This window comes from Melospiza georgiana, chromosome Z, assembly GCF_028018845.1.
Source record: "Melospiza georgiana isolate bMelGeo1 chromosome Z, bMelGeo1.pri, whole genome shotgun sequence".
Taxonomy (NCBI): domain Eukaryota; kingdom Metazoa; phylum Chordata; class Aves; order Passeriformes; family Passerellidae; genus Melospiza; species Melospiza georgiana.
Genome location: NC_080465.1, coordinates 47,340,842 through 47,412,930, shown reverse-complemented (window position 1 = coordinate 47,412,930; position 72,089 = coordinate 47,340,842). Strand labels below are relative to the sequence as shown.

The 72,089-nt window shown below is 38.5% G+C and overlaps 2 protein-coding genes across 3 annotated transcripts; both read right to left on the bottom strand.

Annotated features, from left to right (window-relative positions):
* Window positions 1–17,840: 17,840 nt before the first annotated feature.
* On the bottom strand, window positions 17,841–34,850 carry DEPDC1B (DEP domain containing 1B). 2 transcript variants are annotated; one of them, XM_058043646.1, is made up of 11 exons: window positions 34,803–34,850; window positions 34,097–34,362; window positions 30,044–30,179; window positions 27,699–27,826; window positions 24,860–24,990; window positions 23,755–23,802; window positions 23,150–23,290; window positions 20,818–20,984; window positions 19,162–19,338; window positions 18,318–18,503; window positions 17,841–18,002 (listed from the first exon to the last, which is right to left on the bottom strand). In XM_058043646.1, exons 1-11 carry the CDS (start codon window positions 34,848–34,850, stop codon window positions 17,841–17,843), a joined length of 1,590 nt encoding a protein of 529 aa, XP_057899629.1. The 2 variants fall into 2 exon arrangements, with proteins under 2 accessions (XP_057899629.1, XP_057899630.1); XM_058043647.1 differs by lacking the exon at window positions 18,318–18,503.
* Window positions 34,851–37,938: 3,088 nt separating this feature from the next.
* Window positions 37,939–69,504, bottom strand: ELOVL7 (ELOVL fatty acid elongase 7). Its single transcript, XM_058043648.1, has 8 exons — window positions 69,430–69,504; window positions 50,089–50,177; window positions 47,961–48,151; window positions 45,677–45,757; window positions 45,120–45,176; window positions 43,300–43,405; window positions 40,342–40,478; window positions 37,939–39,041 (listed from the first exon to the last, which is right to left on the bottom strand). Exons 2-8 carry the CDS (start codon window positions 50,156–50,158, stop codon window positions 38,838–38,840), a joined length of 846 nt encoding a protein of 281 aa, XP_057899631.1. The 5' UTR covers window positions 50,159–50,177; window positions 69,430–69,504; the 3' UTR covers window positions 37,939–38,837.
* Window positions 69,505–72,089: the final 2,585 nt, after the last annotated feature.

The window sequence follows — 72,089 nt, the reverse complement described above, 5'->3', positions numbered from 1 at the left end:
TAATTCACTGTCCTGTGTTTCTAAGAAAGCTGTATTTACAGAGCAGTTCTGGTAAATACTGTTGAACAAGATTAGGTTTTATGATAATTTGAGAAAAGTATACAAATTGATAACAATGATGAATTTGTTATTAGAGTTCAAAGTGGTTGATGGCTCACTGGAGACCACATTGCCCATAAAGTACATTGCAAGCCACAAGTAAGGGCTTGCAAAGCATCCACAAGAACCTCTTTGCATATTCAGCCAGCAATGAAAGTAAGCAAATCACCTTATTCAAATGGAGAGCAGTATGTTGCCCCAACTGCATTCCATAGGCTCAGCCAGTCATATGTCAAAACCAGTTTGTGGTCACATCTGTGTAACCTAAAAATCTATTAATGTGACAACACAATGAAACGATTGGCACAAAATGTGCAAGCTGCCAAATGTCAGAAAGAACGTTAAATTGCTTTTGGGAAAGAACAGAGTGAGAACAGTGCCACTTTATTTTCTCATCTCTTCAGTTCTGACCACTCAGTAATCAAGAAGATACATCATAAATGGGAAGTAGGAGAGGGCTACCACAGAGTTTAGAGGTGCTGAGAACTCTATATATAAAAAGTGATTTAGGAAAACCATGATATAAGCTCCCTTTGGATAACAGAAAACATTTTCCCCCAAAATAACACCCCAGAACTAGAGGACACGTACTAAAAAGACAACAAACTCAAAAAGTTGGTTTGTGGTTTGTTATTACATGTTCAAAGTGCTTAGAATCGCAGAAGCTGTTAGGGACTTATTGGGATTTGGAAGGGACACAGAGAATCATCAAGTCCAAATCCTGACACTGCACAGGACACCCCAAGAGTCACATCATAGGCCTGGGAACATTGTTCAAACACTCCATGAACTCTGCTAGGCTTGGTGCTGTGGCTACTTTCCTGGGGAGCCTGTTCCAGGGCCCAACCACCCTCTGGGGGAAGAACATTTTCCAGATATCCAGCCTAAACCTCCCCTCACACAACGTCAGGCCATCCACAACTTCACAACTGCTCACCAGGGAAGAGATCAGTGCCTGTCCTTCTTTGGGTGCTCTCTAGTGGTTTAATGACTTTCTTATACTGTGGCACCCAGCAGTGCCCCCAGCACTGGAGGTGAGGCTGCCCCAGGGCAGAGCAGAGCAGGACAATCCCCTCCCTTGCCTGGCTGCTGATGCTGTCCCTGATGCCCCCAGGACACGCTTGGCCCTCCTGGCTGCCAGGGCACTGCTGGCTCATGTTCAACCCCCAGGTCCCATTCCACACCTCATCTTTACAGCTTCTTGTTCCCCAATCCAACATATTTAAGGATGTATAAATATAAATAAAGTTATTTCATGTCCAATGTAAAAGTTTTAATAATTTTCCATTTTTCATATTCAAGAAAATGGTTCTTCAAGAAATACACCAGGGAGGAGGAGATTTTTTACAGATAAACCACAAGGTAATAAATAGGATTCCGAGTTCCTTGAGAAATATCTTTCATTTCTGGTACAGATTACAAGTTTTTTTCACTTGGTATTACTTGTCTTTTAAAAAAATGAGACAAAATCATCAGTGTTGAAATGTGTCTAGATATTTATATGTAATTTATACTATAACCTTTTTAGGTGTCACAGTGGAAGAGCACAGTATCTTTTCCTCTTTAAAAATATTGTTCAAGTTCCTTGGAAACAAAAATGTTAGACAATGTATTCTAGCCAGCTGACCTTTAGAGCATATTTACTTGACTATCAGGCACTTTTCAATATGTATAGATTTGGCATTAGACACATTCTTGCATAATTCCTGTTTCTATAATACATATGATGAAGTTCAGGAGCTACTGAACACAAAAAAAACCCAAAAACCAAACAAACAAACAAGCAAAAACCAACCACACCGCCCCCCCCCACCAAAAAAAACCCCAAAAGAAACCAACAAAAAAAAAAAAAAACACAAATTGAGAAAAAAAAGGGCAAACCCTAAGGTCAAGCAAACAAAAAACCGAATCCACAGTGTCAAACCACAGCCATTAAAAAGTAGACTTATCAATGGCTGAACCACAGCTTTCCATCTACTGAGTTTCATTCATCTGACCTTAATGTCAGCAAACCCCAGCACAAAGGAGTTCTCATTCTCCCAGGCTAAAATGGACTGGAGAAAGTACCACTTTTTTGGATATTCTCCCTTTTACCTCAAAAGAACTTAACAGCTCGAACTTGTCTTGCACTGATAAGCCAGTGGAAATATACATTTGAGGTAGGGGGTTTAGATCAATAACATCCCCATGATTAATATTGTAGGGGGCCTAAATAAAGAGATACTTAATTTTTCATGCTTAATTTTATTTAGAAATAAATAAATTGTTCTATGAAAATTATCTACAAACTTTAGAGACAAATTCTTAAATGTTTTTATTGAATGTATTTGTCAATATCTTAATATCTATTTGCTAAGGGATTTATCCAATGTGAGAAACATTTGAAACTGAATCTTACTAATGAGCCATGCAATAGGAAAGCAGAACGGCTGTTTCATTAATGTAAGGGACCTAGGTAGTCCAGTATAGAGGGCAACACCTAATATAGGTTAAAAAAAATTATTGTTTTAATTAAGAATAGTGGCTGGCTGGCTCACTCAGAACAGGAAAAAATTGAGCTTCAGGGAAAAAGACAAGTTTCAAGTACTACTTCATACTGATTTAAAGATTCTTTTGTTTAAGGTGTTGTTTAAGATTCAACAACTTTGTAAGCATTTTCAGTAGTTACCGTTTTCCACTACTATAAAAAATAATTGGCTTCTAAACTCTAATCCAGATTTGTCTGAGCTGGATTTCTGATTGATTTAGTTTGCTATGCTTCATCTCTTAGACAATGAGATCCTGTTACTAAAATTTCTCTCTCCATAATGATGCAGTTGTCTCTTGAAATACTCTGAATGTTATGCAAATCTTTTGTTAGGAGCATCATTACAAACTATACAATAAATTAAAAAAGGACAAATCTAGAAGGAAATAATGACATTTAGGCATACTAGATGAAAATTCTCAACTTTTAGATAGTAAAGGAGAGAAGCTTTTTTTTTTTGAAACTTCAGCTCAAAGAACACACACTTCAATCTTCAGGACAAGCTACCCAGATTGAAGTCAAAGAATTTGTAACTGTGTAAACATGACAGCCCTTACCCAGGACAGTTTGTTAGGATTCCTAAATTTGCTTGCCAAGAAAGGAGTAAGAACCAAGGCAGCAATTAGGAAACAATTATAAAGAAATACAGTCACTAAAAACAGAAGTATTCACAAGAAAGAGGAAGAGTGAAATAATTCACGAGGCTGTTGTCAGAGAAGCGAAGTCAGTTTGGGTTTTTAAGATGGGAGAGGCAAAGAATCTATGGGGTGGCAGGGGAGCAAAAGACTTGCTGCAAGGAGAGAGATGTAGCACACTGGGGTTAATGCTGAACAGCTGTAGCCCATGTAAGTTTTGATGCTTGGACATTAGCCTGAAGAATCTCACTGGTGTGCAGCTCTGGATAAAACTTTACCTATTAACTGAAAGAAATGCAGTTGGAAACAGAACTTTGAAATATGTTCTTGTGCTTTTCAAAGGCGTGGCACATACTGGAGGGCTGGCAGCTCTGCAGAGGCAATTGCATGGTGCCAATCAGTGAGACTCACAGGAAACTGCTCCAAGCAAAGGAACCCCACGTTTCAATAAAAATCCAAAGGAAGATTAATGTGAGACATTTCAAGCACTACTAGTAGTGTGTGTGTGTGTGTGTGTGTTCTTTTTAAAAAAAAAGAACAACATTTTGCTTCTTTACCATGTAGGGCAATGCCTCAGAAATTCCTGTAAAATCAGGACAGCCTGCAGCAAAATGATTGTTTTCCCAAGATTATAGTGTCATTACCAATACCTCAAAGATCCAGTGACCCTCCAAAAGGGGCACAGTATCTTTAAAACTCCCCTGAAAAAAGAAGATGAAACAGAATAGAATTCCAAACATAAGATTGAATTCAGCAGCATTGAGAAGATTAGAATTGCACAAAATATCAGGATCTCTCTAAGACCCTCTCAAAGTGCTGGCAATGACATAGGCTCATTGAAAGAAACATCTTTGAGGTATGAGAGAGAAAGAGAAGGTGGAATAGGGTGCATAAAAAGGAAAATAAAATCCACAATACTAAAAGATTGCATGAGCTACAGTAATAATAGAGCATATTTTGAAGAAATAAAACATATTATCAAATCCTGTGCAGTTTGTTATTCATATACAGATCATCCTAGAGATATTTCTTTGATAAAAAATGAAACAAAAATTGCTGGTATTTTCATATAGTTTGAACTTCTACCTGTAATAAAACATCATTATCACACATTCCCTGCAAAAGAATGGCAGTTAGAATCTGACCTGGACTGATTTTTGGTTTTTTACAGGAATTTGCATCCATCAGTTATAATAATGAATATCAAACTCCTTAGACCTCATGAGCAAAGATATTGCCCTGGTCAAGGCTCCAGGAACAGAAAACCTGCTATGTATTACTTAGATGATAGCATACCTATTCTCCATACATTTTTGAGGCAGCTGTAGAGTAACAGCAAAATATTCCCCACAGATGCTGATAGGTGACTATGAAAAATAAGTGGTAAAAAAGCTCCTATTTAACCCACCAGTTTGTATCTCTCAAAAAAGCTTTCACAAAAACAACATACCAATTAGGGCCTGTTAAGCTTTTGAGGCAATCTGAGGAAATAACAGTCCTACTGCTTCAAAGATTTCTAAAATGGGATCCAAAATAGAAAGGTATCTCTGCTCATGGAGGTATTGCAGATGCAGACTACCCATCAATCCCTTTCTTGAAACTCACAGCAGTCAAACAATTCATATTGCAGCATAGTACTGCAAAGCAAGCATCCTTACAGAAAATATTTTCTGCAATATATAGAAAGGCAAACACAAGACTAAAACACTCTTGATGGCATATTTTTGCAACTTCCCTGTTCTTTAGATATGGAAATGCATGTGTTACTAGAAAGGTTGTAACAGTGGAGATATGCCTCTAATCCTAACAGGTAACACAGAACCATTCATAGCTTCAGCTTTGTTCCTGAAAATGCTTAGTAGTTTTTTTACTTCTCTCAAGTAAACTTGCAAGGGTTTTTCTGGTAATAGAACACCACATGGTTCTATTATTGTGTATCACAAATTAACAGTCCTTAAAAAAGTTGCATGAAAGATGCCTCCAGGGCACATGTTAGCTTTCAGCAGGTCTTCACAAAGAACTCTTGGACACCTTTTCCCTCCCATAGTTTTATATTTCATTTTGGCAAAGACAGAAACATGTTCCCAGGTGAAAACCACTCAGCCAACTTCTGGCCTTCAAAGAGATCTATGAAAGAAGTAAAAGATAATGGGCTTTCCTCTTCCCTGATAAATCCCAAGCTACCCACCGGTAAACGTCTCTGCTTTGCAGGTTTTCTCTTAATTTAATACTCATTAAGAGAATATCAAACTCAGTTAGTCTCATTACTGAGTCTTTTTGATAACCCTCTTGTGTATTATTTTAATTTCTGTTTTCCATACGTTCATACATAATGCTGAATGAAACCATACTAACAGTGCCAGAGAATTCCCACATAACTATAAGAGACATCTTGACAGTGAGAAAAGGCTCAGCTCCTTCCAATATTACCCCACTTATTTGGTCCAAACAATATCTACTTTTATGCCTCACCTTTCTATATGCACCTGCTTCCCCCCCTCATCCCCTCTTTGCATTAACCTCAACAATTTCACCTATTCTTCCAAACTAGCATAACCACAGAATAATTAAGGATGGAAAAGATCTCCAAAACTATTGAGTGCAACCTTTGGCCAAACACTACATTGTCAGCTAGAACACAACACTAAGTGCCATGTCCAGTCATTTCTTGAACACGTTTAGGGATGGTGACTTCATCACTTCCCTGGGCAGCTTATTCCAACACTTGACCACCCTTCCAACTAAGAAATTCCTCCTTCTGTCCAATCTAAACACCTCCTGGCACAGCTTGAGGCTGTGCCCCCCCATTCTGGCCGTTGTTGCCTGGGAAAAGAGTGTGACCTTCACCTCACCACAACTCCCTTCCAGGCAGCTACAGGAGCCGTAAGGCTCCCCTGAGCCTCCTTTTCTCCAGGATAAACACCCTAGCTCCCTCCACTCCTTCTCACAGGACTCACTTTCTAGACCTTTCTCCAGCTGTTGACCTATGGGTTTGTGCAATGTTTCAAGCTAACACTCTACATACATAGACTAATAGTCTTGCTACTCTCGTAGGCAATCAAATGCAATCACAGAATCCTACTTAGAGAACTTGATTCATGAGAAACAAGTCAGGAGATGGAATTATAGAGGTCATACACAGAGTCTGTTCCTTATTCTGATAACAGAGCATGTCTAAGTGTTCGATATATTAGCATCAGGAAAAAAATGTGAATACTATGCAATTAAACTCTGCAATGCTATGATTAGGCAATTTCCAATTTCTTAAAGCCTGCAGTGACAGAAGTTTGTGGTTACAAACAAAAAGACTTTGTTCCCGAAGCAAAGACAGTTACATATGTTGAAAAATCCTCCCCACCAAAAGTATACAACTTGGAGAATATATGCTCAAGAAAATAATCCAAAGCTGTTCTTGAAGTTCATAAAAGTGGATGATTCACATTTGTGTCTTTGTCTTCTATATGTGAAAATAAATAAAGCTTTATAGAAAGAAAACTTTTTCTGATGTTATAAAGTACGTCCATTTTGGTCTTTCCTTATACATTTGACATCGAAATTCATTAAAAGTCTTCTTTTCCTTTGGTTCAATTACCTGACATAAAAGCGGATAAAACCTGACAAAATTTTTTATTTATGCCCTTAAATACCTGTAAAAGAAGCATACGGGTAATCTAGAATAAATCATTAATTGTTTTAGAACAGTTAATATTTTGGAAATATTATGAGTATAACCAAACACAAGCAAATATGCAGAATAGTTTGGGAAATCAGGCAGTAAAACAGGATGGCTGTCTCAAACCTTGACTCCCTCCTTTTTCTTTCCTAAGAAAGTGAGAGCGCTGTAAGAAAGTGAGTAGTACCACGGTAAGCAGCTGCACATCATCACAAATTAGCTGGCTGCAGAAAAAACACCACTCAATACGAACCTGCAGCTCCTGCAGGACCCCACTCCAGAGCAGGTGGATGCCTGCAGGAGGGTGTGAATGAGAAAACCCATATGGGAGCAGGCTCTTGGCAGGACCTGTGGCACCACAGAGAGAGGAGCCCACTCTGCAGCAGATGTGCTGGCAGAACTGGTGGAGGAGCCACGCTGAAGCTCTAGTGTGTGGGAGGGACACACACTACAGCAGTTTGTGGAGGACTGTATCACCACAGGAGAAACCCACAATGGAGAAGTTCATGGAGGACTGTTTCCCATGGGTGGAACCTCATGACGGAGCAGGGGAAGAGTGAGAAGAGGAAGGAGTGCCAGAGATAACTAGTGCAGCTCCCATTGCCCATTCCCTTGCACCACTGGGAAAGAGTGGGCAGAAAATTTAGGAGTAAAGCTAAGTCTGAAAAAAAGAAGGGATGGGGGCAAGATGTTTCAAGATTTGGGTTTTATTTTTCTCATTATCCTGCTTTGATTTGATTGGTAATAAATTAAATAAATTTTCTGTAGTCAAGGCTCATTTGCCCACAGCAGTAATTTGTGAGTTATCTGTTCCCAGATTTATGTTGATCCATGAGCCTTTTGTTAAATGTTCTCTGCCCTGCCCAGTATAGAAGACAGAGAGAGAGAGAGAGAGAGAGCAGCTGTGGTGGGCACCTGCCAGCCAGGCAGGGTCAACCAACCACACCCTCTTCTTGCCCCAAAGTAGGAAAAAAGAAACTGAATTTTGCCAGAAAAATAGCCATTTTGTTTATCTGCCTCACAATCTACCATGCTCTGGTGCTAAGAACAGATATGGATTTATGTTTTCTCTGTTTAATTCTATGTGTGGAAATTCAGAAACACATACTGGGTAAAAGTATTTAGATCTTTTGAAGATTTAGGAAGATCTTGGTTGACAGCATCCCAGAAGAACCTAAAGATAGCTGTGTATTTCCATTCACACAAATTTCTTGTTTGAAGTAAGTGTATGGATAAGGTTAGTTTTCACAGTCTTTCTGGATGCAGATTTGAAAGGTTGCTAGCTGAGGCTTACACACTGGTGTGACACCTTGAGAAGCAGGCCTCTCACTCCAAAACGTACCAGGCATTTCTGCATTGTGTTCTGCAAAGGTGTGGAGGGCAGCACAGTGCAAATATCTCAGTGCTTTTCTGCTTAGACAGTCTAAGTTCAATTGTGTTAATTTTAGTTCACCTGGACCCAAGCTATGTCAGTTAAGAGCACCTGCTCCTGTTCCTACTTCTGCTTCTTTTTGCTAGAGGAAGGCATATTAAATTGAAGAGTTTCTTACAAACCTGAGGGTTATATAACAACAGAAGTACTGGACAACAGTCATGGTGCTGTGGAAAAAACACGACATATTAAGCTACTAGAGCCAAGAGCGAGGAAGCACATAAAATTATAGTTATTAATGCAAAATTATTTCACAATGTCCTTTCTTTTGCACACCCATTAAGGCTAGGGCTTAACTACAAAAGCACAGACAGTTAAGTACACAGGCTGCTCAAAGCATTCAACACTATTTTCATTTAAATAGAGTGGACAGGCACAAGAACAACATCACTGTTCCTGATTAACCTTAAATAGGATTCTTTGTGTTAATAGTGTGGTTTTCTAATCTCCAGCAAAAAGCACATTCAAAAAGAATGTATTCCAATATTCTGGTCACAGCAAATTAATGAAGTCTTTTTCTTTAAAATTATTATTTTCTCTCTCTAATTGGAGAAGATTTTTGTAAGATAATTCTGACAGTTTTTCAGTGATTTGTAACTAGCTTTTGCAGAAGATAAACATAGTAGCTGCTCTTGCTCCAAGCTGACCTTGACTCACTGATGGCAAAAAAAAAAAAAAAGAAAAAAAAAAACCACACCAAAAAAAAAACCAGAGAGGAGTGGAAGAGGTTCTTAAAGAAAAGCAAGTACTAAAAAGCAGAGTGTTTATTCCTGAGACTGATTTTCTTATGCCAACTAGCTGCTGCAAGACACAGAATATGTTATCAGCCACTGCAAAGCCTCGAAATATTGTTCTTATCACAGGGTTTTTAACATCTGGAAACCAGCTTCAGAGTGCACAAAAAATGTACTAACAATAAAGGAGTAAAACATCTTTGAGCAGTTCAGAAAGTGAACTGGCTAAACAAAAGGCAACAACATGTTTTCCCAGTTCCCAATGTAATTCTCAAGTCATTTTATCATCTTCTATTGCAGAAAACTCAGCTGCAGCCTTGACAATGATGTTGTTCTATGTTCAGTTCTACTGTCTACCTGGGTAAAACTACTGTGGTGTTAGTTCAAGGTACAGAGATTATGCTCAGGCAGAGCAAAGAGCGATTAAATCATGCACTCCTGAGACTGCCTATTGAAGCAGAACTTACAAACCAGTAATGCAATTTAAGACAGGACAGCCACTGTTCTTGAGAAGAATTATGATCTGAGTCATCAAGTTTATAAAATATTCAACCCTTATTAGTATTAAAGAAGCCGTCACTGAGATACAAAATGGGAATAGTGTTTTACAATGTAAACAAATCATTAGTGCTTTTGAGCTGTAGTAGGGTTTGAACAATGTTTTCCCTCAACTCCTTAAATTTCAATTTTTTAAGCATCCCAAAAGAAAAAATGCTGTCTTTGTAACTATTTCAGAATACCAAAAAGGCAAATATTTTAAACTATTTGTAACAATTTTATAAAGCTATTAATATCCCTATTACATAAATAGAAGTTTCTCTGAGATGTTTAAGTCATACATCTAGCTACAACACAGGAATATCACATCAACTCTAATTTGCAGGAATTTATTTTATGAAATAAAATTCCAAAGACTTATTACAATAAGAACTTTGGCTCTACTTAATTTCTTTGAGCATTTGTTTTGAAAAATGCCACAAGGCTGACCTCTGCTGGGTCACAAATTATCAAGCATCTGAAGTGGCACACAAGTATTAAAAATTCATTGAGCATGAGAAAAAGCAGGAATTTTTCAGTTTCCCAAAATATTTTTCATAGATCTCAACATAAAAAGGACATGTGATTCTTCACAATCTTTTACAGGAAATTAATATGCTGCAAGACATTATAATAAAGAAGAAACTAATGATCCCACTACTTATTCGCTCACCAGTGTTTGAATATAAAAACAGCTAAAGGACTCAGAACCACTGCTTTTTATGAAATTAAGTTTAAAAATTAGCACTTTAAATATCCTTGAAATCACACATGTCCTAGTCATTCACAAGGCCAGATCCTCACATGAATAAATACTCAGGTTAAAAAAAAAGGCGGGGGGGGGGGGGTGGTAAAGCACAAAAGCTATAAATACATTACATTGTGGCTTTGGAGTCTGCCTAGAAGTATCAAGGTCAGTTCTTCCTCTAATCAGCAGGAAAGCCCATGAATGATTCCCAGAACCTTCTCTCTCAGTCACCACTGAAGTTTCAGAAAACCTTGAAGTGATTTCAAATCACAGTTATAAAGTGTAAAAACTCTCAAAAAGAAGCAGCAGTACATAGCCTTAGACAGCCTTAAATTAGCATCTATGTTACTACAACTCATACCAGCCACCAGATCATGCTTCTGTGTATCTTACTCTCTGCCTCAACCCAGGCAACACAACTGCAGCATACCAGAGACATACCTTGTCCTCCTTGACCAGACTACTAGGCAGAGCAGAGATGACTTCCATTATCCTCAGAATTAGTCATGTCATGGCAACTCAAAATGTGATCCTTATTTGCCATAGACACTGGGATCTGACTGAAGAAGAAAAAGTAGTTGTTTTCTTTAGGTGGCTCAAAAATCAAGAGAGAAATGAAAAAATAAACTGTTTCCCATCATCCACTAAATATCAAGACACTGACTGAAGCTAATGAACTTAAATTATGTGTGACTCACACATGAAAATCCATAGCATGCAGACTGAAGAGCTGTGAGATTTTGTCCAGTCTTCTACAGATGATGAGTCATTATACTTACCCTTTTCTCACTATGCCTTGAGCTTAGTGACTTGGGTTTCAGTAAATATCTATCAAAAATGTCTTCTGAAGACACAAGGAAGAGTTATACTCATCATATTCTATCATTCAGTAGCCTGAACATAAAAAAATCCCAAAACACATTCAGCTCCATCTTCTACCCAAAGAGTATTATACTCCCTTCTCAACTCAAATCTGCTGCTTATCAAGTACTGCTTCATTGTAATGTACCCCACAAGATAATCCAGTGAACCCCTGAACAAAGTTCAGAGTTCAAGAAATGATCTGTGATTCTGGGGTTTTTTTCTGATAAATGGGAAAGACTGATGTAATGCGAATTCTCAGTTGAAGGAAATAGTTCAAAATACTTTGCATAATCTAGTTTTATAAAAGCTGCAAAAAACGCAATTCTCTAATGTCAGACAGTACTGAGAGTAGAGGTCCCATGAGATGAGTCATCTGATTTTATATAACAATCTCCAATTTAGACTGTCAAAAACCACATTAGCCCCTTTGCCTCAGCATTATGTCAGGAAGCCTTGTTGACTGTAAAAGAAACTTTTTATAGATCTGTGATTTTCCAGAACATAGTCTTTCCTTCCTTTTCTTTTCTTTCTTACATGACCTAGGTATCTTTTTGTCAGACATTTAAGTAAGAAGTGGCCATGTTAGAATTTATTTTCGACCTGTGCTGTTCCATATTTAAGCCTCTCTTGTTACTGAACAGTCTGAAAACACTCATAAGATTAGCTAACAGATTTTTGTTTTCACATCCTCAAAGAAAACCAACTGATAGGAAAGTATGTATATTGACTTGATGCAAAAACCCATAAGGCATCTCTCCAATATTATCCCTTACCTGCACATTTAGGCAGTTCTTAATCATTAAACACTTACTGAGCATTATCCAGGAATAATTTAATCAAATGCTACTAAATGAAATGCTATAATGAGCTTATTGTATCCACAATATTTGGCCATATCCTTGGCTCTATCAGTTCTTCCAAGGAATTTGTAAAAAACAGACAAGAGCTAAATCTATTGTTAATTTACATAAATCTTCTATATAAATAACCCACCTTCATTAAACTTTCAGCAAAACCCAACAAACACTATAAAAGAAATGTGTAAGCTCTATTGCTAAGGAAAGCAAGTCTGCTATGCAAGAGTATGTTCTCTATAAACAATTAAAACAACATATTTAATAGACTTTAGTTCTACTATTACGCTTTGTTTTCCCACAAAAATTCTGAATCATTTTTTCTCCATTTTGCCATCAGACTCATTTACTATTGGCTATTGGGCTCATTCTCAATTACTGTCTTAAAAAATCATGCTTTTGACACTGTTCTGCTATTTTTCTAACTTTGTCAGGACAATCGAGAGATTTTTTTCAGCTTTAGATATGAAAAGTTTGAAAAAAACCTTTTCAACCAAAGAAATTGAAAATTACTGTCTGGAATCAACATTGTTTAAATATCCTGCCTCTTTTGATTACTTTTAGAAAGGACTTCACAAACATGTACCAGCTTCCTTCTTTTTAAACATATACTAAGTCTTCTCTTTGTTATTTAATTAGCTTGGCAATATTAAATGTGAGTTAAATACACAAATAAAAACTCATGAAAAGGAAGTTATGTCACATAATTTTGTACAATTATATTTAGTAAACCAGTCAATTCCTTTTAGTCAGTAGAATGCAACACTCACCTTCTAAAACATGATTTATATGGAAAGTGAAGATGTCCTAGATGCACAACTATTCTATATCAGATTCTGAAGAAAAAAAAAATCAAGCCCCAAAACTGACATCTAATACAGAAGATGTCAATTAAAAATATCATATTGCAAATCTATTTCCAAAGGTTTGCAAATCTTTGGAAATAGATTTGCAGTATAACCCACTTAATAAGCTTTCTTTTTCTGAAAAGCTTCTCTCCTCCCACTTCTGCTTCAAGACTAATGAATTCATGAAAATAGTAGCGTCATTGCATGACAGCTATTATAAAGTACACCAAAAGTTCCAAAGTAATGAAATCCCTACAGGGTTGCATATGTGAGTTTATGGATTTTAAATCTAAGACATGAGGTTTTCTAGAGGTAGAATCCTAGGCTCTCAGGCAATAGGAAACCCCAAAAATTGTGATCAAGAAATAAAGCCAGTTATTTGAGTTAGCATAGTCTCTGATAAAGAGAAAAATTCTCTTACAATGTAAAACATCTTCACATAAAAGATGGGCAGAAAAGGCTATGATATATCACCACAACAAATTTAAAAGTGTGGTATATTAACATACTATTTACTTCACTTTAGTTCCTTTTCCCATATAGTAGAATACGAAGGCAAGATCACATAGATTTTGCCTAAGCTTCCTCTTATATGAAGTGAAGTAACGTCTGAAAATAATTTCAGAAAATAACATTAGTCATCAATCATTCTCTGTAGTCATGAATGTAAACAGCTGATACCACAATCCTGGTACATCAATGAGGAGTTAAAGAGACCTCCCATAAAATATGAGCAATTAAATAATCCTTACATATTAGCAAATAAGAATTGCAGCTATTACTCAATCAAAAGCACAGGACTAGACTAAAGGGTTTTGCAGATGGCTGATTGTTAATTTAGGAGCTGCAACAAGCGGTGTTTGTGGAAGGAGAAAGAGTAATGTTAAGCAAAGACTTGGCCCCCTCTCAAGAAAGGAAGATAAATACCTTTTGAGGAAGTACTGCACAAAACTGTCAGATATGTCATTAATAACCAGTCAGTCAGGAGGATGTTATGCTCAAGGTGAAGTAGAAGGTGAGGGAAAAAAAATTGCTCTGCAGGAGGCAAAGATCACAGCAAAAAAACCAAAACAAAACCAAACCAAGCCACTGATCAAAAAACCCCCATAAAAACCAAACAACAAAACAAAACAAAACAAACAAACAAAAAAAAAATCCAAAAAACCCCCAAAATAAACCAAAAACAAAGCAAGACACAAAAAACCACTCCCATACAATGTTTCTGCTGCAGGATCTTGCTCAAAAAGTCTAATACTGCCTTGACAACTAGTGGCATTACACTAGTATTACAAGTACTACAAAGTACTTGTAGTACTACAAAGTTAAATATTATCTAAATTTAAGAAGAATCAGCTCCTACTTACATACAAGACTACACCACATGCTCCACTTAGATGATAAATATCTTTATTTTTAAAGATGTTTAACCAGACCAAAAAAGCAGCAACATCTGCCTTTCTTGAGCCTTCCTCCTGATCTGCTTTAAAAAAATGTCAGCTCCATTTAGTGAGGGGCTTCAGAACAGTCACTAGGAAAAGCAAAACAAAGTTTGGCTTGTGGGCCTCATGGTACAAGGGAAATAAACCCAGGGGAGGCAATGATGTTCAGTCTTGGCAATATCAAGACATCACATGGCTTTAACACAGAAGTAAATACTAAATTTCTGAGAAAGCTAATATCAAAAGTAAAGTTTCTATTGCCTACAGTTTAGAGTTAGAGAATCTCAGTTTTTTTCTGAGATATTTTACCAAGCTTAGAGTCTTCCCTGAATTAGGTTTCAAGCTTACTTTTTCTAACCTGCGCCCTGAAAAGAATAGTCAAATTTACCTAGCTAACCTTACTTTTGTGTTCCTACCCTATTCATCTTGCATATTTGTACTAGGTTCAGCTGTAATAAGGAGCCATACTCCCATAACTTCTGCTCTTGAAAGCTTTTCTAAAATGTCTCCCAAGACAGGAGCACGGTTGAAATGCAGTCTGTGAGATTATGATCTCAAATAAAATTCTCTCCCTACAGTTTCTCCAAGCTTTTCAAAGATATTTTGTATTTTTCACAGCCTTGGAAATTGTGAGCAAATGGACTTTTTAGGGTTTTTTTTTACCACAGTCATAGATCTCTGAAACAAAAGAATGATAATTCATAAAATCATAAGTCTTATCTTCAGCTTCTCATCATGAAAACTAATCAGTAAACTTTAATTGCTATTTAAAATAGACTCAGGAAGGCTACATATTTTTTAAAAGAGATAATAGGGAAATTTCAACAGGACAGCAGAAGGCTTATTGGCAGGCAGTAAGATTATTTCAAATGGCAGATATATTGGCTTCAACTTCTCCTCTGCAATTTAGGAAGTGGTGGCAGAGATCCCTTAGGATGGGCTTCCACTTTTATGCAAGACTTGCTTCCAAGCAGCCTTGCTCATTATTATACTCTATGGATTACTGAAGTAACAAAATACATGTGAGTAGTTTAGTTGCAGTCAAAGTTTGACAGCATGTAAACATACACAGAATACTATGACATATCTAAGATTTTCTCACCCTTGAAGACCTAGCACAAAAGGTTAGAAATGGCCTGAGACCATTTTTAAAAGTAATTTTTATGTTTTCTTAATTAAAAATTAAGAAAGTTATTAAAAAGTGTATCTTTCTGTATCAAATTTGCTTAAGATTATCGATATGAAGTCCAAATATCTCTGTGAGAACACATCATGAAAGGATGTACTGTTCAATATCACACTGCCTAAGAAATAACCCGATCTATAACCCAAGAAGTAACCACCTTGTAATGTACATAATGAAACTTACTGACTGGTCAGGAAGTTAGCAAGGTACAAATGCTGTCAATACTGCATTACATTTTCTACTAAAATTTCAGAAATTTGTTGATGTCAGGTGTCTTCTCTCCAGCACAGACTACCCTGACATTCAATATGCTATGAAATGCTGGTTTTCAAATCTCTAATGAATAGCATGAACTCATGACTCTAGGTATGCACAGGAAAAGAGCAATGCTTTAATAGATAAAAAAGTGGTCTCAGAATCAACTACAATATGTACAATCAGGATATAGGCACACTAGATTTCATAATGCAAAATTAATCAAATCCATAAATGCATGTACGCTACAATGCCACTTCAATATTTGAATTCCATTTTTAGAGGAACCTCAAGGCTTTAAAATTTTCTGATAAAGTACATTCTATTGTCAAGCACCCAGCTTTGTACAAATTGCAGTAAGAAAATAGGAGGAAAAGGCTGCATTGCCTATCAGAATAGGTCAGCATTACAAAAAGTTAATGGAACTTGAAAGGAAGTACACTCAACCTGTAATGCACCATATGAATCAGGAAATTGAGAACTACTTTTCAAAAATAGTTAGGGTCAGCAATGTTACAATCTGCCCCTGAGGCAGGTTAACTGAGGTTCTTGTTACCAGATCCCTCAGGGCAGACTAGAGTGATGCAACCCTGAATGAATGGTGGGGGTTTTATAAATAAAAAGATTAGATAGATAGACAGACAGACAGGCAGACAGATAACAGGTTCATTTTGGAATAATTTGGTTAAAACGGAGAGGAAATATGTAACAGATTTGGTTATTATCTATAGAAATAGAGCAATATAAAAGTAAAATGATTACACCTGAGAAAATATACAAGGAAAATAAAAAGAAAGAATAAGAACAGATAGCGAAGAGGAAAGGTATCACCACCCTATGAAACCTGATTTTTGCAATTTAGATGTCCAGTGGTTGAAGTAACAGTTACAATTTCAATCCATTAAGGCCAAGGGAAATCCCTGAAACCCAAAGTCCAATCGGTTCCACAGGTTCAGGTGGGAATGCTGAGGTATTTCTCCTCAGGGAGGAGTTTTACAATGTCTCTTGCACCACTGTGGATCATTTGCAGTCCTCTGGCGGCAGGCCCAAGAAATAAGTCTGGAGGCAGACACGACCCACCTCTGTCATGCCAGCTTATTTGAGCCAGTTCTGCCTTAACAGAAGGGATAAACACCCTCAGGCCTAAGTGTGAATGCTCCTGTACCTCTCAGGATGGGAGAGAATCTTCTGCCTGAGCCAGTTGTGTAAGGGAGGAAATTGGCATGATAAAAACCAGCAAACCAGCCACATTGCAGGATATGCTTCATGGAGGTGTTTTCCCTTATCTGTTTCAAACCCTAGCTTGCTGCTACATAAAGGTGGGTTTGTCATGGTCATCCTCTGGTGATGGGTGCTCATCCCCTCTGCACCTGGGCAGACCAAAAAGTTGCATAACCGCATATCCAAAAACACTCCCCTTCCCCTGTGGTTGAGGGGTGCAAACAGCCAATTGATTGCATCACTAGCTTTTAATATTAATCTCTCACAAAAAGCAAAGCAAAATCCAGTGTTTCATACTTTTTCAAGCATGTACAGTAAGTTAATTCCTCACACTATATGTGCACTAATACAGCCTAGTTTATGCAAGACACTCATTTTCAGGGAGGGTAAAAAGCTCTTGACTAATTACAAAAAATACATTACATTCAAATACATTTAGGCCTTAAAATGATAGTCAAAACAAACCACAGCAAGTGTACATTATCACCCATATATAGAATAATCCCCTTGAGTGTGCAGTGGGTTTGTTTGTTTAGTTTTTTTTTCGTTTTTTTTTTGCTTGTTTTAAAGTAACAGACATTTAAAAAAATAATGCTTTACAAAAATACTGATAGAGGTTCACATTACTACAACCTCAATAGTCTCCTCTTCTTTCAACATTTTCTATGATCTTAGCAGTATCCCCAGTAGGTTTTTTGAGTAACCACATGCTGCTCAGGCTCCTTTTGCATGAGATCCATTGACAATACACTGTGTCTCTGTTTGTTTGCTGATATATTTCAAACCATTTACATCCGAAAGCTTCTGGTTCTATGAAACGGCTGAAAAGGCTTTTTTAAGGCCCACATCAGTATTGGTGGTTTCTGTTTAGTTTTTTCAGGAAATAGCGTCGCTTCAGTTTCAGGGCTAGGAAATCGTACTCTGTACACTTCAGGGTAAGATTTCTGAAACTAGAAAAGTACATTAATTCAAATTAAGAATTTATTCAAACACGTACAATAAACTATTAAAGGGAAGCTTGCATTTCTGGAATGGGGAAATTATATCTCTAATGGACTTTCTACACGGCTATATAGAAAATTAGGCAGTATTTCTGATTTGGGTTGGTTCATCACAGCATAGTTGTTCTAAAGTATTATAAATCTTGACATCCCCATGTGTAGCCACTGTTTCAAATTTCAGTATTTCTCTAGAAGAATGCATGTCTAAGACTTGATAAACATTTTCAAATTGAAATTAGAAACTCTGGAGAAAAATTTATTTACTTGCTTGAGCTTCTTCTTTTTATCCTTCAAAGACATTTCTTTATTCATTACAATTTCTTCCAACAAAGCTGCCAGTGGTTCTTGAGAGCCAGTTGCCCTTTGGTATTCAAATTCACCTGTAGTGATTTGGTGACAAAATGATGGAGGAGGAAGTGTTGCATCACTATCAGCCCCAGCATATTTTATCTGAAGATACAGTAAAAAAAAAAAAATAGCTAGGTTTTCTGCAAAACACTTGCATAGATTGCCTTAATCAATTGACCACTCCAAGACATTAAGTAGAGGAAATACTGAACAGAGCTTGAACTGTAATTTTTATCTCCAGCCCTAATTGAGTGAGTTCCAGTAAGTCAAAAAACATGACAGAAAGGAAGCCTATTCAGCTTTTGAAATAAGTTCAAAATTACTTTTCTAGTAGGAAATAAACAAAAGAACTAAAAATCATCTTTGAACAAAAAGAAATTACGGTATCAGGAAACAGATGAAAAAACTGAGCAAGTAAGGATGGTTCTAAAGGGGGAAAAAAAAAGAACAAGAATGAAAACACTTTATAATAATTCTGTTTTCTTCACTACCACAAACATAGTTTGCCCATTCCATGGGAAGATCGTGCTGACAAACAGGAAAACATATTTGAGACTTCTCATCTCTAAACAAATTCAATATTTGTTTAGTTTTATTTAAACATAATTGTGCTTGAATATCAGTAGTCAAAATTAATTAGATCTCAAAAGCTAACAGAGACAGAACAAAACCTTGTAAGAACTGTCGATCTTCGGAGAACAAAGGATAAGTTCAGTCTAGAAACAGAGAGACAAAAGAGGCTTTCTCACTAGATACTTACTTGGACTCTCTGGAGATGTGCAACATGATCCTCTATGGAAGACTTTAAAGCAGAAGGAACACTTAAGATCTCTTGATAATTATTCATGAGAAAAGATACTAGTTTAGCAGCAAGAAGTTCATCCAAGTCTATTTCATCCTTTGAGCAGAGAATACAACGGGAAAATGCCTGAACCATCTGAGAGAAAATACACACACCATTATAATATATGTTTCTGTTTGGGAGTGAGGAGTAGAGAATCAGGCTACATTTAAAAAGTGAACTTTTAGAACAAATATTTTAACGTCACAATACTTACTGTACTTCAAACATATCAATATTTTTTTAGATGTATTATGTACAGTGACATGTGAGTGCACTGAAGATTGCTCCTGCTTCATACAGATAATCCACTCCTGACTTTAGATATAGAATGAATGAATTCCATTTAATTCTCAAGACTTTGTCAAATAGCCACTTCACATGGCTATTTGAAGAGGGTATATGTATTTAGAGATTCTTTTTAAAATAACACAGGAATTTAATAGAAATTAGGCACCAGAGAAAAAACCTGAAACCACTATTCTGAAATCATCAAATAAAATTTCAGGTCTAGTTAACTTCAGGTAGTCTTGTGCTCAAGCACTCACTTACAAGAGTTTCTGTTTGTGCACCAATCACTTATAACATTAAAATCACAGAAGATTTTAATAAAGACTTTTGTGATGTACCATACATTACATTGCTGAATTAATACTTTGTACAAAACACTCAGACTACAAGGATTCACTTCTAAAATCAACATTTCAATTACAACAATAATTTTAATGAAAGACCACTTACAGTTAATTAAATTATAACCTTGGCAGTAAAAAATTTAATTATTTTAATCAAATGCTATTCAGAGTTCTCTAAAAACTTAATTGCTGTGGAGCACATTTAGATTTGTACATGCTGTTATATGGTTTTTAGAGAATAGCTCTGCAGCTTAGTTTTCCATTGCACTTAATTTTCAAAGACTTTTAAATTAAACAAAATAAATATATGTTGTTAGCTCGTCAGAATAGTTATGCCTAATGACTTTGTAATAAGATGTTGTTACACACATCAGTGTAGTAATATCACTACATATGTTCCTACAGAAGAATTAGCAAAAATTGGAGCTTACTTTAAGACACTTCTGTGTGGTGAAAAAAAAAAACAACTACTGAAATAAACAGGTGGGATTTTAGTTTTTTTGAATGGCTGAAAACAGGTAAATCAGAACATTCAGCTCCGTATTTTTAGCTATGACTGAAACAGGCAGTCTTTTTCATTCACACTGTCTGAAGTGATAAAGAACACCAGAGACTTCATCTGCTTTGTTTTTTTGGTTGATTTTGATTGTTCTTGGGGGTTGCTTGTTTGTTTGTGCTTTTTCCTACTCAATAGTGAATTCAGTGGTGATTTAACTTGGAAAGGTAAGGAAACCTCTAAATTCTGAGCAAATTCTTTGTGTGCTCACAAATTGCCATGAAATCCCACTTTATTCAAATCCAGATTAGCTTTCCAAATAGCTGGGACATACAAACCAGTTCCCCAAACAAGCAAATTGTATTTTGTTCATACTCTCCAGTAAGAATCTTTAACCTGTTCTCCAAAATCTGTCCAGACCTTTTACCTTACACTTATACATACCAAAGTTCTGGTCCTCACTGATTCAGAAAGACGTGGCAAATCCTGGTTTAGACTAATTCTTGCCATCATTCTCACCAAAAGCTGTAGTCTTTTCCTATTTTCTGGCGGAAGTAGGAGGCAAGATATCTGAAGAGCTTCTACAGCCTTGCTAGGTTTTTGCAGCAGTCCTGGTTTATATGAGATCAGAAGGTTGGGGAACATTTCTCAGTTATATATTTCCATAACATTTAACATAACATTTCTAAATCTAACTCCCAAAATTCCCTTCTTATTCACTCAAGATTGCCTTAGAGCTCCATTCCCCAATGAGAATGGAATGGAGATATCACTAGATTTGGACTACTAGGACTTAAGTTTTTAGAAGATTTTCTTCTGATGCACTGGAAGACATTGATAGCCATAATCAATAACTCTAAATATTAGAATACACTAAAAATTACAGCATTTTTTTTCATCCTTTGCTCTTTTATTACCTCAGCACTAAACACAACTGAATGGTATGCACAGATATAGCAACCATGTTAGATAAATTGTTACATCTGTGACAACAATCACAGGGAAAGAAAATGTGCTTATACATGAGCCTGACACCTATAGATATTAAATCTGTGCCTAATTCTGCTTATTCCTCCTCAGGAGAGGAATTGACATTTCTCCTTTTCTAATTCCTGTTTACCCATTTCTGCAGCCAGTCGAGGTTATTCTGCATGGTACTACAACACTGCTGCATAAGCTACTCTTCCCCATTTTAATTTGCATGCTTGTTTAGGGCACTGTGCCCAAGTTTAGGACAGAATGTGCCACCTCCCTGGTCATTAACAAAGTGATAATCATTACTGGCCACACTACCAGCCCTGGCATGCTTCCCACTGACTGACATCCAGTCAGACTTTGTGCCACAGATCACAACCCTCTGAGCCCAGCAACTGAAGGGATTTCTGAGTTTACCTCACTACCCACCTATCCAGCCTGTACTTCCTAGAAGGATGAAATGGAACACAAGTGTTGAAAGCCTTACTGCTCTCAACATAAACAGTATCCACTGCTGTCTCCTCATCCACCATTCTGGTAAACTCCATGATGGAAACTGTTTCTTATTGGAAAAGAAGTGTGGACTAGGTAAGACATTTCAAGGAGAGGGGTAAAATACTGAAGCTAATTTTCATGGTAAAGCTTTTTCTAACTTCAAAGGAAGATTTGGCATGCATATTGATGCATATGCTTAGAAGAGTAAGGAATGATTCCATATCAACACTTCACTTTTTTTTAAAGAGATCACAAAATTAATGTTTGACTTCTTGAAACAGCACAATATTCATTGCTTCCACATACATACTGGCATGAATTCTTTCTTCAACTTTTACATTTACAAAATAGTGTGAAATGATAGTAGTAAAACCTGAAAGATGTGAAAAAAATGGAAAAGCAAACAGAAACAGAATATGAAAGCAGAAGAATAAGTTTTAAAGACATAAACAAGAGCTGATTAAAAAAATTAAGTCAGAAAATTGATTTATATTCCATATGAAGCAAGATTGACAATTCACAAAGTATATATACTAAATTCCAGAAACAGAAGTGTCATTCTATATTCCTTTCTCATCTCAATAGTTTACTAAAAACACTGTTGTTCACACAGAAAGAAGCTCAAAAAACTAACATGCTACAAAGCGGTTTTACTTTTCAACTCAATTGTTCTTTCTGAAATTTGATTACATAAAATATAATCAAATATTTACTGTCTTACTATTTACTGTCTTTCTATTTACTGTCTTTCAGTAAGCCATCTGTAGGATCAGAATTGTCAATTTTAATATAGTGTGAACTCTGGAAAGTTCTATTTAATAACTAAAACATTGCTTCTTTTAAACACTACATTAGTTAATGACATTTCTAAATTAAAGCAACATAGTATTTCAATTCCCTTTAAATATCATATTTCCAGGGTTAAAAACTGTACTTAAAGCCCTAATCCTTTCTAATCTAGACTTTAGTCAAGCAATTTCTAAAAGATTATGAGAGTTTTTAAGACATTTAAGCACTTGTAAAAAAAGAAAAATCTATTAAAATCCATCTGTTGCATGCTGAGCAATGAACAGAGGCCTTTAATAATATAAAGACAAGCAATGAAAGACTTGAACTAATGTGATTAAAAAGACACAAAAATAAAACCACTGTGTGATATGAAATAAATTTAAATATTAAACTGTTCTCTATGTAGAATGGAAAGGATAGGCCCTAAGTAATTAATCTGTGATATTATTTAAGGTAAAATAACTCCAGAAAATTAACTCTAAAGAATAGTTTTTTCATTGGATTCCAAACTACTTACCTAACACACTAACAAAAACATCAAAAAAATTAAATGTGAGAAGAGGCTCTTTCATCTGGCTAAAGTAGTCCACTATCGTTTTGAAGACATCTCTTTCAAAGCCTGAGTACGTAGGCTGCTTCAGATCTGAACAGCTGGGCCCTACAAAGAACAAAAAAAAAAAAAAAAAAAAAAAAAAAAAAAAAAAAAAAAAAAAAAAACAAAAAAAGAGAGAGAATATTGATTTTCAGCCACTGAGCAGATCAGTGTTTTCTAATCCAGCCCATTAAAATGGATCATTAGAAGGAAAAAAAAAATAAAAAAAAAGATTAATTCTTCAAAATAAGTGAAACTTTATTGATCTACTACTTACTGATCTATTCCAAATAGGTCTAGTGAGATACAAAGTAGAGGAAAAACATTAATAGACTAGCTAAACCTTTATATAATTAATTGAAATAAGCTACACTGGAAGGAGAATACATTCTAACAAGTCTTTTCCAACTTTCTTTTAAAAAATCATTGTATACAGGATTTAATAGAGTGGTATAGACACAGTCAGTTCAATTTATTTTTTGGGGGGTGGGTTGTTTGTGGGATCTTTCTCCCCTTCTGAATTTACTTACAATTTACTAGACATTTCATTGCAGATAATATCCAATGAGGTAGTTCCTCTGCAAAGGGAAGAAACAGAAATTAAAATGACAAAAAAGAAAAAACAAGAAAAATATTCAATGTTAGACAAAAGCAAATCTGAAAACAATTTAACATTCCTCCTGTGTGGTAAATCAAGTGACTCCAAAGGCAGGCTATACCTTAATGTAGGATCTAGCCTGAATTACATCTATACTTCAGTACCTGCACTACTATCATACAGTTATGCATTCTGCCCTTGCAGCTCAATCAGCAAAACAGGTCATATTACAAATCTTTTACCTACTCTAAAAAAAAAAAAAAAAAAAAAAAAAAAAAAAAAAAAAAGGTCAGACTAAACCAGTTCTAGATACAGCCTTCCCTGGTGCTATACGATGAAGTGTTTACTTTGTACCCAAGATGACGAAAAGCACTCATATATTCAGTTTTGCCATTTCTGCTAGGAGAAAGTTGATATTTTGAGATGGTCCAACTGCCTTTGAAATGAGCACAGATATGCTCTGAAGGCAGTTTTATTCACAACCAAACCAGGTTTTAATGTCATATTTAAATTTCTCTGCAAATCTCATTAAAATCTTGGTGGCAATACTGTGATAGATCAGAGCAGTAAAGATGCTTTATTTTTTCTCTGATGTGCAAACCACTTTTAAACATGGCACTAGCTTCAAAACTCAAAACTCTCTCAATGCACATCTTCGCTCTCTCACAATTTTTAATACCAAAAACTCACCCAATGTACATTTTGGATCTGTCAATGTACTTTTAATACATTTTTTCTTCATGTAAACACTCCAGTTTGGGTAATTAAAAGGATAGGGCCAAGAAAGTTACCTTGAAGTGATTAATATCTCTGTATTTATAAATGGTAAAAAGTTGCTGCTGTCTTACATTCATTTTTCAGCCCTACTAAAGCCGGAATCTGTTTAAGAGAGTAAATATAGAATAAATGCTGACTCTAACTACTGGGATACCAGAGGAGAACAATAGCATTTTAAAAACAATAGCATTGTAAAAACTAGAGTTTTTACAAAGTAGATTGCAATATTTAAAAAAAAAGAAAATTTCTAAAATACTCACTTGATTTGTCCTCTAAAGTGACAATGCCTTGCTTATTGACATTATATACATTTTGAACTATATGTTTTGAATTCACAAGTTTTGTGTCTAACACTTCATCCAGAGAATCCAAACCCAACACCTTTTGTAATCTGCAAAAATACATAAACATAGGTCATACACCATCTAATCTGGAAAAGGCAAACACGAGGTATTAGGATACAATTAGGATACAATTCAGAAAAAAAATTCATTTCATAGAGAATATCTCCAGTTAGATGACAGCCATAAGGACCATTCATCGCAATTCCCGCTTCTCACAAAACTGCCTAGATTTATAGAATGCCCGAAACTGGAAGGGATCCACAAAGGTCAACTCCTGGCTCTTCACAGCACAACTACAAAAATTATACTACATGCCTGAGAGCACTGTCCAAACACCTGTTGAACTCTGTCAGGCTTATGTGCTGTGACCACTTGCCTGGGGAGTTTGTTCCAGTGCCCAACCACTCCCTGGATGAGGACTCTTTTCCTAATATCCAACCTAAACCTCCAGTGACAACCTCAAGCCATTCCCTCAGTCCTGTCACCGGCCACCACAGAGAAGAGATCAGTGTATTCTCCTCTACTTCCCATCACAGATTGCACTGCAATGTCCTCTCAGCATCCTCTTCTCCAAGTTAAGAAGCCAGAAGATCTCAACCACTCCTCATGTCTTCCCTTCTAGACCCTTCACAATCTTCATAGCCCTAAAAAAGTTTTATTTTATACCTAGAAAAGGTCTAGTAATTTTAATACCTAAAACTATACCATGTAACTGAAAGCACAGCCAACATGCTCTTTGAACTCTGTAGGGCTTGGTGCTGTGCCCACTTCTTCAGGGAGGCAGTTCCAGTACCCAGTGAAGAACCTTTTCCTAATGTGGAGGGAGTCTGAACCTCCCCAGCTGCTTGATTCCATCTCCTTGTCTTATCACTGGTTACCAGAGATCTTCCACATCTCCCCCCACTCCCCTCTCCAGAAACTGTAGGCTGCACTGAGGGCACCCTTCAGCTTTCTCAAAGCTTTTGGTGACTGTACAGCTCTTTATCCAGATCTCACTGCAGGCCCTGTCCACCCTTGAAGGAGTCCAAAGTTCCTTCTAACCTAGTATCATGGACAAACTTAAGGTACATTCAATTCCCCCATCCATATCATTTACGAAAACATGAAAGAGCTCTGGCCCTAGAATGGAGCCCTGCAGAGCCCCACTGATGACTGCCCACCAGAGATAACCACATTTACCACAATCCTTTGTGCTTGACCCAAGAGGCCGCTGCTCACCCAACAATATTATGGGGCTCATCAAGCTGCATGCTGGACAATTTATCTAGAAGGATACTCTGAGAGACAATATCAAAAGCTTTGCTTAAATGCAAATAAACCACATCAACTGGTTTCCCTTGGTCAACTAGATGGGTGACCTTGTCATAAAAGAAAATTTAATTGGTTACATAGTAATTTCCCTTTTTGAAACTGTGCTGGCTATGACCAATGACTGTGTGTCTATCAAATATTTTATTATTAACTCCCAGAATAATTTTCCATAATTTTACAGGCACTGAAGTGATACTGACAGGCCTGTAATTAACAAGGTCTTTGTTCTTTGCTTTCTTAAAGTTGAGAAAATAGTTGCCAGCTTCCAGACAACAGAGGCCTCTCTAGAATTCCAAGATAAATGAAAAAATAAGGAGAAAGATCCTGCAATAACATCATCCAGCTCTTTCAATACCCTGGGATTAATCCCATTGGGCTTCATAGCTTTAAGCACATCCAGCTTGAGCAGAAAATTTCAAACAAATTCAGCGTCAGTTGTGAGTCTCCCTATTCCCACAGTCATACTTTTCCAGCACAGAACTGTGGGAATTCCAGTGTCAATCATCAAACTTAAAGAGTCCAGGACTTTCTGTCACATGAATGCTACTGCTCACTGATCAAGCTGTCAGGGTTTCAGCATCCTTCCACACAATCTGCTGTGCCAACCCTGTTTGCCCACCATGGTCTTTTGGTTGGTAGAGCTCTATAGGGAGCTTTATGTGAAGGAGGGCTTGGCCACCACTGCCCCTGGTCTCACTTGTCCGGGTCCTATCAGCTGCTGCCATGTGAGCTCTAGTCTACCAGGGTGTCTCTCCATTCCCCTGAAGTTTCCTTGGTTCAGGAAACCCAGAATACACATGCCATCTGCTGCCCATCATGCTGTCACCAAAACTGCTCACCTCAGCAGCAAGTGCATTACTTGCAGATAATGTGCTAGGTTTACACTAAAGTCATTCTTAGTAAGACCTCAACCATGCTGTAATATCATTAGTGTATATTATTTCTTCCTCTGCAGAAATAGTCCAAAGCAATAGCTTTAACTTTGCATAGGAGATTCCATTTGAATGTAGTAAATGAATCTCTAAGCTGAATCTCAAAGCTTCAGCACTCAACTAGCTATGTCATTTATCTCATACAAAGTATTGTACTTGCCATTGAAAGGTTCCATAGCACTTCTACATAAGTGCTTTTATTTCCTAGCAACAAGAAAAAGAGACAGAGAAAAAGGTGATTAAACAAGACAAAGCCCACACAACAAAGAATTGTATAACACAATGTGCAGAAGTCAAAAGGCACTAAGCACAGTGAAGGTTTTTTTCAGACTTTATTTGCTGAGTTTGCTAGCCAAATAACAAGTGGTAGAGTTAGTCTAGACACTATGGCTTTGAAGGCAACGATAAAAAGTGAGTGGGTGAAATTACAAGTATTACCAGAGAAGATAGACAAGACTATTACCTACTACACAGTTTTACTATAAGAGCAAATGACTCATAAGTATACTCACCGTGATAAAGTCATGGATTTCCATATCTCTTCTATATTTGTTTGTGTTAGTTCTCTACGGAACACAAGTTTGCATGCTGGTACTTCCCCGATAGCTATGCTGTGTCGCTTGTACCACATCTCAGAGTTCTGAAATCAGAAAAAACACTCCTCATTAATTGGTGGCTTTTCAAGTGTTAAACAGTATAAAACATTTATAGTACAAAATTGCAAGTGTTCTTAAATTCCAGTGAAGTCTTCAGGATGCAAGGTAAGTATTTGTGTCTAAGAGAAATGAAATATTTTCTCAATCTTACACATTGCTTCTCAATTCCATAACTTGTTCCAAAGCTGAAAAATTATATGTGTCAGAATAACCATTAGAGTTCGGAGTCAATGTCCTTTAATCCTATGTTCAGGTCCTATTCATGATTAAAATCAGTTCATCTGCCATTTTAAGATTAACCATCTGTTTATGGAAAAGTTACTGGAGAATTATGATACCAACGAATTAGAAAAAAAAAATCCTTGCTCAGCATATACTAAAATAACTAAACATTAAGTTTAATAACAGGTTCTATACATAAAGAAAGTAAAAGCAAATCACTACATCTGAAGGTACCCGTCAGATCTAGTCCACCATCACAAAAGTGTAAAGTAAAGCTGAGAGTGCAGAAGACCACTATACTTTTTGCAACCTTCATATCCAAGTTTATTCTTGAACATTGTCATCAAGGTATCAATGGGTGGACATACACTGCAGCTTCTATCAGCAGCATTCTTTTCAAGGGAAAACTCCTAATCATTCCAGCTCTTTGATTTACACTACAGACCAGCACTAAAGCACATTAAAAGTTTTCCTTATAACCAGACCACAAAATGCATTCCAGAAATGCACTTAAATACTCCAAGCACTAATTGTTTCTCATTCCATGGCAGACTAGACTAGAGCTAGTTGGAAGCAAATAGTACCCTCTGAAATTAAGGGTCTGGTCTTTCACATCAGTATTTCATGACATACAACCATGCTCATCAATCTACACACAGCCACTAAGTGCTCAGATTGATGCTGAAGCAATTCAAGGTACCATAATTTTCAGCTGTCTACTTCAGCATTGAATTGGAAGCTAGACCTAATTATAAAAGAGGCAGCAGAAAGAAGCTTGTAGCTTTGCCTCACTTACAGTCCAATGTATTAATCCAAACTGCAAATGGAAGAGATTTTGAGCTATGCCAAACTCTATGCTGTTGCATACAAGTCAGATGCAGACTTTTGCTAATTCTTATCAGGCCAGGATGCTTGGATGGAAATTCAGGGCACAGCTGGAGGCTGTAATATGTTACACCTTCAACAGACACTTGCTCAGTAACTACAATACTCCACCTTCTCATTCTCATTTCCTGTCTTTGGCACCATCTTTTCTTCTCCTTTTGGCACCATCTTTTCTTCTATCTACTATTGAAGCACTAAGGACCATGCCTTTCCTCTTCAGAAGCTTGCTGTACATGAAGAGTACAGCATGATTTGTACACAGTTGGACTGTAAGTATGGAATAACCATTCATTCAGAACATTGAGATATCCAGCAAAATGGTAGGAGCTACTTTTCCAAATAGACTATGGTTTATCAAAAAATCTAAGGCTAGACTCCTGCTCTGCAGGGCAGTAATAGAAAGGCAAAAATCATCAACGAAATCCTTAGTTCACAAATTATGAGAACGCACACATATAAGATACACTGAAGTAAGACCTCAGAATATATACACAGAAGCCTATTCTTTTACTATGTCAAGGTGAACAGAGTTGATACAATTTTGGTTTACTAATAAAACCAAGTTTTTCCAACCATTTTATAAAGGCTGGATCAATCCACATAAGTATGAGGCCAGATGACTTCCTGAGCTTACAAAGGATAACTGAAAAACCAGGACCACTGCTCCTTAGCCAAAACATATTCCTTATAGAAAAGGAAATTGAGTCAGTACTTACAGCAGCTAGGAAGGTTGTAATAACTGTATATATTCTGATATCTGAAGTGTCCAAATAAGAGTTACAGTGTGACTATTTTGTCTGGTAATATAATAAATGCCCTATTGGAATTTCAGCAAACTGGAATAAATTTATGGGAAAATACACCCATATGGAACTCAGGTTCCTGAGGGCATTTTAACGTGTAGCACAAAAAACACTAAAATATTAATTCTCCGGCAAATTTTAAGAAAAACTCAACTTCACCAAAGTTTAGAATAAAAATATTTAGCATTTAATTTTACAAGCAAGTATTTTGTGACACAGCACAGAGGTCATCAGCTCAGTTTTGCTTTCCAAATATGCTTTTGTCTGGGGAAATAAAACTGGGTGCCTTACCATTGCGACGGATTTCACTGGGATGGGCTCTTGAGAAGGGCCAGCCCTTGGTTCATTCCAGTCTGGAAATTTAATTACTTCCTTTCCACATGAAGGTTTCTTTGGGTATGACTTCAGTGGCGAGGAAGGAGGAAATCTACAATTAGAGAACATTTTTAAAGTCTCTGAATGCCAATCTAATCCCTATTTACCAATGCAAAACTGTAGTCAGCCTTCACATGCAAAAATACAACAAATGCTTTGGACATTCACAGCCCAACTTAGTTCGCTGTAGACTGGTGTTGCATGATATGTAAAACATCGTGGAGTGTCTTGTTTGCCCTCCAGCTGCTGCTCCACAACAGTTCAGGTGCTTTGTACCTCCCACGACATAGCTGAGCCTTGGGTGAATCTCTGCTCCCCAGTGCGTCTCTTATGGCACTAGCGGTCTTTGCATAGACAATGACATAGATCTTCACTAAGAGATGTTGATTCTGCTGAAAAAGCCGTGGGGGTGTTTTCCCCCATGTCAAGTGCTTTGTTAGCATGCATTTCCTAAAGAAAAGCTACATAGCTAAGCCACATGACTAACACTCAGACTTAGTTAGAGTGCATGCAAGTGTCCACACAAAGTTTTGCCCACATTACCAGGTCCTTCTGCGTTTACATGCTTTCTGTGCGAAGATCATATCCTGCAGTTCTTTTCTGGATCATATCCTGCAGTTCTTTTTTCCAGCTGGTTTTGCAGGTAACTATTTGACTTCTTAAGGCATTTCAAGAAGTGCCTTGAAGAAATTAGCAGAAATAAGCCCTAAACCAGCTCTTGTAGAAAAGAAGGAAAACAAACTATCCAGGCTGACCAGCACCAAATTATTGCTAAGCTCAGGTCAGAGCATGTATAAGGGAACTAATGACAGCGTATCAGAAAGACAAATCAGTTCAATGGAAACACCTCTTCAGACTGGCCCAGATCCAATCCTGTTGACTTGCACACCCAGGTTTTAGATGCTGAGATTGCTGATGCTTTAAGCAACTGCTTAAGCCTCATTAACTTTTTTAAAACAGAATGTAAAAGACAGATACGTCAGTGACTTTGCAACAAAAACTTGCACACTGCTGGAAAGTATACGTATGTATCCTCCCAGAAAAAATGCTTGGGAAACTCTCAAGTTTCTCAAAAATGTCACCTCATCCTCTAAAGGCACTTGAAACATTTAATAAGTTTTTCATTTAGATTTGTTCTGCAGTTTGGTTAGTCCAGTACTGTTACACTGAATGGTTAAACACATTGTTTTGACCACACACACTGAGCATATTCCACAGTGCCCTTCAACAGCACATCTGCAACACAGAGATATCACCCCCATCAGACAAATCCCCAGAACCCGAAGCAAGTACCTGACTCTCATCCTGCAAGATTTACTCTGTTTTTTAATGGTAAGCCAGACTACATGGCAGATGTTCAGCTGTTGAGTGTTCTCAACCATTTTTCAGATATTCATTATTTCTTAAGAGTTTAATGTTAAAATAGAACATACCCACATATCTGCAAGCCTTTTTCCTTTGCCTTACACTATTCTCAGTAGTTTCCTGTTTCTTCTCCAGTTCTTCACAATTTTTAGCTTTGTGTCATTTGCTGCCCTGATTTGCAAACAATCAGTAAAAGAAGTTGTTCTTACAGTCACAAAAAGGAGGTGCATTCCCCTTTCTCAGGTAGCATTACAGCAAGATCTAGATGAAGAAGGATTAATGTCACTCAAAGCAAAGGATCGAGAAACACTCCAAGGCTGACACACCAAGATCAGAATTGGTTATAGCCAGCAACACTAGTTTGGGGACTTTATAAAAAGAGGAACTAGAGATACCTGTTTGTGTCCAGAACAAAGGATCCTGAACAAAGTCAACTAGCAGTGATGTCCAAGATACAACAATATTACTTATATTGTTATATCTTGTTATAACAATATAACAAGATATAACAATATTGCAGAATTCCCGAAAGATTGCTATCATTGCAACAGTGCTAACCCCTTTGCTTTCAATAGACTGGCTTAGATTCCAAGAAAAAGAATAAAGCCCAACAGCTCCCAAAATGTAACTTCTCATTCATTATTGTAGACTCAGCTGAGCCAGTAAGTCAGGAGACACTGATAAGTCTTTGCTATTTTTAGAAGTCACATTAGATCTCATCTTCATGTTTAATACTTGCCAAATATTCTCACGCAATCCAGCTTTTGGCAATATTTCTTTTGCATACTCTGTGGATGAACAAGAGCAGACAGCTACACTTATATGTGAAGTAAATGAGTGACACAACTGTGTACCACAGTGTGCCATTACAGCATGTTAACACAAATTTATACAGAAGGTACGAAGCATATAACTTTTCCAAAGTTAGCACCGTCACTAGAATTGACTCGTACAACTACCTCCATCAGCACTGTGAGGAGAAAACACCCGGTATTTTACATGTAGCATTAGGATAGCCCACCAGAGGGAGCTGCCAGGACATTGAATGCAGCACTAAAATAGGCTGGAAAACCGGCGTCTAACCGCTTAAACAGGGGAGAAGCATGTCTTGATACTTAAAGCCGCGAATAACGTATGTAGCTTATTTATGCACCAAGCCCAGTGAGGAAAAAAGCTGGCTCCAGTTCAAGATGCATGAAAGGTATAAATTTTTAACTGAAAAAAGTTCAGTTAGTTATTTTTTCAGTGGGAGAGGGAGAAAGAACATCACAACAAAATATATAATAAGAGTTCTGTTGCCCAATAGCAGATCAGTAGGCAGAGCATGCAGAAAATTAGAACAGAAATATTTCACCCAGCCAACTTCCACAGCCTGCAGCTCAGTAAAGTCATGACTGAAAATACAAATAAATAAAAGAACAAAATAATTTGAACATATACTCATGCTAATGCAAAATAAACAAAAAACCCCACAGCCACACAAACACAGCAAAACCAAACCAAAGAAATACAGAATAACACCAGCAGTTATCAAACCCCATAATAAATCTTTTGACAAGAATTAATATCAGAAATAAAAAGATCAATAGAGCAAAATGAAAAATTGACTTAATATATATCAAGTGGGAATTCAGTTCTACATATTTCCCCAAAGAGAATATTAAGAAATCATTACTTAAAATGAATATGTAAAATTTGAGTATGTAATAATAGCTATAATAAGTAGAAGCATAAACTTATTGCTAGCCTATTTTCCCTAATGTTTTGCATGATGAGAACTCCCATTTCCTCAAAAGAAGGGCCACCATGATAAAAGTTACAGATCTAGACTTGAAGTAATGGTGATCTTTATAATACTTCTGCACCAAACAGGACACTAGAAGATGGTACAAATGCAAACCCTGCAACTTCTGTCCACTCAAACCTTAACTGAGGTCACAAGAGGCCAAAGAATCCAGTCCATTAATGCTAAGCTTTTATTACACTGAAATTTCTTCTCCTCTGTTAACAAGCCACCAGCCGAGATGTTCAACAGGGATTAGTAAGGAACCAACCTTAAGGATAAGCAAATAAAGCTTTGTCCCTTGTCCATCTACAAACTAAGGAGCATAAAAAATGTTATAAATTTCTTAGATTCAGAAGGCCTTTCTCTTTTCTCCGAAGAAGGTGGAGATGGCAACCAAAATAGTCAGGAGGTTGGGGTGAAGGAGGACAATTGGAGCTGGGTGACCAATGGCATTCTCACTTCCACCTATGTGTCCTAATACGTACTCTTCCAGCACCAACAAACCTGATGTCTGCCATCAGCAATGAGAACTCAATACCATTTGAAAGCTGCAAAAGCTTTTGTTGATATTCAAAGAATGCAACTGAATAGAAGTGACCTTCAAAAACATTTCAGAATAGACAAGAAAACTGAAGACAAACATGAAGTCACGACAGCTACCCATTACTAAGAAAATTAAAGTCTTTAAAAGGAAAAGGGGAAAACGTGTCAACACTTTTCAGAGGCATTCTGCAAAAATGCTTGTAAGACACGAGCAAGAGTTATTACACCCTGTTTCCAAAAAACTAGGGGTTTTTTATCACCCTATAGAGGCTTACCTATATAAACGGCCATCGTCTTCAAAGTCCTCTTTGCCCCACCTTCCTTTAATATCTTCGATTACATGATTTTTCAGAAATTTTTTAAGCAGCTTAACCGTTTGATCGCGAGTCACTTCTGGGCCAAAATTTTGGTTAGAGCCAAGCAGCTCATGCAAACATTCCACTGCCTCCGAGGCTTTGAAGCATCGCTCGTAGCTCTTGAAACGACAGCGATGCTTCCGTAAGGGCATCCCAGCACGGAAGAGCTCGATTATCTCGTTCCACTGGGAAAGAACAAAGCCAGTCGTTACGGGAGCTCTCCCCCCAGGTTTTCCTGCGGCCAGAACGCAGCCGGCTCTGTAAACAGAGCTACACCCTTTTGTCACCGTCTGCGTTCACAACAACACCGAAACCTAAGCCCAGGATTTAAACTGTGGCGACCCGAGAACAAACACCAGGTTTAGGCGGCTGAAATATTTAGCCCCATACTACCACCGGACCTACGGATACAGCTCTAGCCTCCCTTAGGTTTTACCGGGACAAAAGGCACAACCTGCCGCTCCGCCCTGCCGGCCTCTGCTCCGCGCCAGCCGCGGGCGCCTCCGCCCCGCAGAGACGCGGCCTGGGAGCAGCGGCCGGCACCAGGAGGCCGGAGGGCGAGTGGCCGCGGGGGCCAGCGGCGCGGGAGGGCGGCGGTGTCGGGGACGGCGGCGGGGGCACTCACCAGGCGGGTGGCGCGGTACGGCCCGGGCCCCACCAGCCGCGGCTCCATGGGCGCGGCCGCGCTGGCTCCGCGCCGCGTTTGAATCCAGCCGGGCGCCGCCGCCTTCGCCCATTGGGCGGCGGGCGCGGCACGTGACGGGCCCGCGCCGTGCTGGATTGGCGGGGCGGGGGCGGGGGTGGGGTGGGAGCCGAGCGCCAGGGGGCGCTGAGGGGCCCCGTCCCGGGCGGCGGGGGCGGCCCCGTGCGGGGGCCTCAGCGGGCGGGCGTGCCGCGGGGCCGCGCCGTGCCGGGCTCTGCGCAGGACAGGAGACAACGGGCAGAAAATTGATGCACTGCAAGTTCCCCATGAACATGAGAAGGAGCTTCTTTGCTGTGCGGGTTCTGTGCACTGGAACAGATGTCCCAGAGACGTTCTGGAGCCTCCCTCGCGTAGAGATGCCAGGAGCATCTGGACTGAATCCTGTGCCAGTCCTGTACTCTAGGATGGGCCTGCTCGCGTAGATAGGCTGGACCAGGTAGCCTGCTGTAGTCCCCTCCAACCTTGCCCATTTGGTGATTCTGTGTGTGGCAACAAGGTAAACCATGTCAGGAAAACATTGGCCAGTGAATTGCTGCCCTCATAAAGAGAACACAGGCTTGGCATTAATTAAACAAACAGAACAAAAAAAAAAAATCAACCTGAAAAAAACCCCTCCAAACACTCAATTTTCAATATTTTAAAATTGTTTCCAATCAGTTTTTTTGTTAAAGAATTTTTTTTTTAATTCAGGCAGTATGTGGGATGATAATTACTTGCAATTACATTTGATATTCCTACAGATGACAGGGGTTGATGCTGGTGCCACAGAACTCATTCAGTTGTTGTATATTAGCTCTTTATGAGTATTTTTTAAAAAGTATTTATTTACTTGGAAAGTAAATAGGAAACCTCCATTTTAAGGTAGGGCGTTGTGATATGAAGTCACCTGTCCTGCATGGGCAGGGATGTAACTGAAGCTCCTGTGGTGCCTCTTACAGATGAGCTATCTCTGTCAATTTTTAGGACTCTCACAGGAGAGAAGTGACTGGTAACACCAGTGTTGCTTTCCCACCAGGTCTAAGGAAAATAAAATTATCGCCTTATTCCCCTCACTGTCAGTAAACATTCACCATAACATGGATGACTTAGCTGACTGTTGGACTCCTCTTTCCAGCCTCACTCGAAAGTATACACTTAAGGATATGAGATGCACAGTTTTTAGATTCAGATAAAGACTGTGTGATTCTCATGTTGTGTGTAGGAGGACAGGATTTGTTTTGAGCTGATGTCATTGGCATCGTCTTAGGCTGCATCCATACAACTCACTGTGAAACACTGTATTCTCTCTCTCCAAATGCTTTATAACTCCCAGAAGACTAAACCACTGTGCAAGATATTATGCAGTGGCAATCTGACACGCCACTTGCTGACAGCCCGCAGAATGATTAGCATCTCCAGTTTCTGCTCCTGCTTATTAGTTCTTAATCTCAAACAACTGAATCTGGAAGCCTTTGGCTAGTGTACAACTGCTGGAATTGGAAGTTTTCCTGGCTTCTTTCTGCTCAGCACCTGTCCACATGCAGCACTCCTTAGTTTTCACTGTGCATAGTCTCAGCTCCTATTTAAGCCCAAGTGAGTTTGAAAAATCAGTTGCAGATCTAGCTCCCAGATCAACAAACAAGTACCTGTCCCTGCACAGCCAGCTGCAGGATGCGTTTCTCCATCCAGATTTATGGGCAGGGAAGGAGGTATGATTGCAAAAGCAGAGACCATAACTAGGACTTTCCCTACCAGCACAGAAATCATCTACAAGACTACAGAGTAATGCCTGCTTCCTTGCACAAGAAGCAGAGGGTACTATTATCCAGTCTTCACCACAGACTAGCTATTACAGCCTTTCCCTCATAAGGCCTGTATTTCCCAAACACATTTGAATGCACAGGCTCTAGAAGGCCTAAAAGAACCAAATTGTCCCATTTCCTTCAACAGTAATGCCCCACTTCCTTCATCATTAATTATGTAATAAATATTTTTTTATATATGCATAAAAAAAACCCCCCACAAACCAAAAAACCATATAAAACTCACAAATCCTTTCCAGCTATTTGAAAAAACATCAATAGGCCTCTGTCCTTAAGAAAAGCCCCCCTAACACTGGAGGCCAGGGACATACATACAGCCCAGAGCTGTCTGACTTGACACTTTGAATCAGGGATGGACTGCATTTCCCACCAAGGAGAGGTGCAAAGAGAGGCACATCGCAGCTGTTTGGGATCATGTGATAGAGCACCTCTCCACATGAACTGCTGGGAACTCAACGCTGATGATTCGAACATCAAGCATCTAAAATTCAGGGGCTGCAATTTAAATCTCAAGTCATCCCAATACTTCGAGATCTACTTTCAAGCTGCCATGAGAGCTGACAGCTACAGGGATTAAATAGTGAATAGATAAAATAGAAATTATTTTTTATTTGCTTAAAAAAACTTGATGTAATCTCAAAAGAAAATATTTGCAACTCATGTCCAACCTAAAGTTTACATTCCTTTAGAGTTTACAATGCACCGTAAATGTCAGTAAAATGAAAGCGTTCAGGTAACAAAGCTTATGTTCTTGGAATTGTGCAACAGAGAGGCTATTAAAATCTACCTCAAAGTCTTGAGTATTTGAAAATCCCACAGATCTGATCAAGTAAAAAGCAAATATTGCAAGTTACTTTTTTTTCTAGTGTTGTAGAAAACAGTACCTTTAATGGTACCATTAAACTAAACACATTTAATTCCTCATTTCCAGGTCTGTTGCATGCACAAATTCCTTAATAAACTCATGCAGTACAAATGCAACTTGCAAATAGCAAGTCCTCTTGATTTCTACACAAATGTGACCCTAACAATCTTCCTAACCTTGGAAAACAACATACTGGGTAATTCTACACAGAATGAAGCCATGCCCAGTCACCACTGCCTGCCCCACTTTCAGAAGATCGGAGAATGTCACATATTTTTTTTTGCCTGGTTCCAGAAAGGTAACTGGAGTAACTAACTTTCAGCTGATAAAATAAAGACGCAATAATAAAAAAAACAAGACGACACAAACTTTTTCTAGACATGTATTTCAATAGATAATGGAAATGGAAGAAAGTAGAGCACAGTACAATCATGGTAGGCAACATTTCAGCTTAAATCATTAAATCAACTTTTTTTTACATTTTATTTGACCACTAAGATTTTGGCTATTGAATTAAAAGATTCCATAATCCACCTAGCTTCACAAGCAGCACAGGCTAGCAATTTAAAGTATATCCATAGACACACTGAATAATAAGAATATTTGGCTACTACAGTGAACAAATCAGTAAGATGTTTTGATCACTATGCTACAAGACAATTCAGATAATCCCCATATTAGTAGCTTTCCAACATTTATGATAATGTTCAACTGAGTAGAACATGAAATGAATTCAGTTCTCCTAGTAAAAGACACTATATCCAAAAATCTGCGATCTTCAAATGAAACGCTATGTTTTAACAGATTAACATACAATCCTTCCTTTAAAGTAATACAGTTTATAAACAGATGTAACAATGTTTATGTATTAACTATATTAATATGCCTTAGATTCTATCAACAGTACTTACTGAAGAATCATTCTTATAATAAAATGCAGCTGACAGTCTTAGCAACTTAGAACATTAAAAGTGAAGTATTTTTTATCCCCCTCAAAGTGTGTTCAAAGTACTCAGTACTTGTCATACACATTTTAGTTTTTCCAATTATCTTTTTGTGCATTTTCTAGATAGACATATCTTTCTTTTTTAATCAGAGATCCACAGTTCTTCCCCACTCCCATGTTCTGAATCCCAAATAACTTACGGTAAAAATACAAATTCTGTTTTGGAAGAAAACATACAAAATATACACCATGTAGTGTGCGCACCTAAATATCTTGATTGTCAAGTAGTGCAAGTTTCCCCATTGACATATACACTTCTTTGGTTTTAGAGACAAGAATTTGTTTCACTGATCTTTGCTGATGCCATTTCTTGCCATTTTTGGTAGTCTTTGTCCCTTCGTGTAAGCATGGTACCAGAAGTGGAGAAACAAGACTAAAAACATGGAGCCATAAAGCCAGATAATAAACATGAAAATTGGGTACTGGTACGGACAATCATCCATGATGTAGATTTGTCCTATATGGACTGTAATCATAATAAACTGGACCTGGAGGAAGAAGGTGAAAAAAATAAGTACTTTTAAAATAAATTACAATCTTACTACAGAAATTTAAAAAATTTCAGCATAGCTTGTTTGTTGAAAAACAGATAGTAGGGTGAAGTGGGTGGAAAGCAAGGAGCAACAGGGACAACAATACAAGTTCCTAATATGACAGAGATGCACCTTTGTAGACCATCCCCCCAGAATATTATTCCACTGAAAAACAGGTTTACATAAAAAAGGAAGAGAGAGTCTGGGACAAACTAAGAAACTCATTGAAATACATTAGGATTCTACCCTGGCCAATTCATATAAAAAAGAAGGAGACAGACAGTGTTTGTCCAGTGACAAATGGGAGGCTCCTTTAGAAAAATTAGCCGGGAAAAAAAAAAAAGAAGAAAAGAAAGTAACCATTACAGGGTTAAGGAACAATAATTCCCACCTACCCTGCACACTAGTATGTGACAAAAATACACTCCACATGAACTCCAAGTTAAAAGTTCACTGGTAGTGCCTCTAGGTCAAAAAGACCAAGTTATAAATATTCAGGCAACATTGTTCGGAGTTGCACATGATTACATGAACTATTCTACCAAAAGCAGCCCTGGTGCAAGCAGACAGGGTGCTCTTTTACCTCCTTCATCAGCATCTTCACACATTCTAAGCCAATTGTTTAGCCAGAAACTGAATATTGAAAATTCACTTAATAAATGAGGTGGGCATGAAAAAGCTCTCAGAAGAGCAACCTTTTGTAAGTGACCTAAAGCGGATAAAACACTTCATATATAGAAGTGTTTCTATATATGTTTCTATAAGTGTTTCTGCAAGAGTGGGTATATTTTAATGCTCTGGAGAAACCATTAAAGAGAAGTAAATTTTCTAAACACATACATTTTCTATGGAAGAACATCAAGTTGTAAATATATACTTTTTCCCTTTCCTTACTACATGTTACATGTAGTTACTAGTTACATGTGTATTCTCTACAACAATTGTGTTTTCTTAGTGTAAAGAAAATAATAATTTTTATACAAGCAATGAGTCTTGTAAATATATTTACCAAGTACTGCATAACTGCAAAGCTTATTTGCCTAAATCTGTGATTACAGTGAATGCTGAAGTTGGCAGATATATTACTGTGGAGAGCTCAAACCTTTTGTTATTTTCAATTAAAACATTAGTAAATCTTATACCAACTGTAAGCTCCACACATGGGCATAACTGAAAGGACAAATTTATTGCTTTTAATCCATGTTAGCTGCCATTAGGTTTTTGAAAGGTGTTTATGTCAAAGACAGTTACTCACAAGTTGTATAGTTGTCATGTACTTTTTCCACCACAAATATTTATGATAGGCTGGTCCCAAAGAACAGATTCCATAATAAGTGTACATGACAACATGCACAATACAGTTCAGCAAAGCATGAAATGTTCCTAAACCACCTGTAGAAAAACAAGACATTGTAGTAGGTATTACAGTAAGTAATACAAGAGGTATTTAAAAAGCCCCTGAAGTCTTAGCAGATTGCCTTGAGCCAGGGTATGAAAAACATGTACCACAAAACCTAGACTTTGACTAACACTTAAGATATTTTACCTGAATTGCCTTGATACCAGCTCTGATGGATCACATCAGTTTTTTGTCTCAGAAAAGGTTTATCTAAGCATTCCCAAAACAGCAGTAAAACTCAGCTGATCTAATTACATATAAAAACATTTTAGTGGAATTTTTTGTTCTTTGAGTTCATTTTTTTATTATTTTTTATTAAAACCTATATTTGATAGAGACACAGAAAAGTTGGTAGAAAGCATTCCTCCTGTTTTTTTCCTCCTTTCTAGACATCATGATGAACTTCAAAAAGTTGTAGAGGATAAGTAATAAGTCTCTTCACAATACAGATTTGTAGATTCACAGGGAATGATATACAGTTTCAGACAGTAAGTTGTCAATCTCAAAACATACTTACAGTGAAAGGGAAAATTTAGTAGGGCCCATTCCAGGATCAATTTATGACCAACCATTAACACATGAGCATTTCAAAGAACAAGTAAGGAAATACTTCCTTTTTCATTGAATTAACCATGGAGCTACATGATTCTGCTCAAAGTAGCTTTATTTTAATGAATGCAAGAAATTAGAGGTAAAAATGATCCAAGAAGCAACTGACAGCAAAGTATTTTTAAAAGAAACATGGACATGAAAACAATGATCATCAAAAAGAAAACAGGATGACATAAAAGGAGACATTTAGTGAGAAAAAGAGTGCCATTTTCCAATTTAGAATCATTCTAATTAAAAATAAAACATATTTTGTGTTTTTAGTAGCTCACACTAATCTTCCAGCTTGAGAAGGCATAACTCCTCCAGCTGTGATTGCAAACTTTCTTTGAAACTTAGCTATTTGTATTTTTAAAAATAATTTGAATGTTCCTACAGTTCAAATATACATACTTTTTTTGGCTTGTACAGCGAATATGCAGAAGAAAAAATAAATAGCTAAAGGAGAGAAAAAAGAACCTACACAACAGTACAAAAATATGCCCCAAAAATAACATTAAGCATCATTTTATAATTCTTTATTTATATCAAATCAGAAGAAAAATAGCAACTCCATCCATAACTATTGGTATTTTACAATCAGGTTGAAAACTTTACAGACGCTGCTGTTTAGAAGGAAAAGCACTGATGAAACTGAATACAAAGTAAGCATCAGCAGGACTTAAATTCTTGGAAAAAAAATTAAACTTATCAAACAAGAGTATTTGGAAAGATAAATGTAAAGATAAGCAATTGAGTTTTTGGAATATGCACAGCTCTGCATAGATATGAGGGACTGTTACTAGCAGGGGACGAAACAATTCTTACACACTTTGCTGAAAGTATTTGTCAAATTATCACATGGGAAATTTGAATCTGATGCAAAATCAGAAGCCTGTAGCTGGTATACTGATCCAACATCCAGATAAAAAGGAGAAAGTTAATCACCTATAAGTGGAAAATTTTCAAGGTTGAAGAGGAGGAACTGTTACTTGCTGCAGGTTTCCCTCTGCAGACCTATAAACACACTGGGGTGCATGCTGAGACAACCATTCACAGTTTTATTATTAACTTAATACCAGTCACTCAGCAAGATTTGAGAAATACATAATCAATTCAGCACTTTCCTAATAACAGAAACTCAACAAATACAACAGAGGTATATCCACTTATACACAAGGAAAATCTGCACACTGGAAAAGTTCAAAATATGTACAAATTTTCTAGAGTGCTTTCTGGACCACTCCAGAAAAAAAACAGACATAAAATAGACACTAACAGATCAGACTGAAAAGCAGTGGAATAACTGCTTCATCAATTCATCACAAATTTTCTGGGACAAAAAAAGAAAAAACCACGAAACATATTTCTAGGTAAACATGTATGAAACCCCACTATTTCTCAGTAGAAACTCCTAAAAAAGCCTAAGCTGTCCCAGAAATGGATTCATAAATGCCTGTGCATTTCGCCACTGTGTGCTTTTCAGAGTATCCTCATGGCAAGTTGTATTTATTAGTGGTGCACACGGGTAATGTGGCACAGGAAAATGCATGCAAAGACACACTGAGCAGGAAAGGAAAAAGTGAAGGTAAGCTGATAGTGGTCAAAGAATTTAAATTCAAAAAAATTCAAATATGTTTCTTTAATAAAGAAGGTCCAGAAAATATTTCTGTAGTTTTATGAAGGCTGAAGTATCAGGTGTATACAAATCCCACACATGCTACCTAAAGCCAGTAAAAGAAACTGCAACAAAGACCAAGTAATTTCTCAAACAGTAATTTCTCAAAATGAACGTAGTCCTCCCCTCCAACTCCATTCTAACATTTTAGGGGTTGAAGGGGTTCTGACATTGAAGCAAGTTTCAACAGTTATTCACTTCGAGTATCTCCGCTAGCACTTATGATTTTTCAATGACTTCTCTTTCTCATCTAATAGTGTTTTTTGCTTGCACCCAACTCTCTTCTCTGCACTTCTTCTCCCCATGAGAAATCAACACTGAACAAAATGATGTCAAATAGGAAAAACGAGTAATCTCCACCCATTTAAATAATTATGGTGATCTCAGTTGTTCCAAAAAATACTGCATAAGTCTAAATTTAAAAACACTGATGTTTCCAAGGTGTGTAATTCTCTTTTTTTTTTTTTTTTTTTTTTTTTTTTGTCTACCATAGGTAACTTTCATTACCAGAAGATATGTTCAACCTAAACTCCACTCACTCTCCATACCTGCAGCAAATTTGACTCCAAACCACCAGGTCCATGGCATGATGGAATGATGAAAGACATGCAGGAATGTAACTTGGTTGTTTTTCTTACGGAGCACAAAAAATATCTGAAACAGATTTTTAATGAACAGAATGTTGCAGAAGAATATTTAAAGAAAGATATACACATCAGTGCTGGTTGCTCACTACTGTACATTTAAAAGTTCTTCACAATTATAGTATTGGGAGAAGAAGGAAAACTGAGCAACTGTCTGGCTATGCAAACTATTGGGAGAAGAAGGAAAACTGAGCAACTGTCTGGCTATGCAAACTAGTTTCCAAAAAACCTTAAAACCAATAAGTAAAATCCACCTGTGAAATGTCAAAAGCCAAGGCAAGCTTTGAAACTAAATGTCAAAGGTAGAGCCATCACCTACATGTGCATCAAACCATGTAAGATGGACTTGCCTGGACTGAGAAGTCTCTACAAGCATCAGATTTTAAGCCCCCGAACCATTAATGAAAGGCCATTTGAGAAAATTACCTGAAGGACTAACAGTAGAAAAACTATGTTAGAGAAATAGCACTTTATTATGAACTCTGACTTAGCTACCATTGGAAAACATTAAAATTGTACAAAATATATGTAGGTACTCCTAAATTATATTGAGAGGCTCCATTTTAAAGGGCAGGCATCAAGGGAAATGTTAAGGGAAGACAGCAAAAAAAATGTAAGAAATCAGGTCATGGAAAGGGTAGTATCAGATGGCAAGCAAACAAACACAGAAGAAAAGAAGTCTGGTGTGCCAGAGAAAACATTTGGAATCAGCTGATTTAAATACAGCTAAGAATTTACCTTTGCAATAAAACAAAAAAGCTGATGAGAAACAAGTGCCTAGTTGTCTGTATTCAAACAAAACAAATTTTTTAAAAAAATTAGGCTTGTGACTAATTAAAAAGGAGCACTATAACCTGTGGGGAATAAAGGAAAATAGAGGAATATACATGTCAGGATTTTCCAGTTTTAGCATTCCTGACACTTCCATTACCATTCCATTTGGTTTAGTCAGTAAGATCTCCCAGTGTTTAATCATGAACATTTGCAGATGAAAAGTCAGACAGCCAGCTTTGCTCAGAGGATGTAGAACATCCTCACTGCTCATGAGTCAGCTCCTGAACTGTCACTATTGCATCTCAAACAACAGGGCAAAAACTGCAGCTAATTCCAAGACTCAGAAGCTGTTTTGAAAATACCCATCAGTCCTATCTGGTGCTAGTCTTGGGAAAATGGCTGCTGGTGCTGAGCGAGGTCTGCATTCTGCTTCAATGCATTGCTGCTCAGACTTTGATCAAAACAGGTTAGAGTGCCAGCCTGACATCAAACATCTCTATAATCACAACACTCAAGACAATCTCAGGAATTTAGAGCAAGTAGGTATGGCAATTTTGTCCTGCATTCAGAGCTGCTGATGACATGAATAGGGAAGATAAAATCTGAAAATGATGTGAAAAAATATTCAGCGTGATCAACTGTTTTTTATCTGCAGTGTTGAGACAAGCATAACAGATTAGTGTACTCAGCTGTTAGACAAGTTATCCAGACTTCCTAAATATTGTTGTTCCCTCATGAACATTTTTCCTGATAATGAAGGAAGAACAGTGTTAAAAAGACAAATGAGATACAAAGAGACAAGAAGGGTAAACATTGTGATGGTATTCTAATAATTGAAGATTGGAGGATTAAATAAAAAGCAACTTATGTCCTAAGCTCTAAACAGTACCAGTTCTTCTGCTGTGAAAAGAAAACAGAACCACTTCTTTTATTAGGCTACAAATACTTACAGTGTCTAATAATTCAATGAACTTGGAAAAGAAGTAAAGCCAACAAGTTCGCACCATCTGCAAGAATAAAAATCAAATTATCAAACCATAAAAGTCATAGCAGGACAAATGAGTATCTATATTAAGGAAAGTATTGGGCCAAGTGATGTTCCAAGGTTGACAGAAATATTTAAATGTACCGTTTGACTATTTTTTCTTTAAACTAAAGGAATTGTAAAACCAACAAAAACAAGCCAATGAATTCCTTGCCTCTTTCTTTATCCAACTAACCAACCAACCATCCCTCCAGTTAATTCATGTGCTCTACATTATGCAAGAGGGTATTTCCATTTAGTGCGTTCCACTCTACAACAGTGCATTCAAAAAGCAGGCTGTTCAAAAAGCATTGCTAAAACTAAAGTAAATGTATAACACACTACTTTGAACAACCTGGTCTAGTGGAAGTTGTCCTTGCTCATATCAGGGGCATTGGAACTAGATGATCTCCAAGGTCACTTCCACCCCAAACCATTCTATTGTTCTATGATAACAGTTCACCTTTGTCTTTGGCAACTTACTCTTAGAGCTGTCGGTGATCTCGAGTAGTCAACAATATCACACCGGAATGAGTATCCTGTGGCCCAGCCTGACATAAGAAACTGGAGGAAAAAAAGGGCTAAGATTAACTTTACATCTTTTGAAAAATTCATTAATTTTGGATTACTTTTGCAATCACTAAGCAGGAGGGGAAAAACAATATTAAAAACACCTTAAATCAGCAACTTTGTCAATCATCTACCTGTGTGTGGGATAGCTACCACAAAAATCCTTTGCTGTTGCAGATTAATGAATTTCTAATTCCAGGACCACACCCATAGACAAGAATTTTCTTCCTACACCCATTATTTCAGCTTTAGTAACTGAAGAGAAGAAAGAGATGCATCTCAAAACCAGTGTTAAAAAACAACTTACTGTGTAAGCAAGACCACAAAACCAAATATAATTATTTTTAAAATTGCTATCACAGCTAACTATCTTAACACAAAAAGAAATACAACACAGCATCTTAATACTCTAACAAAACCAGCACAACAGAAAGTCATTTCTAATTATCATTAAAGACAAGGAACAAATCAATATGCATGATGTATATTTAATACCATACTCTCTAAAATTCTGCTTAGTTAAACTTCATGGTTCAATTAGTTTTCCACTCATATGAGTGACCAGAAGCTACAACTGAGAGCACATGACCAAAGGACTATATGTACCAAATATAAAATAATCTTTTCTCTTGGAATATAATAAAGTTTGGACAGGAGCAACAATATTAGTATTATAGTTGGCCTATTCTACTGCCAGCCACTATGACATCTGTATTGTATTTTATACCTTCAAGATGTTTCCTATTATCATCATCCACTCATGCATGGTAAGAGCTTCACCACTCCTAACTGAAGCAGGCTTTAGCCCGTTTCACTTCCTGACTGAGGAAGAACTGATTGCTTAAAAAAACCAGGTTTCTTTAGAACACCAGGACTAGAACACCCACCAAATTACTTGGTTCCAAAAAGGGGAAGAATTAGCTTCTTGCTGACCACCAGACAATAGCAGACATTCAATTGGTTACACTCTGTCCATGCACTCTTTGATGAAATTATAACATGGAAGCCTTGACAGCAGACTTATTGAATACTGTGCCAGTGTCAGGCACTAAAAGTTCAATTTTTTTTTTCTTTTATTGTTTCTTTGTGGGTTTTTTTGGTGGTTTTTTTTTTTTTTTCTGAGTTTTATAAACAAAACCAAACTTGGAACCAAATTCCAAAAGGAAATTCAGCAATTTTTTTCAAAAAATTGTCTAAATAACAAAAGTGTTCATCTTGCCCACCACTTTCCATGAAGTCACAACTCTAGAGAGCTTGGAAGAAATGTCAGGGAGTTCACTGTAACTCATGATAAGATTGATGCAAATTAAGCTAACAGGAACATATCCTGCCAATTTGGCAAAATAATCTGACAGGTTTTATTACTAGTTTGCCAAGCCTGAAATAGCCAGCCATATGGCCTGGGAGTCACACACAGGGTCACTACCAGCACAATGGTGCTTCACCAAGCAAAAGTGTAAGGCTGTCATTCACACAATACCATCAACAAATAGCTACACTTCAAAAAACCCCATCAAAGCCCAACAAGCAAATAATGCCCAACAGCAGCAAAATCTCAACATTGCTTTTTGAAAAAAAGACAATTTGCTATTTTGGGGTTGTGGGGAAAAGCAGCATTAAAGATACTAATAATTTGGGCTTAGGAGGGGAAAGCAGGGGGCACAGGTTAGAGGTTTTTTGTTCAGAGGGGTTTTGTTTGTTCATTTAAAGGACAAAAATGCCTTGAATTAGATTTTGTTAACCTCTGTCATTGATTTTTGTCATTTAAAAGGCAGATCTAACTGAAGATTATTTCATAATAGACATACTCTATACAGTGTTTGAAATATCAGTTGTTGTTCCTTTCCTTTAGGGCAGGTTGTCACATTATCACCTAGGAGGACAGAAACAATTACAAAATACTAAGAAAAGCATATTGTCTGCTTTTCCTGATGCAGTACAAAGAATTTAAATGACGAAAACTTTAAACTTTTAAAATTATATATAATAACACAAAATGTTTCATGCTCTCTCTTTCTGGGTATGACTTATTCTATTTTTCCAAGAATTACAAGTTTAGCATACAGCTTGGAGGATGATAATTACTGTCATGACAATAACTTTTTTTTTGATAATTGCAGTGTAGGAATTATACTAATAAATTTATTAAAAGTTAAATACATGAAATACATAAATACATTACAAACATAGTACTTACTTCATAAGTCATATATAAAGAGAGGGCTACCACACTAAAATTATAAAACGTCATGATCTGCCTGAGTTCAAAAGGTTTTTTATTTTCCATGAGTTTGGGTCCCAAGGAAGTGACAAAATAAACGTAGGTTCCAATGATAAAAGTTGTTGGAAAAGGTGAAGACATGAGTGGCCAGCCTTCCAGTCTTGGATCTAGAGGGAGTAGAGGGATAAAAAAAAAATCAGGTGTCTACAGTACTTACTAAAACAGCTACAGAAAAGTATTTAATTCCTGATGGTCTAGGTTTTTCTGTCACTGATCACATTACAGAGTCCATTCACCTCAAATCCATACTGACTGGATAACATGATTTAACCCATGTAGGACTCAGAGCTTCTTTCTTCACATATGATGAAAAGCAGACACAGACTCATGAGTGACATGACTTTCTGTCTTTACAGCACAACAAAGGACACACTTTCACATGACAAGAGAGTTATAATGCAACAAGCAAATGTTGCAAGTTATTCCACAATTATGCCAGAGAGCTGTCTTGCAGAGGCACCTCCTCCTAAGCACACCCCACTCCCCCTCCCTGCAGATGAGGCTGGCAGGTATTTCATCTGAGCATCACCATGACTTCACTGCACCCTTCTGTGGTTCATCACAGAGTCCCAGATCACCAAAGACTGCCACATTTCTCCATAAGCAGGTGAACTTACAAAACCTCATGTAATTTTCTTTACACTGACTTTTAGAAGATTTGGCTCAGAATGGTCCCAAACTTAACTACTGATTGCTTTCTGTTGCTTTCATGGTTTGCTGCAGTATTTTAAGGGTAAAATTATACTAGTGTTATTTTTGTCAAGTGTTTAATTCATAGCCAAATGTTTCAAGTCAGCAAATTTTCAACCCACAGCATTCAAGCAACCTTTCACCCATGAGACCTTCTGATGTGGTTAACAGCCACTGGAAGTGTAAAAACAGATTGAGGAGGAGAGCGCATTATAATGCTGCTCACAGCTTGTGATGTGCCAGTGCTGCTGCCCACAGACCAAGGAGGACTGTGACCCACAGCATGAGGAATCTGCTTGTGTGTGCTGCAGGAGAACCATCATCTCTTCACAGCTGATTGTTTTTGTTGTATCCACCCTTGCCCTGCTCCTACTAAAACTTTCCCACTGTTCTTCCCAGCCTGATCCTGAGAAAACCATGTTCCTCCACCAACACTATGATACAAAATGCCAAATACAAGCACTGTTGGGCCTGGAGATAACTCAGGTTCTGGAGTCATGGACACTGCCGCAGAAATGCTCGCTCCCTCCCAATCCACTTCATTCTATGAGTCATACTAATTAAACTCCCTGCTCACTTGCAGGCTGTGCTTTTATAAAACAAGAAAAGTGATGTTCAGCTATGCTAGAAAAGATAAATCAGTAATCATATATATCTAACCTTAACCACTTCTCAATTTTTTTTCTAGGAATTAGCTAATCCCTGTCACTAGCTGTCTACCACAGTGAGAAACACTGAGAGTGATGGGTCTTAACCCCAAAATTGAGGTCTTCTCTACCAGCTTTTGGTAAGCAAACAGAATAAGAGAGTGGCAACATAAAATCAAAGTGTGATTAATATCCCTTATTAACTGCAACAAGAGACAAACATCCCTTTTCAAATTACCACTGTGACAGAGTTAATTACTCTGAGGATTAATTTCAAAATACTGAAACTTATCAGGGCTTGGGTTTTGTTTTTTTTCATTTTGCAAAAGTAAAATGCAAGACGCAATGTGCATTAATTAACTGATAAAATGCAATTGTTTGGTAATAAAAGAGAGTTGAAACTATACATTCAGCACCATAGGAAAAACTCAAACTATATATTCAGGCAACCAGAGATACTGACAGGATAATCACTATGCACTTTATTTACTCTGACTTTAATTCCATAAACTATCTGAGTTTTGTTTACTCCCTATTTTAAAATGGAGAAACTAGACTGCCACGTTAATAGGTAACCTGGCAAGTCTTACAAATATTCACAGGATGACAAAGCTACTTCTAAGCTGATAAACAGCACACCTAGCATAGCTACACATTGCTATTCAAAATTATTGGGAGTTAGTAAGTTTTAGATTTAAATGACTCACCAGCATCTTTAATCCATTCATCATACAGTAGTATAGCCTTTGATGTCAGATTGCTAAAGGCCATTTTCATTTGATTTTTATGATGCTGCCTGCAGAAAACAAGCCAAAACAGAAATACAGATTTTTATCAATAAAGAAAGATTAATAAAGTTTTTTGGGAAAGATTTTCAGGAAGCAGAGTGGTAAAAAAAGGAAAAGACTAACAGAGCACCATATGTGAAATACAGATCAGGAAGCATTAGCTGGCCACATCCCACTGTCCTTGGGTCTAATTCATAGCAGAGCTGTTATGCACAACAATATGATTTTGCAATCTCTACATACAAACCAGGTGCTTCCATGCCATAAAGTGTTATCTCAAGAAACTGTGCTGTGGTTAACCATTACAGTTAAGAGATAAATATGAATAAAGAACAGATGCTTAAATTATTTTTTATCACCATCTCCACTTAAAGTCCAAGCTGCTGATATATGAGGAAGTTCAGCCTTGCAATATTTATTATTGGAAAAAAAATTCTAAATAATAAGTATTTCTAAGGTATGTGGGAAGGAGAAAAAGTACCAATATATCAGCATACTCCTTTTAAATACAACAATTAACCATGTTATAATTAGTATGCAAATCCCACTCTGATGAATCAACTGTTTCCGCACCAGAATCATGGAATGTTATAGTACCAACGGCAGCACCATTAACCCAAAAATTATCCAGCACATCCACTTTGCATGCAGTACCTCCTACTTATGTAAAACTTTTCAGAGAAGTATTCTTATATGAATACTGATTTTTGCTTCACAATCAAGCACTCATCAGCCCTTCCCTTGCCTCATTTCCCTTAGAAAATAACTTTTAAAAATCCCAGCACATTTGATGATGTTTTTCTCGTACCCCACTCAGTGTCTCACTTTACCATATGAATTCTCTCAATACCTCTGCACAATCTTCACACTGTATTCACCTTTATTAGTAGTATTTATTTATTATTTCAGGCTGCAGCACACCTTGATAACCGGCTCACTTCCTCTGGCAGCCCTTCTGCATCTCTTCCAGCTAAGCCAACTGCAGGTTGAGAGAGCCAGTTCTTCCCTCATGATGGTAATGCATTGCTCTCCTCAGATCTCCCCACTATCATCTTCTCATTTACCTTCACCTTAACAGTTCAGAAAAACAATTTCACCCTTATTTCCACCTCTACAAGTACATCCTGTTCACTGCCATTTCACAGGAATTTTTAGCCACTACACTCACCCTTCATTGCAAGATGCAACACAGACAAGCCTGCCTCCATGAGAGTTCAACTGATCTATTTCATCTCCATTCTCATTTTGCTGCCCACTTGTTTTCCTGGTTGCACTTCTGTCCTGTGTCTCCGAATATCTGAAACCATCACCAATTTCAGGTTTGGAAAATATTCCCTCTGCAAGTCTCTTTTAGGTTCACATTTTCTAGAAATATCATCCTCCAGCATCAGCATTTCCCAATTCAATATCACTTCCTTCACGCTGAGCATTTTCATGCATCCTGTATTCATATTACAGTATTTGCTTCAGCACTCTATGCTGATTAAGGTGCTGACAAAACAAGAAGTAGGGGGCATCCTCTTTCTTTACTAATGGTAGCATAAGAAGCACTCTTGCGTTTGACACTAGCAATCACATGAGAGAAAGCATTTTATGGTTAGAGGCAAATTATAAATATTATTGTCGCCTTGCTCCATAAGCTAACTATGGATGATATCAACACCACATAAATCCAACCCTGACCTGAACACCAGGTACTTCAGAGTGCTCAACTGTGACAACCAAGCTATTCAGCCATAACTGGTGCTGGGGAGAAACCATTAAAAATGTTTACTTTATAAATAACTATTGTATTAAATGGCTAGACTGGTTACAATAAATTATTCTTTTAATCCACTATTCTTTCAGTTCAGCACATGAGAACAGTATGTCAAGAGAAAAAGCATGGCAAACTGAACTGTACTTCATGCAAAGGTTATAATAGAATTCTGCCAAAGCCCACAGAAATCTTGTGCAGAGCATGGCTCAATTTTTCAACAAATATATTCACTGAGTACAAATAATCATATTATATTTAACTGGTTCTTTGGTAAGAAAAGTAGCTTCCTGATTTCACTGCCACCCAGTTTTCCCACCCTTGCATTACTGGAACTCAGACTGGCTAGCTCAACATGCTGACCAAGACTAAAGTTAAAAAAGAAATCTGCTTCAAGACATGCTCTTAAAAATCCAGAAAATTCCGTGTAGATTCTGGCACTAAAACAATTGCCATATAGTATCAGTGTATTTGGTTTGCATAGCCAGGCTTTGGGGGTGAGGGGGCTATAGGGTGGCTTCTGTGAGAGCCTGAGAAGCTTCCTCAGTGTCCAACAGGGCCAGTCTGTGGTGTTTTCAAAGATGTATGTGCCACTGGCTAAGGCTGGGCTAAGTAGAAATTAGAAATGCCTCTGTGGTAACAGGTGTAAGAAGAAAAAAAAAAAACACCCAATGTTTGTGCAGTTGTAATTGCCACCAGAGATCAGAGTTGAGAACATGTGAGAGGAACAGCCCCACAGACCTGCAAGTCAGCACAGAAGGAAGGGCAGGAGGTGCTTCAGGGCCCAGAGCTGAGGTTCCCCTCCAGCCCATGGTGCAGACATGGAGAGCAGCTGTGGCCCTGCAGCCCCTGGAATGCAGAGATCCACTGGCAGCACATGAAGGAGACCCACACTGGAGCAGGCGGATGCCGGAGAGGAGGCTGTGAACCCATGGGGAGAGAAGGCCACACTGGAGTAGGCTGTGGCTGAAGGACTGCATCCATGGAAGAGTGACTGACATTGCAGCAGTTCATGGAGAACTGTTGCCCATGGGATGGACTCACACTGGAGAAGTTCACAGAGAAGTTCTGGAGAAGTTCTCCCACTGGGGAGACTCCATGCTGCAGCAGGGGAAGGACTCCTCTCCCTGAGCAGCGGTAGGGATGTGTGATGAACTAACCACAACCCACATTTGCCACCTCCCTGCACCACTCATGGGGGGAGGAGGCAGAGCTGGGAAGGAGGGGCCGGTGGGGGGAAGGTGTTTTCAGGCCTCATTGTCATGCTCTGATTTAGTTAGTAATAAATTCAGTTATTACCTTTAATTCAAGTCTGTTCTGTCTGTGATGTTATTTGGTGAGTGATCTTTCCCAATCCTTATCTTAACCCATGAACCCTTTGTTGTACTTTTTCTCCCCTGTCCAGCAGTGAAGGTGAGTGAGAGAGAGGCTTTGGTAGGCATGTGGCACCCAGACAGGGTCAACCCACTACAATGGGCTTGGGGTGTTGATCATGACATCCTCTTACAGTTGTCATTCAACAACTACAAACTCACAAATAGACAATTCTTTACATTTACCCACTTGAACACCAGACAATTCTACATTTACCCACTTGACTCCGCTTTAGTTTTTATATCAGAAGTCAGACAAATGTGCTGGCAGTTCTTATGCCTGCTAGGCATTGAGGCCAAATGCAAAATTTTTATCTGGAATCTATTTCCAATAGATTTCTTCTAGCTCCAATAGAAAGGCAGATGATGAAAATAGTGAAACTGGCCCTTGCCATACTGATGGTAAGGGATTTGTCCCAACTGTCCTGACCCCAGCACTCACAGCGCCTCTTCCTTTAAAAGTCCTCAAAAGTTTAGACAGGAGAGCCTCTCAGACTTCAAGATTTCTTTTCCGTTCATAGTTAAGCAAGAAATAACTCCACCACAGTTAGCAAACTTTTCTGAAAGTTTCTGGAGTTCAGTAACACTGGAGTTCAGTAACTTAGAGAAGGATAAGTTCAGTAAACAGAGAAGGATTTACACAGAAAGCAGCCCCAGCCTCAGCACTCAATAGTGACTGATCTGAATCTGAATCTAAAGGTAAGCAAAATACAGTAAGTTAACTCCAATTACTTTAAGAAACAATGTCTGCAAGAAAGACAATGCTGTTCAGAACTTTCCTACAGTTAAAAGGTTTCTTTAAAACCAACTTTTATATATGACATTACTATTTCACTTTCAATTTGCTTTACAATTCTACTTATTTTCTTACCTACAGTTTTCCTTCATAAATCCACTTCTGCGAACAGAAGAATGTTAATGCTAGGTTCTCAGGATAATTTTTTGTTTACTTTACCACCTACAAAAGGAGAGTTAATTGCAGCATCAAAAATATTTTGTCTTACCTTGTTACACTTATTTCACACATATTCATACACACTGGAAAATAATATGATCAAGGCCTGCTTGATAATGGAAGAGTGGAAAAAAAAGGAAATCACATACCTACATACAAGATAAACAACTAGCTTGTGCTTCACCAAAGAAACCAAACCATTTCTGAAAGACTGTTTTTTAATAATATAACTGTGTTGTTAAGCAGTAAACTGATAATGCTTTGACCGTAATGCAATCTTCCAAAACATTTGGCAGTAGGCTACAGAAATTATCTTCTAAGAGACTGGAAAGAGTTCACCTAAGGGGTCAAAGAGTTGGGGCCAGAGAAGGCCATTTGTTAAATACAGAGTTTAGTTCTTCATACTATAAGCTCATCTGCCCATTATGCATTTGTATAGCCCTAGTTCAGTCAGGAAAACTTACATGTGATTTATCTACCTGCTAATGTACTTACAAAGTCAGTACATCAGCACTTTTATTTCCAATCTTCCCCTTTCTGCTCATATCAAAACTTAAAAATGCCATTAAAATGCACAATAGATTGCCCAGTTGGTAGCAAACTCTCTCAAAATTAGGGAACACAAGCAGACTCATTTTCAAAATTGGGTAATTTTAAACAATATATTGCAAACAATTTACATAAACTCAAACATACAGTCATATAAGTAGTCTGGCCAGCTTGAAAAGGTCTAAATAACAGAGACAGCCCTCACAAATACATGCAATTGGAAAACAACTTTCAAAACCACCTAAAAAACATATGCAAGATATTCAGCTGTTCAAAAGAAATAAGCACTATTTTTTTTTTTTTTTGTCAATGGAAATAATACTACCTAAGTTCAAGTCAGTGTAGCAGCATAATTTCTGAAGATATCTTTAAACAAATGTGCCTCCACCATTGTAAGAAAAGGAGATATAAGTGAGGCAAAGGAGGAAAAGTTTTGTGTTAAAGAGCAAAGTAATGCTCTGCTGTGCTCTGGTAGCCTGCAGCTCAGCAGACAGCTGGAAGAGCCCACTAACTGCAGCTCAGCTAAGGCATACAGCTTGGCAGAACCAGTTCCAGGCTGGACCATTACCTTTACTGGAGAGACAAGGGCAGATAAGATTGTTTATGCCAACAGAAATGCCACAAATACTACAGCAAACCATATGAGAATGTCTGACGATGAGAAGTGGTAAGGAAACAAGCTGTTGAAAGTGCTCAAGTTCACTTAGCTCACAAAACTATTAGCGATTTTTGTAATGGGAATTACTGTTATGCCTCAAATATTCCTAATTTTTAAATGAGAACAAGAAATTTCTCACATTCCTTTGGTTAACCCACATGAAAGATATTTGCCATTCTTTATGCTCATTTATTCCCCCTACATAGTTTTTAAATAATAAAACAGATATCAAGATTTGCTTTTAAATAGTAATTTTACAAAAATTGTTTTATGTTAATGGCTACTAAACAAAATACGCACATAAAAGAACTTCACAAAAAAATACACACACCAAAAAAAAAAACCCAAACAAAAAACCCCCTCAAAATGAAACAATCTAATATAAGCTCTGTCACTCCAAAAAAACAATTTTCAATTCACATGAACTTAAACACTTAACATTAAAAATAAACATTAGGGAGAAAAAAGCTTATTTCTAAAAAGACAGACAAGATAGTTTTAAAGTGAACCTTTAGAAAATGTCTGGAGATTATGACAACCCAGGGCAGAATTCAGTGGTCTAATTTACACCCAAGATGGTTCTCAAAAACAAAGCTTCTGGAGTATCACACCTAGCCCATGATGACTGGAGGATCATCCACCCTGCAGACCCCACTGGAAGAGAGGGAGAGCCTACAGCAACATTGACACATGCAGGTCTGATTTCAAAATTATAGCTTAAGAAATGGCAGTAATACTGGCTTACATATTCAGGCACAATTATGAAACTTTCATGTTTCAGAATCACTTTGTATACTGTTGTTAATTCTGCTCTTGAAGTTCAGAAGGTAATTAAATTAGGACGTTTTGCAGATGGTATCTTAAGATTTACCTGGGAAATACCAGCTCTGCCCTTCCTATTTCCCAAGGCTGTGTGTTACATAATTGCAGTTATTTTAACTACACTACTCCCTTATGTCACATGGCAAGCTACTACAAACTGCCTATTATATTACATGAATTACTCACCCATGTTCTGCAACAAAGTTTTAAACTTCAGCTGGGTGTTACCTCTTGTTATGGATTTTGCTGAGAAAAGTTTCTGTCACCTTTTCCATTTTTATGCCTTCATATTCGGCCCAGTTTGTGAGATTCACCTCAAATGCATTTTGCTACATCCTGCTTTAAACTATATGGCTTTTTCCTCTTTGATAAAATCACTTATAAACACTGCCCCTGCTAGATGACAGTGAACATCCTAAAACCAGATTTCTGAGGCTTAAGAAGCTTTATTAGAACATTTTCTAAAATTCCTCATTGGAACTATTCAAAAAGATATCTAATGCTTATCTTGTATAGTCACTCTTACTGATCTTTTTACATAGCACCTCATTATTTAATCCTTTGCTTTTTAAACTAGCATCAAATCTGTTATTCACCTATGTGACTAAAGTACTTTAAGTAGCACAACTAGTGAAAACAGGTTTAATTTCAACTACACTTCTCACTGGTTTTTTGTCTGTCCAATGCATTTCCCACTCTGCTGCTGCGTAAAATAAAGACCAGTTTGTATTTGCTTCCACACCTCTCTATAAATAGTTAAAGGAACAGATGCTGAAAACTTCATGGCAAAGCTGAACAGCAACAACAGGCATGGAAAATCCCCTTCCTATGGGAACAATTTCAGGAGTATAGCCCTGCTTTGTCAGGCACCAGTGTCTGAATGAGGAAGGCCCCCTGTGCAGTCCAGTCCCACAGCATCACTGCCAGTGGGGCTGCTCCAGGCAGCTGCAAGATAAGCCACAGCAGTTCACCAATCCCAATTAAAGCTTAGGCTTTGAGAATGAAAAAAAAGTTATTATTTCTCAGTCAACTCAGACTTGAAAGGCTGCACTGGCTTGTGCAAAGGAAACATTAAAACTCACAAATTGAAATGCCATAGAAAGGGAGAAAAGTAGGAATAACAGCCCTGTCATAGATCCCTTTAAGCTGATAATGAAGTCGTGTAGGGAGGCCACATCATCATCCAGTCCCACCTACTCATAGACAATCCTGGATTTGATTGATAGTCAAACACTTCACATGCTCCACCTCAAAAAGTCATCCCACTGTCCACCAGGACACTCTACAAGATGAGATGTGAAACCACAAAAATTACATTGTGCTACAGTAAAGCAGGAAAAGATCTGTCATCACCAGTATCTTAAATATCTGAAACATATCACCTGAGGTTGCAGGGATGCATGTGAAATGATCCTAGGGACTAATCTTCTACATCAATAGAAAGACTTTTCAAGTCTAAATAGTTCTTGCAACTATAGCCTGGAAGGAAGTTTCTTTGCAATTCTGAATCTACTTATCAGTTAAATCAAGTATGACACTCTGGGCACATCCCTGAAAAAGTTCTCAGTTTCATTTAGGACTTGAGCACCATGGACATCACTATATCTTCACCAACTTTCTCTCCCCATACTTTCAATGTTTCAGAGAAAACAAACAACATTAGCAGATGTAAAGTTCCTAAGATTCCAACTTGCTTTCAGTGCTCCCCTGCCTTTAACAAAAGCTCTTTATTGAGCATTTAAATGTCAGCCATCCTTCAGCCAACCAGTCTCACCTCCCTACTCTACTGCAGTGAGTGGCTCCTCATAGAGCTTAGAGCAGCAGCTCTTCTCCTTGGTGCCCCAGTGCACTACTTACCCTTGGCTCCTTTGAGTTTGTTCTAGCTCATTGTGATACCAGCTCACAATGTCACCTAGACCTGCATACACAGTGACTCCTGAGGCACACACAGCATGACAACTTTCACTTAGAAGTCAAAATAAGGTTGCTAATGCAACCTCACTTCCATTAGATAGTGGTATATCATTACCCTTATCAAAGGCCTTTGGTAATGCATTGATTAAGTAGCTGGGCTATATTCAACCCAGGTTAATATCCTCCTTTCCCAAAGGATTTAGACTCGCCTGCTTCCTCCTTACCTTATTGTACAACTAGGAAAGCACCATTTCAGAATTACTTGAAAGACCAGATCAACTAAGCTTTAGGTCATTTTAAGCAGACTTTCACAAAACATGAACTAAAGGCTAGAAAGCAGTAACACAATCTAGTATTTTCGGCCGTGCTGTGCAACCATGCTAACTCATACCCCCTGCACTCCCTGCTCGTTCATCTACAAGCCAACATCTTCCTAACATACAGAGCTCTTACCCATTCTGTTTGTTTTTCCTCTACAAACAGCTATAGTAGAGACAGTTCTGATAAGGATATGTAAGAATTATTTACAGCTGTGGTGTTTCTAAAGTGCATACACATCATTAGTAACCAAGCAAAACAGAATATAGAGCTCTGTACTGAACTAGAGGGGTAAGGACTGCTATTTACCTGCACTGCGAAAGATAACACAGACTGAGTTTTTTAAGCTGCCTCAGAAGCACATTTTTAATACTCAGTTTATAGGTTAGCTCTAAAAAGAGAGAGGGAGTGCAAGTGCCAAATAAATACTTTGAATGAAAGGGATCAAAGATGTCTAATGTCTGAAAGTGTCCCCTTCGCTTAGCAGCAAGCTGAGTCACTGAGTCACTCCACCATATCATCTACCCTAATTTACAGTTAAGAGTTAACGCATAAAAATTAACTGAATAGCATAAGAATTACCTTAATATAAGGCTCTCATATATTGAATGAATCACAATAGAAGCAGTTTGCTACCAAGGACTTGGTTTGTGTTTACCCATCTCTTAGCAGAACAACAGCATAAATTGTCATTAAATAGTCACAGTGGGGGTCACTCCATGGAAGCTAAACAGAAACAGAAAAGCAGAGCTAGACTTCAGCTTCCAGAGAAGACTCCTTAAAAATAAAGGGAACAGGACTCATCTCATAGGTAGCAACTTGCTAACCTAGCCAATGCCAATGCAAAAAAAGGTAGACAAGCTTTTTTATTTCCAAAGACATGTCATAACCAAGTAATCAATGGTAATATACCAGTTGGTATTCAGCACTAGGGGAAAAAAAATTAGACCACAATTTTCACTTGCAGTAGACAAAGACAGGTAGATGGAGCTGTCTTTGTAACACGAAAACACATCAGAAAAGAGTTTCATAGGAAGAGGAGATGGAAAAAGAAAAGTAAATAATTACCTTAAGAACACAATATTCACCTTAAGAAAGAAGAGGTAAGCAACTAAAGTGAAAAATATTCATAATTATTAAAGGAAGAGGTGTTTTTCCACAGTTACATCTTGTGTATAGCATACACTCAGCTATTGTCACTGTAGTTGCCATAGCAAAACAACATTGCAAAATCAATGCCATTTTATGGAATTTTTATTGCACCAGCTCTACCCTTGCTGGGTTCAGAATATTAGTAAGTAGTAACAGTGATAACACCCGTGCAGAGTTGCAACATACTATTTTGTACACCCTCTAACGCAGCAATTTACAGTAGTTGAACTGCTCCCACACCACTCTCCCATGCTGACGTGAGCTAATTTGCTTTACCATTGTTTCCCACTGCCTTGCACTTGCTCAACCTACCCACCCTCTGGGTCCTGGGCTGATATCCTAGGCAGCAAAATAATGCATTCCTTCTGCTCCTATTTTGCTTGCATTGCAGTAGGCAGGCATAAATTTTAAAGGCAGCTGACCTAGAACTGACACCCTCCCTTCCCTCCCCCCTCTTTTTAAGCTTCCATGCACCATAGTGGACATGCTGCTGAGCATTGTAAACACCAGCAACTGCACCCTCCCTGGGAGGCTCTTCCGAGAGAGGGGGAACCAGCTGTGCTAGCACCTTTGGCAGTGACCCGCACAGCGCAACGTCAGCTCGGGGACGTGTGACACGGTCACAGTGACAGGTGGTAGCAGAACTCTGGGGGGACAAAAGCCACTTTAAAGGAAATGTCCTAAGTGCTTTTTAAACTAAGGTCTCAGAACACTCCTCCTGCCCAAGAAAGCATGCTGACAGTATTGTTAAAAAGCTGCCGCTCCCATGTCCAGTCTTGGCACATGTAGTTTTTGGAGCACTCCAGGAAGCAACTGCCACATCCTAAATCCTCCCAGTCCAGAGCTGGTAATTTATACAGCTGCAGCTGGAAGTTTCAAATCACTGAGGGTTTGCAGGGAGGTATACAGGCGTTAGGTTGTTGTTGTTTAAATTAACATTCTTCAGCATGATGAAAGGTTTGGTTAATCACTATGAAGCACACTCATGAGTATTAGTATCAGGCAACCCATGAAGGCACATTATACCACTGTTTGGAGACACAGGCCTCTCAGTCAGAACAACTAAACACAGCAGTAAAGTCAATTTCTCATGGCACTCAATTTTTTATTTCTACATCCCAAAGAAGAGCTCCACTTAAAAAAAACCCCAATAAATAGGTAATTAGCTTACACTTACACATGACCAGAGTTACTGTGGAAGGGAAAAAGTGAAATACAAGTTTCTGAAATGGAAAAGCCAGATGTTTCTAATATATCTTATACTCAATGGAGGAATCACAATGGGGTGGAAAATGGAAATGGACAGCAAATAGGTATCTGAAGTTTGAGGATAACTGGAGGAAATTACCCCACACACTCATCCTGAAGTCAAAGCCACTTGCATTGTGATTATATGTTGAATCCAGAGATGAATGCATGGAAATTAATACATTATGAACCCCCACTTGATTCTATTCAAAATTTGAGTAAGTTTTTGGGTACCACTCCAGCCATCCTGCATGCTGCTTACACTACTTGCCTGATAACTTTCCCCAGTACCTTTTGTTTTTTGGGATGACTCACCTGTTGGAGGCAGATCCAGTTTGGCAGCTTGGGCACATGGGGTGAACACTAGAATGGGAGCACCTTTGCTTTCATACAGTGCTAGCAGCAGTTCCAAAAATACTCTTTTCCACTTGCTATGGAAAAGCTTCTAAGGACTATGGAAGTGCTGGACTTTGAAAGGGTTCTTGTGACAGACTTGGAGGTCAGAACTCAAGAAACAGTATGGGATAGGAATATTCATGTTTGCCTATAAGTATTGGAGTGAGGAAACATCCAGACACAGTGACCCAGAGCAGGCAAAGGCCTGTAGGAACTAAAGAAAAAGGCTGTGTGGGCAACACAATGTTGCATGGACAGTATTCAGAAGACAGCCTAACCTCAAGAGCTCTCGTGAAAGCAAAATCATCCATTACCTAAAAACATTAACTGGTTTGATCTGCAAAACCAGATCTTGTTATGAAAATTCAGCTTTAAAATATATACAATTTTCATTCAAATTCCAAGAAATCAATATGCAAGAGTTTACAGAACAAAATGCAAAATAGAGGTTATGGGCAAAGATACATTAATAAAATAAATAAAATTAAATAAAATAAATAAAAATACACAGCTGTAAAGGCATACTTCGGCTCCAGATCTAGTTATCTAGACCTTAGTTCCTTTGCTAATAGGGATTTCTAAAAGTCTTCATTATTTTGCACCTCCTGGAAGCTCAAGAATGGCACAAAAAGCAGCACTGTGCAGGCCATGAGTTTGTAACTCAGAGCTTTTTTAAATCAGCCTGGAACACCAAACAGTAACTTCACAGAGAAGCAGAATCAAACAACACATCCATGCACAGGTTTGATCACAGGTATGTAAGAATTTTTCCATCTTCTATCAATATTTTCCACTACCACAACAGAATGTACTTTTAACTATCTTTCCAATCACTTGGAGAGAATCCAGGATCACAAGACATCTCTGCAGTTTAAAATACAACAGTTCATCCAGACAGCATGGAGGGATGAACCAGCTATCTCTGGGCAAGGCAACTGCACATTTTTTGTCCTCTTTTCGATCCTGAAAGATTGCCAAATACAAATAGCTTAAAAAAAAAAAAAAGAGATCCCATCAACAAAGTGCATTAAACAATGGATATGCAACATCAGAATAACACAGGAGACAATAATACTTCCAATAAAGAAGCTTGGCAAGCAGCAGAGTACTCAGCCTAATACTAATGCTCCTTTAAAACACCAGTATACTAGAAACAGACAAGTGTCTAACAGTCTACTCAGCATGCTACAGCAGTATAACAGGATAAAACTGGACTGTCTCCAATACAAAAGAAAATTAGACTTATGTATAGCTATGCATTTAAGTTATCAAAAATAGTATTTTTGACATACAAGTTTCAAAGCCTTGCAGGAGAGATCCATCAGTGGGTTTGATTCACTCTCTGTATGAAGTTCTCAGCCCCCAGAGAAAAAGGGGCATGTCTGCTACCAATTAACACAGCAAAGCTGTAAATAAAACCAAAGTGTTGTGTGCTGGTTCAATATTCCAGTTAATATGCAAAACTAGTGGGCCACACCCCCTTTTCGGAACCTAAAGCAACACCATAGCCCTCATCATGAAAACAAACCTAGTTTGCTTCTACTCTTCTTCTGCCTCACTTCACAATGACTCTATTGCTCACACTTAAGCCAAACAATTTGCTTTTGCACATATTCTTTGTCTTATATATACATTATTCAGGTGCAGGTTCAACCAGCTGACCATATCCAAAAAGTGTGATGCCATCCCACTGACTGGAAAGGAAGACTGGATCTCTTCCCAGTGCAGTCATCTCAAAGAATGAGCCAAGGTCATATAATTTCATGGTCTCTAAAAGTGACTCCCTCACTTACCACAGAAGTCTTTCTAGATTCAATCAAGGGTGATGCTTCAGCACCTTGGATGAAAGCAACTGATGAAATATCACATTTTACAACAATATGCGTAAACTCTCTACAGGATAAAAGCAAGAACACCAGATTGCACAATTTCCACACCTCCAGAGGCAATTTTCCATTCCATACTTTTAAATGCAGTTCAAATGGGGTATATGAGATTTTCAGTTTTAAAATAAAATAGCAAAACTGGAAAAAATTTCAGAGCAAATCAGAACTCAACATGGTCCAGTCCATGTTCAGGAACATTTTCTCCACAACTTTCTGATAAGCTTCCCTAACTGATTAAGTGGATCACTTCAGTTTACAAAAAGCTGTTTCAGGATGATCTGAAATTCAGATGGAGAATACTTACCCCTTAAGATTTCAAGCAGTTATTAAAGGACTAGTTGAAGAGAGCCACAGAGTATTCTAATGGCCCCTGTATTTTTCATTCCCTCCTCTCTTTCGAAAATCTGCCATGCTCCTAGTTAGAAGTTAAACTGAGTTAACTTCCTAAATATCTAAGGGCTATAGCACAAGGCTATTTACAGTCTTGTCTTAAAAGGTTTTTTTCCTTTTTCCTTTTCCTAACAACCTGACTTGTTACAGAACAACAGGTGCTACAGAAACAATATTGTCAGCACAGCAGAAATAATGAGAGTGATTGTAACAAGACTTTCAAGAAGTACCTTACAAGTAATTTTATGAAAGGTTTCATTTCCAAGTCGACAGTGAACATTTGAGTTTTGCTTCATTATCCTCTTGGCTTTGATCAGTTGTATATTCTACAATTCTCATTCACAAGACAAAAGGGGGACAAGGACACATCCAAAGTAATAATAATAGTAGTTATAATAATTTCATTAAGCTTGTCACACTCCTTCTGTAGAGCTAAAGACTAAAAAGTGATTTTTTTTTTCTTCAGCACGGAACAAACAAGCTAGAACTCTGACTACAAAATGATAAAGAATGTATTTTATCTAGATTTTTCCAACTGTACATTTAAACAAATATAAAAGGGATTATTGTGGATGTTAAGAATGCAAATACTGTAAAACACACTGTTCTCTTGCAATATACTTGAATCCAAGTAATTTTCACCTGTACAAAAGGAAACCTTGCCAGCTACCACTTCTCTGAACTGACTACAGACATTTCCACAGGCCCATCTCCATCTATTCATAACACCACAACTTTCCTGAAAGAAAGAACACAGTACCAATGTGAACCATTCCCATACTCTAAAAGCATACAGAGAACCACTGAATCAGGTTTTTGTGACTTGGCTTTAAGTCATTTCAGGACTGATGATACAATGCAAATTATTTCCAAATCAACAAACTGATCTTTGTGAGTCAGAGCCCAGCAAGAGTCGTCCCCTTCTTTTGTTAGAAAACAAAGAATAAAAGGAATAGAGTAAGCCATATTTTTATCTCAGGCATAGCCATAAACCCTGAATGCCATCACCGGGATAGGAGCATTCTCTTGAATTCCAGCCCATGAGATGCCTGTTGAAACTTAGCAGCTTTTCGCACAGTACATCCTATTTCTTTGCACAGGGTTTTGCTGTGCACTAGACAAACTTATGCTCATATTCACATGCATTCAGTGAGGCATTGCTTAAAAAAAAAAGAAAAAAAAAAAGTCTTTGAATAGAGGTTCCAGGCACAGAGCCCAAAGTGCAAGGCCCATATCAATATAAAACATAATCCAAACTACAAAGAATTTCACAATACAATTAAACACAGGCAGGCAGCATGTAGGAATTCATAAAGCTGCTACAAGCAGCTTCTCTTGAGCACAGCCTGCTCAAGCAGAGCAAGTCTGGCTGTTTACAGGGTAAGTTTGCAATTATAAGAGCACTTTTAATAGTAGCAATGTAATTTTAATCAACCTCTCTCCCCATTACTCATACCTGCTCCTATGTCACCCTTGACTTCTGCTGGAACAACCATTTTTCTGGCTGCATAATAAAACAGATTGAGAAACAGACTCAGCACAGGAGAGCAAGCCTCACAGAAAAAGAAAGGGTTTTTTTTTTAACCCAGACTGTTTCCTCAGTACTTCTTAGTACCAGCTTTCACCAAGAAATACTCCAGTCCAAAAGAAAAGTGACACAAGAAGCATATGCAAAGAAAAGCAGGTGGAATAAGAGAAATGTTGGGGAAACTGCAGCATCAGCCTAAGTAGGTATCATAAGTGGAGTGGAGATAAGGGTTCACGTGTTTGCTGCTTTTACCCTGGCACAGTGTAAAGGGGCAATCCGAATACCATTGCTCCTAGCAAATAAGGTGATTCATAGAGTTTACTGACACCTGTATATGTCCTCCTTGTGACATGTGTGCCTCTCTGCAGGTGGAAGCCAGAGTTTGCTTTGGGCTGGATAAGCTTCACAAGTAGTTTTTAAGAGATTTGTGTGCTACCTCAGGATTTTGAAATTAAATGCTACTGAAATTCAATTCCTCAGACCCTCATCGAGAACCAAGATAACACTTAAAGACACTTAAATCTGTGGTTCTCTAAACTGTTTATTCATCTCACATTACTCCATTCACGAATCACTTACAGGTGTTTTCTAATCAACATCTTCAGTGATAAATTGCTTCGTGTAGCCATCATAAGCAGACAGAATGAAAAAACAAAAAACATGCAGAAGAAAAAAAAAGACATCTTGACAGGCACATTGAAAGCATTTTACTTTGTGAATAAAAATAGAAAAAAAGACCAAAAAGCAAAATGAAAACCAACTAACTATTCAATATTTGCATGTCAATGGTCAGCATTAAACACTGAAACCAAAGACAAGTAAAGATAAGAAACACCTAAATTATTCTGGTGTCTCTCATCAGTGTAAACTCACATATTTAACTTTTTATGTTTTGGATTTCAACTAAATGTCATATACATGGAAAAAAAAAATTTAATTGCTACATCACTGGCAACTTCGCCAAACTTTTGGAAAATTGCAAATGTGACAAGAGGCACTTAAATTACTGCATGTCCTTCTAGCTTTAGAGGTACCCTTTAAACTGAGCTGTTTAAAAAAAGTACAATTGGCTTACAAAATTAACTACTAGATTTATTAATTCTTTTGTTCTAATAATCTCATCTTTTTGAGGAGTAAAACGTTTTGTTTCCACCCTTGAGGCTGTATTTGCCCTTTACATGCAGCAATGAGCCTCAGTATTGGGTGAGGTCCCAGGGCAAGCACATGGGACTTGCTCCCTAGCACTGTGGAAAAATGCAGAGTAACCACTCAGCTTTCAGGGCAGCTTTCAAGCAAAGACCAACTTCCCTTTAAGTACTCAGGCCTACCAAAACTGCTGTTTGAAGTTAACAATCCATAAACTGCAGTAGACAAAAACACACCTAAGTCTGCCATTTCTTGAATTTAATACATACTTGGGCAACAAGAAACTGATAAAAACACTGCCCATGTGTCACATGCTGTGACTTCAGGAAAGAAAACCAGAATAGTGAAGAGCTGCGGTGAGGGACAGAGGAATAGTGAGGGGAACAAGTATTTCTTCCTTTCCAGTTGCCCAGGTTTTGAGAAGCAGCTTAAAGTTTCAGGCATCCATTAGCCTGAAGAGAATATGAGTGTTGGTCTATGACATTATTTGTATAAAATATGTTGTGCCACTGAAGATGTCAACATCCTACCAATTCATATTTGCCTATGTACTATAGCTCTACTATCCCTATTTTACAAGTTGTCCTTGAGCCACTCCAGGCAAAAAAACACAGTTGGTCTAAACCCATAACTGATATCTACACCATCTTATTTCAGCACACCAGCCTTCACCAGGAAAATTATGGGCAGCAGCCTCTGACAGCCATGCCGAGGCAGTCATCAGGCAGGGAGAGATGCCACATGAAGTCTGCCAAGCTAGATCCACAGTACAACAAACACAATTTCACAAGCAGCTAATGAAGATCCATAAAGGGATCTTGGCTCCCTTCCACCTCCTGACCTTGAACATGGCACAGAGGTGACATTCTCCCACTTCCCTCACCCTACACATGCCTCCCATGCCCATGCCATGTGCTGCTTGTGCCTCTGCCTCACTCTGCAGCTGCCCACACCTCCAGAAATTTGTGTGTTAGGCAACCAGATACGGGTACGCCAGAGGAAACAGACACACTGTGCAGAAGCAGTTTCAAGAGGAAGAGCAGAAGTCCACAGTGGGGGGGGGAAGTTTGCCAGTTTATTGCAGCAGTGAGAAACAAAGTTGGGAAAGGCACAGAGAGGCACGGGGTTCACACTTGGCAAATGCCATCAAGTCATGTCAAAATACAAAAACACCCCTAATTAGTTCTTTTACTGATATGCCACTAGTTGATAGGCATTTCATGGTATTTCCTGAGTTTCATAATGAGTTAAATCCTATTTGGCTTGTATTACTTGACTAATGCTGTGGCATCTTTCCCAACACATTCCATGAATATTGCTTCCTGTACCAGAACATGTCTTGCTCTACCAATAAGTTCTAAATAGAAAGATCACATTGTATTGAAATACCATAAAGTTGCATTATTCTGTATTATCAACAGAGGTGCTGCTTAGCAAGAATTTCAAAGAATCATAGAATGGCCTGGGTTGGAAAGATCACCTAGCTCCAAACTCCTGCCATGGCCAGGGACACCTTTCACTGGACCACACTGTTCAGAACTTCATCCAGCCTGGGCCTTCCAAGGCTGGGGCATCCCCAGCTTCTCTGGGCAAACTCTTCCAGTGCCTCACTTTAAGCCTATGTTTCTCTAGGTTTTCAAATTCTAGGTCTTTGTACATTTTCTTCAGGTAAGCCTGTGAGCACAAGCACTCCCACTCCTCAGGGAAGTGTTTCCAGGATACATCCACGCTGCCTAATGCCATGTCAATACACCATGATTCCACCTCTACCTGAGGCAGCTCCAAGGCAGCCCGAGTGCGTTCCGGGCAGCACCCCAAGTGTTGAGCAGCAGAATAAATCGGGCAGCATGTTCCCAGGCTGCTCCCAACAACCAGAAAAACTTGTTGGAACTTCTCCCACATGGAAGTAGGGCTCAGTACAGACCTACACATGGGTCTGGGAAGAACTGAATTACAATGAAGTAAGAGAGTATCCATACATGCCTGTAAGTTTTCTGGTTTGTCTGAATACCTTTAATTAACATACCTTGATTTCCTATGCAAGCAAAAAAAAAAAAAATCTGTAAGAGCTGGCTTGCTGCCTCACTATGACTTTTCAAGCATCACACTATTTTGTCTTGGTGATAGCAACACCCAAGACCCAACCAAAGTTTCAATTCAAAACGTATTCACAAATTAAGTATCCACAAACTTACAATTCTATAACAATGTACATGACAGCTACAGTTGCAAAGGACAAGTAAATCTAAGAGGCAGCTCCAATGTAGCCTCATCAACCCCCCCCCCCCAGCTGGCGCTGACCTGCCTCCTTGGCTCCTGGCCTCACTGCCTATGTGGCCAGTCCTTAAGGACAGACCTGCCCCACATGGCAGCAAAGGTGACCTGTCTCCAAAGACGAGGAAGGCAGCAAGCCAGATAGCCAGCCTTCCAGCTTGCCAGACAACCCTGGCTAGACATCACCCCTCCAGCCCTACATTTTAATATCACCTTCTTAAGCACATGGGCCACACCTCTCCCCTGACTGTCTCCAACCTTCACCCTTGAAGAGAAAAACCTCCGTTTCTTGCTGCCTGGGATCACCCTTTGGGATCAAAAGGTGTGGGAAGAAACAGCATTTTTCAACAATAAGGTCCCTGATGCAGTGGGGTCATGCACATGCCCCGATGTAACTTGTTCTTCATGACAGGAAGGAGAGTTCTGTTCATGGGAGGCACAGCCACAGGTCCTTGAGAGACAGGCACCGGGAGGTGTGGGGCACAGCCAGAGGGTTTGGAGGAACAAGAACTGCTTGGTGCCAGACCGGGTGAAAGGGTTTAGGGGCACAGACGCGGTGCCGCGTAGGGCACAGTGAGAATGCTTGGAGGCAAGGCACCGCAGGGTGAAGTACACTCAGTGGGGTTGGAGGAGGAAGCACCACAGGGAGCCTGAGAGTCTGGAAGTATGGCACAGAGGGCGCGGAGAGGGAGAGGGACCAGGGATGCAGGTGCACCCAGAGGACGAAGGTGCGGAGCAAAAAAGCTCAGCGCGGAGCAGCCAAGGGTTGCGGAAGAGAGAAAAGGTACACGGGAGCAACCAGGGAGTTTCAAAGGAAGGTAGGCAGGAGGGAGCCCCGGACCCGTCCCGTCCCGTCCCGTCCCGCCCAGCCCTGCACGCCCAGCGCGGGACAGACCCTGCGGAAGAACGCCGAAGGCTCCTGCTCCCAGGATCGCCGCGCCGCGCCGCGCTCCGCTTTCCCGCTCCCGCCGGACCCGCTCCCGCGGCAGCAGAGCGCCCCACCTGTCCCCGCACCGCCGGGCGGCAACTGCGCGGCGACACCGCGCGGCCCGCGGGAGGGCGCCGAGGGGGCGGCCCGCCCCGCCCCGGCCCCGGCCCGGCACCGCCCCCGGAACGCCCCCTGCGCCGCTCCGCTCCGCCCCGGCACCGCCCGGCGCGTCTCACTCGGTCGGGGCTCAGGGCTAGGGGTCGGGAACCCTCGTGAGCGAGACCAGAGCAGCCGCAAGTGCGATCCGAGAGTTGGAGAACTTCCCCTGTGAGCAAAAGCAGAGGGAATTTGGGCTGTTCAGCCTGAAGAGAAGTCTTCAGGGAGATCTTATAGTACCTTTTACTGCCTCAGCGGGGCTACAGGAAAGATGGGAAGGGACTTTTAACAAGGGCATGTAGTCATATGACAAGGGGGAAATGGCTTTAAACTGAAAGAGGGTAAGTTTAGATTGGATATTAGGAATAAGTTCTCCATTGTGAGGGTGTTGAGGCACTGGCACAGGTTGCCTAGAGAAGGTGTGGATGTCCCATTCCAGACAGTGTTCAAGGCCAGCCTGGAGAGGACTTCTGAACAACCTTGTCTAGGGAATGCTGTCCTTCCCCACAGAAAGGTGGCTGGAAATAGGTTCTTCAAGGACCCTTCCAAGCTAAACTGTTTGGTGGTCCTGTGACACCAAACAGAGCTGGTTTTCCAACTGTTGTGGTACCCACTGGTGTGGTGTTAAGGGGTTCTCCAAATGCCCTTAGATCTCAATCTCACTAGCATGGAGGAAGGAAAACTGGCTTCTTGGCGTTGCTTTGGGAACCGTGGCAGCTACGTGTCACCCAAGGCAACACCAGGAAAGTGTAAAAATTCCTTTAAAAAAAAAAAAAACCCAACCAGTCAGCTTTGGCTTGCTGCTTTTGGGAACACTCCCACCCCAAAAAATAATCCTCTTAGAGGATGTTCAGCATGACAGTAACTGTCCCCAGTGACTCCCATCTAGACAAGTATGGGGCACAAAGAAAGGTAACTGGGAATTTCTAGTGTGTAAACAGGTGCTCCATTTAAGTTGGTCTATCATTTTAGTCCACAAAAGCCTAGAAATTATAGCTTTTTGAGATGGTAAGCATGGAGATGATTGCTTGAGTCAAAAGACTGCAAAAACAGTGAGGAGGGAGAGAATATGAAGGCAACTTGAAGAAAAGAGGCAAACTCATTTGAGATGTACGGAAATGCACAAGATGAAGGGTCTGTGAGCTAATGCTGTGAAATGAATGCATGGTCAATGTCAATGCAAAGATGCATAAGGAGTCTCTGAGTTGGAGGACAACAAGAAGCTCAAAGCTCAAACCTGAAGTTTGTGATAACAAGAGGCAGAACCACCACAGAAAGCTTGTTGAAAGTGTGGAAACATTATGAGAAGCTAACAAATAGATGGCGGGATGTGGAATACAGTTTGTAACAGAGATCCTGCAGAAGCTCCATAACACTGAGTGATTGATTAGGGTGGGGAGTAGGAAGAGGATCTTTTCCTTTAGGATTTGCTTCATGCTTCTATTGGAATTGTAAGGATTATAACAGATTATGAAATCCCTGGGCTTTTGAAAGAGTGTCTTAATAAGATCATTGGGTTTGGCCAAAAGGGATATGTCAAAATATGATAAACCATTGAGCAATACTGTATGTCTCACCTAGGAGGGGAACAATCACATAACAAAATTAAATCATCCCCTTTTCCCTTCGGCAATCAGAAGTTAGAACCATTTTTTATTTCTTGGTTCAAACCCATTTTTTGTCTAAAATATTGGGCAAGAAAAACCAAAAACAAACTTTAGGAACCACCACATCCCTGCTCAGACAGAGTTCTTGGGAGCCTCAAGGGTAGTAAGTCTTAACTTTGTCCAGAGGGATGTGGCTTAGCCAGCAACTAATACTCCTCCTGTGTTGCAAAATCTGTTTTGCCCTGCCTGATAGGGCTGCCTTGGCTAAGAAAAAATGTGACACTGGGGTTCAAAGCGATAAAAAGTAGGTTACCTGGAGGCTTCAAAAATACACAGCTGTTGTCATTCACGCAAAAAAAGAAAAGCAAGCCAAAAAACAACAACCAGATGCAAACTAACAGCTCTAACACATTTGATGCCAACAGTGTTAGCATCAACAGCTTTTCTTTCTCTGGAGCCCATAAAGACAGTAAGAGTCCTTGCTTTCCATGCACTTCAGGAGCAAAGGTAATTTGAACCATCAAGCAAGTTTGTGAGTGTTGGGGGAGGACAGAAATAATGGTTGACCTGTTCAGGGCAGGTAAATCATTAACATGCATCAGGAAAAAGGCAGCATGAAGGAGACAGCTGTGCCCTACACACACAAAGAAAACCAAGAGACAGACACATTTACATTGTAAAAGAGGAGCTAGCAGCTTCTCAGCTCTTAGCATGTGAGAGCTGCATATGATATTTACTGTAAATTTAAGTAATCTGTTAAGTTCACTACGTGCGCCATCCAAGAATAGGACAGGAGGTAAATGTAGACTCTGGAGACAGCCCAATGGACTTTACAAGATGGTAAAGACACAACTACTAGTGTAT

Excerpts from the sequence above, each read along its gene's own strand:
- ELOVL7 (XM_058043648.1), bottom strand. The coding sequence starts at position 50,158 with ATGAAAATGGCCTTTAGCAATCTGACATCAAAGGCTATACTACTGTAT. Across the intron at positions 45,758-47,960 it reads CTTTATATATGACTTATGAA|TTTCTTATGTCAGGCTGGGC; the intron begins GTAAGTACTATG and ends TTTTTCCTCCAG. Across the intron at positions 39,042-40,341 it reads ACATGACAACTATACAACTT|GTCCAGTTTATTATGATTAC; the intron begins GTGAGTAACTGT and ends TTCTTCCTCCAG.
- DEPDC1B (XM_058043646.1), bottom strand. The coding sequence starts at position 34,850 with ATGGAGCCGCGGCTGGTGGGGCCCGGGCCGTACCGCGCCACCCGCCTG. Across the intron at positions 23,291-23,754 it reads AATGAAATGTCTAGTAAATT|GGCCCAGCTGTTCAGATCTG; the intron begins GTAAGTAAATTC and ends TGTTCTTTGTAG. Across the intron at positions 18,003-18,317 it reads AAAAGAAGAAGCTCAAGCAA|TTTCAGAAATCTTACCCTGA; the intron begins GTAAATAAATTT and ends GTACTTTTCTAG.